This window comes from Musa acuminata, chromosome BXJ2-5 (assembly GCF_036884655.1).
Source record: "Musa acuminata AAA Group cultivar baxijiao chromosome BXJ2-5, Cavendish_Baxijiao_AAA, whole genome shotgun sequence".
Taxonomy (NCBI): Eukaryota; Viridiplantae; Streptophyta; class Magnoliopsida; order Zingiberales; family Musaceae; genus Musa; species Musa acuminata.
The window spans coordinates 14,004,782-14,064,680 of NC_088342.1; the positions used below are offsets into that span (position 1 = coordinate 14,004,782).

The window sequence follows — 59,899 nt, forward strand, 5'->3', positions numbered from 1 at the left end:
AACTGATCTAAATGTGTCATGGTACTTAAGGTTTGGACGTTGATGAAATCATTTTACAACAAGTCTTACTTTATATTTATTGATGAACTTATTAGAATTTCATTTGATATGAAAAATCCATTTACACCTCACAACGTTTTGACTAAGTCCCATATACCATTCTATGACAAAACACTATGTTCTTCAGATATTGCTACTCATTATTCGAGAATTTTCAATACTTGATTAAAGTGATAAGCTTATAAATAAAAAATTGAGATTATTTTATAAAAAATAAAAAAAATATTTATTTGATTTAAAGACTTGATTTTTGGATTAGTAACTATTGAATGAATTGATATAGGGTCAATGACATCTCTAAAATGTATTAGAGGAGAAGAATTTAAAATAGGGATATTGAGACCAAGCCAAATTTTACAGTAAAAAAAATCATAAGATATTTACAAAGTTCAAGAATAAGAATCTCATGACCAAAATGTTTGTCGACAATGCAATATAAAAGGTTGTGTGGAGCATATGGAGATTATTAGTTTATCTAGTATTTGATGTGATATATTATTTTTAAATTTATAAATAGTATTTTTTGCACATAAAGCATGCATGAACAAAGTTTGTACCATGAATGATTGAGAAACATTCAAAAATAGACTTATAAAGTCCTCGTTTAGAGAATGTTTTGCATTGTAATTATTGAATCTCGGATTTTGATGATGAAACCAATTAATATGTGTTTATGTTTTAATCTACGTTTTGAGTGACGTAGGATGCTTCGATCAAGATGAGATAATTAAAGTAGGAAAATCATGTTGGGTTGGAGGAATGTGTTAGAAGATTGGACGTCAGGCAGGTGGATCGGTCGACGTATCGATAGAAGGCTTTGAGCCGTAGATTCGGGCATCGGGCCAAGAAGAGCGGACATTGCACCAAAGATATCAGAGTTGCAGAGTCAACTGGCCAATTGGGCAATAGGCCATAGGAGAGGATGATGCGCCGAAGAATCGAATGAAGCGTCGAGGGACCAATGACATGCAAGACAACTTGATTAGATGCTTTGGATTAATTGTCTAGATTGAAGTGTGTTTTACATATGCAGGATTAACTACGATAGCATAAAGACATAAAGCAAGTTTACCGGAGTCAAGTTCGATGGGTGTTCGAGAGTCTACCGAAAGTCCAAAGAATCGTCGGAAGTGCTGTCGAAGCCAATCGAGAAAGAATCGATGACTTGCCGAAGTTTTCGAAAGTCCACCGGAAAGATCATCGGAGGTTCGCGAAGATCACTGAGAAGGTTCAGATACTTGCCAAAGACTCATTGAACTCGCCACAAGACCGGGAGCCTACTGAGAGTCCATCAGAAGAAATCCGAGGGTGTATCGGAAGTCCGCCAGAAGTTCACCGGAAAGCTCGCCGGAAGGAAACTCGATGTTGCCGGTTAAAAATTTGCTTAGGGCTATGTCTTCATTTCATAGTTTGCATATAATTTGGGTTAAGATTAAGGGTTAATCATATAACCCAGTTAGGGGCCAATTGGGCCCAAGTTTGGGCTGGTTTGGGCCAAATTTCGAGCCCAACCAGTGATATGAAAAGTCCATGCGGTGGCACCGTCGGACTGGGCAATGGCACTGCCCAGCACCCAAGAGGTCCGGCGGTGGCATCGCTCAGAACCCGAGAGGTCTAGTGGTGGCACCGCCAGTACACTGTCAGTGTCAGACACTAACAGGTGGTGGCACCGCCACTGACAGGCAGTGGCACTGCCAGCACCGGGAACCCAAAAGTAATTCAAATTTGGAGCTCAAATTTGAATCCCCTTAGGGCCTATAAATACCCCTCAATTCTCAATAGAGATAACAGCTTTTTGAGAAGTTAGAAATTGAGAAAAAGCTTCAGCAAAGTCTTATTTTCAATAGCTTAAGTGTTCACCTCTCTCTTTCTCTTTGAAAAATCTATAAGAGTGTGGACCACTTGTAACAAGGTTGTAAGAGGGGTATTTGGTCCTTGTCCTTCAAAGTGATATGCTAGTGGAAGTTAGGAGCCTCATCAAAGAAGGCTTCGCAAGTGGATGTAGATCATTTGACCGAACCACTTTAAATTGTGGTGTTTCTTGAATGTTTGAGTGTTTAACTTTCTGAAACATTTATTTACTTAGTAGCAAACTTTTGGTTTTCATCTCCTTCCTTTACTCGAGCTATTTTTACTAAGTCCTTTGTCGAATCGAAATCTCTATACGTTTACAAAATCGATTTCAAACTTACCAATTTCAATCCGCTGAATTAAATCACCCCGATAGGGCCGCTCCGATCCTAACAGTAACATATGTGGAGTGAAATGAAGTATTAAATGAATTGGATAAAACCATTATAATTCATGTATTGCATCCTTTATATAAGAATGAGTTTTGATGTGACTAAGAGTTTTTTTATCACATAAAATATTATCATTCATCACCATTTTATGTTATTGCGACATATGAACCATGTGGAAGAATGTTCAAATTTCAAATGTCATTGGAATCTCATAATAAACAACATGGTCCACGTGTCAAATTAGGTGGTTTCAATTACATTATTATCATGATGATGATGATATAAGTTACACAATATCAATAACCAAATAAAATTGTTTTTAAAAAGAAATTTACCTCAAAAATACTTTTTAATTGCTTTGTGGTGAATGACAGCAATAAAAATAATACATTAAATATTTAAAAATTACATTATATATATATAGAATAGGAATTCTTTCAAGTTTGATATAGCACAGACCAAAAGACACCAACTGTTGTTGAGTACATCATCCATCCAATTAATTTTGTGTTGTTTATCCAAAGATTATTCTTGAACAAGTACAGCTGAAGAGAACTTGATATTCTACTGCATATTTAATTTATGAATTATTTTGTTAACAAATTGTTGATGAACCGATTAGTTGGCCTGCCTTTTAGTTGCTTGGGATGAGGATGACAGATGCAGCCTCCGTCCGTCTTGTCTTGTGATGATCTCGGTGGATGAGATATGACGTTGGAAACGTTCGGCTTGTTTGGACCTTTCCGTTATATTGTTCTAGATATTGGCAGTGGTAATAAGGAAAAAGAAAAGAAGAAATATGTTTGGCAGTATAATAATGTGGGAGGAGGTTCGACCGACTGAAGAAGACTGAACGCTTGGAACCATTCATCTAATTCCAGCCACAAGTCCGACGACCTCTGAATATTATTTCAATATTTACAGAATATTAACAGAATTATGAACAGCTTCTAATCTCCTCCTATCCTTATGGCGTCAATCTTCTCGAGGGCTTTCACAACATCGTTCATGGTTGGTCGGAGCTTATGCTCCTTCTCGATACATGCTTCGATGATTCGGGCCAGTCGAGAAGCGGCCGCCGAAGGATACTCCCCATTGAGTTTTGGGTCCATTAGACTCGCTAGCTCTTTGGCATCCGATGAGAGATGGGGCTTGGCGAACTGTGCCAAGTGGCGTTCAGCGCACGGTCGATCAGGATCGAACACCTTCCGACCAGTGAGCATCTGCAGCAACACTATCCCGAATGCATACACGTCCGTCTTCGCGTCCAGATGACCTGATTGATCAAGGAGAAGAGACACTCACTCGTATTAAATGGCAGCGGCGAGTAACACACGTAATATGCTAGATATCTTGCATGATATGTATATATGTATTGTGCGTACCAGTGGTGATGCACTGGGGGTCCAAATATCCAGGTGTGCCCAAGACATGCGTTGAGACACGACCCCGCTTACCGGTCCGGCCCTTCAATGACAATGACCAACCCAAGCCGGATAGCTTTGGGTTGAAGTCCTGCAAGGGAACAAAGATTGAGGTGAGGACACCCCATTTTTAACAGAGAAATTAGATTGTTGTACAAAGCGTGCGTAAAAGAGAAGATCACATACGGAGTCAAGCAGGATGACCGAGGGCTTCACGTCCCGATGGATGATGCGCTTGTTCGATTTATGTAGAAAACGAAGACATCGAGCAGCACCGATTGCTATTTTAATTCTCAGCTTCCACGAGAGCGGTGGCTTCCCTTCTGTTGAAGAAGATGATCCTGTAAGATGATTTCTCTTTGGCGCGGATATCAGAATACAGTATAATACTCACTCTCAAGAAGATGATCCTGTAAGCTCCCGTTAGCCATGAACTCGTAGACGAGATGGAACGCGGCGTTCTCTTCCTTGCAGTAGCCCAGCAGCCTGATGAGGTTGGGATGCGACAGCTTCCGCAAAACGTTCATCTCGTTCTGCGCAACACCCCCAAGAAACAGGAAACAAAAGAAATTAATTAAGCACACAAATCAGAAGTAGAATATTAAATCGAATTAGTAAGCAAGCAAGCAAGCAAAACAGGGGACCAAATAGTCGTTATATTGGATGGAAAGTCAAGTCAAGTCAAGTCTAGGGAATCACCACCCACTCCTGTAACCCTTGGTTGGTGTTTAGCTTCCATGTCTTTACAGCAACGAATTTGTCATCCATCCGACCTTTGTATACGACTGCGAATTCTCCTTCCCCAACAATGTTCCCATGCGAGAAGTTCCTTGTGGCACGCTTCAATTGGCTAAGCGGGAAGGTCTCAAGGTCTGGGTTGGCATCGACCTCGACTCCGGTACCACCCGTTCCTGCTGCTGTTTCGACTCCAAGTCCAAGTCCACTTCTTGCTGGTTTTTCTACCTGAAGCCTATTGGTGCGTCTGAAGATCCCAAGGAATGCATTTTCGACTCTAGAGCAAAGTAGACTTCCCATTCTGTGGTTGGCCTTCTTGTGAGAGGAGGGGAACAAAACAAAAACAAAATAAAAGGCATTGTTAATTAAATTTGATTGGGACTCAGAAGAAGATGAACTTTGAAAATTAATTTTTTGGGTAATGAAAGTTCAAATTACTACACAAAATTATAAAATAATAACACATCGTAGAATATAGAGATGCGTATATACCTTGGCTCGCTGGACGTCCACGAGATTGATGAGCGGAATAAGCCTCAAATACCGTTCTATCTCCGCTTCTACCTTCTGGAACCGATGCTCAAGCATCCACCCCATGGCCATGAGATACAAAAAGCTATGATTCTGGCAAATGTTGACGAGAATGTAGGCCTTCTTCAGAGCATTCTCCAGTCGCTCCAATACCGCTCTCGTCTCAGGATACGTCTTGAGATCCGACATGTCGAGTGGTTCCAAGAGATGGCCAATGAGCTGCAAGTAATCCGACAGTTCTCGACAATTCTTCTTCTGGATTCGTGCTTTCGCAGCGGCCTCCACGATGATGATGATGAGGCGGACAGCGTCAAGTCCCGCGAGTTGCGCGACATTGGCAATCTGTCCTGTGATCGCTAAAACTATTGATGCCAGTGGTATCCCAAACGATATCTAATCTGAAAAATAATAATAATAATAATAATAATAATAATTTCATATGTGTCAGAATAAAGAATATACGATTAAATTATGTACAGAACAGAACAGAACAGATTCAAAATGGCAAAAATTAATTGAGATCGTAAAGAAAGTAAAACACAAGTGCGGAGAAAGAAACACCATAATGAATAATAAAAAGTAAGATCATACCTAAACAACTTTGAAGGGCCACTCCAACTCCACTCTCTCAATCCGATTTGATTTGGTGTTGTACTCGTTTGGGTTTGGGGGAGACTATACTTTTTTTTATTTATAGTGTTAAATCTCCGAGTCCGGAACCGTTTAAGAATCATACTCCTATTTAGTTTAGGATCCCAACTCCTACTGGGATTACGAATACTAACTCCTATCTATCTTATTTACGACTTCTTTTAATTCCTATCAAGATTTGGTTTAGGAGTCGATACTCCTACTGGGTTTAGGAATCCTAACTCCTGGCTGATTTAGGACTTTTTAATTCCAAACTAATCTATGACTCACCCTCGAGAGAGCTCGTATCAAGATTTGGGCTCCTGGTTTGTACAGACTTAGTAACTTAAATTGCGAGAGAGGTCGGTTGCCATGGTGGGTGGATGGATGAGTTCTCCAGGAAAAGTATACAGGGGCCAGATCGTCTCTACGTGCTCCGGTCACCTGGGCTCAGGTGCTGGCGGGACGGTCCTCTCCGGTGAACTCTTTGGTGTTCTCTGATTTCAAAGTTTAAGAGGATCAAGAGTGACTCGTCTGACTTTTTGGCGTTCGACGATGTCCAACTTGCCGAATGGCGACGGCCTTGGAGCCATAGCTTGGTGGGACGGTTCCTCCGGCGACCTCCGACATTGGATAGCATCAAGGCCGCTGTATTGTATCGTCGCCTTGGAAGGGTGTCGAAACCTCCTTCGATCATGGACACGGACATGGACATGGAGATGGAGATGGTAACACCGTTCCAAAAATACAAGGTAAAGAAGTAGGGGCTCTCTTTGTTTGATTGGTGTAGGAGGAACTAAACAAATAGGGGTCCACCTCTCTTTTTTCTTTGGCAATTACCTGAATATGATGCAGCAGCAAGCATCAACCGCGATCTCATTCCCTTCTTCGTCCAAATCATGTTCAGGCCTCTCCATTTCTTCCTGGGCAGCCAAGTAGTACGTATACCAAGGAAGAACAATGTAAAACAACAAGTGGCACAGAAACAATTTCGTTTCTCAATGCATGTGATGTGAAATCCTCAGCCAAATTACGCTAAATCAGATGCCTTTGCTTATGCCAACATCAGAAATGCGTACCCACGAGAGTGACGATGGTATGTCTTGTGCTGCATCTGAAATGAACTTCCACCACCGCGCGTAATCCACAATCGCACACATGATGTGCATATTCTGGGGTGCAATAATATACTTATTATCATCTGCAATCAACTTGTGAAGCTATCTTATAATATCATGCCACGCTATAAATATTACTAGTCATTCATATACCCAAATTAAATTTGAATTCTTCAATCAATTAACAAACATCAATTAAATCTTGTGTCAATCTTATATTACAAAATCAATTTGACAGAATAATCACACAGCATCTTGATCACCAAAGAATAATTGGATGTTTTTCATTGTAGATGCTGGCTCTTTTTATCAACAAAAAACAACATTTTCATGTCGATCTTTAACAACCAACATAGTATATAAATATGTAATCACTTTCACACACACAAACACACACACAGATAAATAAATAAATAAATAAATAAATAATATATATATATATATATATATATATATATATATATATATATATATATATATATATATAATTTCCATACTTGGAAAGTAAGATTATCTCATTTAATAATTTTTAAAAATACATTATTTATTTGCATGTAACATCAATCGATTGCTTTTAGTTAACTTACCAACGAGGCTTTTTGAATGCGTAAGAAATACTAAATCTTTGACCGAGTCGTAAGCCGAACATGCTTTTTCTTTTTTTTTTTTTCCAAAAAAAACTTGCATTGCTACCGCCGATCGTGCATTTTGACTTGCTCTTACAATTAGACGTACGTACCTAATGAAATTTCATCTTCACATGTGCTAAATGCTGTGGACAGATGAACATGTCGAACAAATATTTAATCTGTCAATCAGGTCAAGATAATAAATTGACAATATTAATGCCGACATATGCCGTAGACACTCACGTGGACTGTCTTTATACACAGCCTGGTTTGTCTTGCTCTGGAGGATGATGTCCTTCTGTGATGAATGTACAAGTATTAGACAGCGATTGCTATTTTCATTCTTGACTTCCCACATTTACTAGGAAAAAAAAAAAATCACATATCACGACATTAGTCTCTTTTATTGACGGTGATGGGCCGAAGGTAGGTTGTTCTTGAAGACACATTGAGGCAATGACGACCAACTGGTGAAAAGCCCGTGGTGGGTAACGGCATTGCCTGAAACACCAAAACAGAATGGCCTTCTCAGGGGTGGATCGATCAACTGGTGGAACTTTCTCCTATCATTTAAGAAATGGCCTTGCCTGAAACACTAAAGCATAATGTAAATGATAGAAAACAAAAAACACACAAGTAGGAAAAATATCAAGCCTACCTAGTCAATACTAAATGCATTTATTCAATTCATCAAATGATGCATGCATTTGGCGATGGAAGAGGTCAAATATTCTTCTCTATAATGGTGATCTACATGGGATGCGTTACGAAAATGCTCTTTAAATCGTTACACAATCCTCCTTTCCACGAGCACCATATGATCAAGAAGAGGCTGACTCATCTTACTGTCAACACATACCTAACTGGAGCTATTGGTTGAGAAGGAAAGGGAGAGAGGAGTATAGGATGTGGCAACCAAAAAAGGGTATAATTTATGGCCCTTGGGTTTCTCTTATTTATAGAAGCTCATTGTCAACTTAACTTTAATAAACCTTACCCTATTGGGTATTGAATCTCCATCTAACTACCTAAGTCTTTTAGATTAATATTTCTCTATCCAATAATCTCTCATTGGCTCTTATTGGATCATATTCACAAGATCTAATATTTCAAAGGCTTATTGGATATCTAATAAGATAGGGGCTCTAACGAATATCTCATATCCGAACCTCTACTCGTCGTAATACCTACTTGTTAGGAAATCTAGGGTGACATCATATGCGCAATAGAAGAATAGAAACAAAAAAACACAGATTTCCCACAGCAAATGTGTTTCTTAATATCATGTAATCGTTGGTGCGTAAAAACCTACGAAATCGAAAAACTACATATAAGAGAATTACCTAGAGAGATCATATCTCCCTGAATTCCTACAGATTTATGAGATTGAATGAAGAAGTTCAAATGCCCTCCTCACTAGTGGTGATCAACACGATAGGGGCTACGATGACACTCCTCAAATCTTCTCACTATGCACACTATGCACTCAAAAAGGGGCCGACCCTTCTTGCTATACACACATCCCAAATTGAGGCTTCTGATTGAGGAAAAGAGGTGGAAGGAGAATAGGAGGTGTCAATAAAAAAGCTGTGGCCTATGGGCCTTTGTTCTCTCCTATTTATAAATATCCATTGTCAACTTGATCCTAATAGATCCTATCATATTGGGTATTGAATCTTCATCTAATTATTAAAGTCTCTTAGATTAATAGGTCTCTACCTAATAATCTTAGATTAGCTCTTATTTGATATTATCTATAGGATCTAATAATTTAGAGGCTTAATGGATATTATTTAAAATAGGGGCTCCGACGGATATCTCATATCCGAACCTCTACTCATCGTAATATCTACTATATGTGTGTGATCCTCCAGGCCTAATATCGAGTTAGTCGTGAGTCATTCTTGTCAAAACTTCTTTTGACTTAGTGAATTATTATCTCCATAATAATATACTCGATTCATCGACTACAAATATACTATGCTACTACGTCGTAGTCCCTAGACGATACAAGAGAATCCAATCCTTTAGACCTATCCATCCTTAGTTATCATATACCTATAATCTCTTATCCATCTAATATCTTAGAGACCGTATATCGGGTATGGTGTTGTCAGGCCTATACGATTTCTTATCGAGTCTCGCTCTAATCAGATTCTCTCAGAGAACTCTTTATCTCTTAATCCTAATAACCTTGGCCAAGGATTTATCTAAGCAAGAACACATAGGATATTCTTCTCATGATATCGATAGTGGATGATCTTCTATCTATACTCATTAGTTCTCATAAGATTGGCTACCACTCTCAATGACTGGCTGTGCTAGATGTGAAACTTCCAAACCTATAAGTCTGATATCAAAGAGTGGAGTAATCATACAAGACATCCTTGGTGTCTCAAGTCAAAGACCATATACACTACTAGGATGACGAAATCACTTTCTCACAATGAGATATCATTAACCATCCAGCATTTCCTAAGCAATGGTACCACCCAGTATTAGTGCTGTAGGTAATGGTACTGCCTAACATAGGCAATGATTCCACCATGACGACGATACCCAATAAACCCAGTATGAGACCTTTTTTAGCTCTAATTTTGAAGTCATTTGAGGCCTATAAATACCCTAGCTATTCCTACATAGAGTAGCAATAATAGAGCATGAAATTGAGTTGAAAAAGGGGGAAAGAAAAATTAGAAACTCTATTAGGAATTAGAGTCCCTTCTTCCTAGTATTTAGAAAGTTCTTCTAAAGGGAGAAATAAGGTCTAAAAAGAGAGACTTGCAAGGGTTGTCTCCTAAACGCGTGAAAAGGAGAAAGAGTGTAAAAGGATAGTTAATCTTTGCCCATTAAAGGAAGATGGATAGTGGATGTCGGTGGCCTCTATTGAATCTCAAATTTTGATGATGAAGTCAATTGTCATTTGTTTTCTAATCTATGTATTGAGATAAGTGTGCAGGATTAACTACGATGAAAGTTAGACAAGCAGTAGGAGTTGCGCCGGAGTCAAGATCATGATCACGTTGGGAGTTCGAGAGTTCGACGGAAGTTCGGACGGTCGTCGGAGGTTCTGCGAGAATAGATCCGAGAAGTCCAGAAGCTTGCCAAGCGAAGCTCGTCGGAACTCACCAAGTGGATCGTCGCAAAGTCCAGGAGTTTGTCGGAAGTCCGCAGAAGCATCACCGAGGGTTCATCGGATGATCGACGGAAGTTCGCCGGAAACTCGCCGGAAGAAGCGATTGACGCACCGAAGCAAAGCTACAGAAATTGTCTTAGATTTAATCGTAGTTAGCACGTTGATTAAGTTGGAAAATGGGAGGTGATCCCATTAGCTTAATCTTGGGGCAATTGGGCCCCTGAAAGACTGAAATTGGGCCGAATGGAGCTAACCATTCGGACCCTGATTGCACCAGGAGGTGCAACTGCCTAGGCCAGGAGGTGGCACCGCCTGGGCTAAGTCTCCCAGCGAGACTGGGTGGTGCAACCGCCCCAGCCAGGAGGTGGCACCGCCTGAGCTCAGTCTTCGAGCTAGACTGGGCGGTGCAACCTCCCTGACAGAGAGGTGGCACCGCCTAAGCTCGGTCTTCGAGCTCTGGCAGAGAGGTGCAACTGCCTCAATCAAGAGGTGGCACCGCTTGGGGCTCAGTCTCTGAGCCAGACTCAGGCGGTGCAACCGCCCCTGACAAAGAGGTGCAACCGCTCCAGTCAGGAGGTGCAACCGCCTGATCCCGGAATTCCGGGATTTGATCGTTTTGAGCTCCAAATTTGAACTGGGTTGGGGCCTATAAATACCCCACCCATTCAGCACAGAAAGGATATAGACCTACACCGAAATCTTGATCCTTTCTGTGATTCTAAGAGCTCAAAATTGTTGTAAAGCCTTTAAGTCTCCTCCGTCTGTTCTTCAAGTTTTTGAGTTATAAAGTGAGGAGAGAAAGGTTCTGTAAGGGTTGTCTCCTGAGCCCATCAAAAGGAGTGAAACTGTAAAAGGGCAGTTGGCCTTCGCCTATTGAAGGAAGGCCTCTAGTTGACGTCGGTGACCTTGTCGGTGGAGGAAGCCAAAAGTGGAGTAGGTCAAGACTGACCGAACCACTCTAAATCTCTGGTTTGCTTTTATTTCGAGCACTTTATCATTACTACAAACCTCCTACATAGCTACTGCTCTCTGCGCCTTTACGAACAAGTTTCTAAGTGCTGATCTTTCCGAATCTGCATTCAGACGTAAATCGGTGTTTTCGTACGATCTTTACATTGCAGCTTACGTTTACGTTTTGATTCTGCAAAACTATCTTCTGCGCTTTTACGAACGAGTTTCTAAGTTCAGATCCCTTTGAAACTATTTTAAACGTAAACTACTTTTAAACGTAAAACTACGTTTAGACGTAAAACTGCGTTTAGACGCAAACTGCGTTTAGACGTAAAACTGTGTTTAGACGTAAACTGCGCAAACTGTGTTTAGACATAAAATTGTGTTTTAGACGTAAACTACTTTTAAACGTCAAACTATGTTTAGATGTAAAACTGCGTTTAGACGTAAACTACGTTTAGACGTAAAACTGCGTTTTAGACGTAAACTGAGTTTAGACGCAAACTACGTTTAGACGTAAAACTGCGTTTAGACGTAAAACTGCGTCTAGACGCAAACTGCATTTAGACGTAAATTGTGTTTAGACGTAAACTGTGTTTAGACGTAATCTACGCTCAATCTTAAGTAAAATTAGAATCGACTTTTACATCGAGATCGTTTTTATTAAACGAACGCAGCTTTCATTTTTAATCGCTGAAAGATTTCCGCTGCACTAATTCACCCCCCCCCCCCCTCTTAGTGCTCTCGATCCTAACAATTGGTATCAGAGCGAGGTTAACTCTCTAACGGATTAAAACCCAAGAGAGATGGCATATGCCGGAAACCAAGAGGGGCATTCTATTACACGTCCACCCATGTTCAGTGGGACGGACTACACCTACTGGAAAACCCGAATGAGGATCTTTCTTATTTCTATGGATTTTGAATTGTGGAACCTTGTCGAAAACGGATTTTCAAAGTCTTCTCTTCCAATGATCGATTGGAATGAATTGGAGAAGAAGGCTTTCGCTCTTAATGCAAAGGCTATGAATGCCTTATTTTGCGTACTTGATAAAAATGAGTTTAATCGTGTTTCAACTTGTGAAACCACATTTGATATTTGGCATACACTCGAAGTGACCCACGAGGGCACAAGTAGAGTGAAAGAGTCAAAAATCAATCTGCTGTTGCATTCTTTTGAACTTTTCCGAATGAAACCGAGTGAAACCATTGGCGACATGTTTACCCGTTTCACGGATGTCGTCAACGGTCTAAAAGGACTCAGAAAAAGCTTTTCGGATTTTGAGCTCGTAAATAAGATACTAAGATCCCTTCCTAAGAGTTGGGATCCTAAAGTCACTGCTATTCAAGAGGCAAAAGATCTGCGCAACTTCCCTCTTGAAGAACTAATCGGGTCATTAATGACCTACGAAATGACTTGTAAAGCTCATGAAGAGCAAGAAGACATCCTTCCAAAGAACAGGAAGGATATGACACTCAAAACTTCTGAATGCCACTTGAGAGAAAACTCAAGTGATGAGGATTGTGATGATGACTTGGCACTTTTAACAAGAAAGTTCAAAAAATTCTTTAAAAGAAACAAGTTTAAAAATGATGCAAAAAATAAACTTGAACCCAAGAAGGACCAAGTGATCTGCTACGAATGCAAAAAGCCGGGACACTACAAGAGTGATTGTCCCCAAGTCAAAAGAAGAACATCAAAGAAGAAGGCGCTTCAAGCAACATGAGATGACTCGAGCGCGTCCGAAGAAGAGGAGACCAACACCGAGCAAGTTGCTCATTACGCCCTAATGGCCATCGAAGACGAGGTAACAAATTCATTAGATGCAGATTTATCAGTCGATGAATTATTAAATGCTTTCCATGAATTGTTTGATGAGTGTAAGATTATTAGTAGTAAATACAAATTGCTAAAAAAGGAGTATGATAGTCTTATTTACAAGTTTGATAAGTTAAATGCTGAACATCATGATAGTTTAAGCTAATGCATAAAATGCCATGATCTAGAAACTTTTCAAAAAGAGAACTTGCTACTTAAGGACACCTTGAAGAAATTTGAGGTTGGTAGCAAGTCATTAAACATGATCCTTACAAATAAGGGTCATGTTCCCAAAAGAAGTGGGATTGGATTTGTGAGGAGTCCTCACCAAAATCCAACCACCTTCGTAAAAGGCCCCATCTTACATGTTAGACATCAAAGCAAATGCAACTTTTGTTGCAAGTTTGGACACAGGACGCATTATTGTCCATTCAGGAAAATTAGTCCAAACAAATTGATTTGGGTTCCTAAAGGAACCATGATAAATTCTATGCAACATGATAGAAAATGTAGATCTATTTATGAGGAACCCAAAAGCAAATGGGTACCTAAACATCATCCTTTATTGTAGAAAACTAAACCATCGCAAGCTAGGAGCAAGAGATGGTACCTTGATAGTGGATGCTCACGGCATATGACCGGAGATCCATCTCAATTCTCTAAGCTCACTAGCATAGACGAAGGATATGTCACCTTCGGAGACAACAACAAGGGTAAAATTATTGGCAAAGGAACCATAGGTAACAAATCCAACTTCTCTATTGAAGATGTTTTGCTAGTTGATGGTTTAAAACATAACCTCTTGAGCATTAGTCAATTGTGTGATAAAGGATATATTATCAGATTTGAATCTAATGCTTGCATCATTGAAAAACCACACAAAAACATATCTATGATTGCATTAAAACAAAATAACGTATACACTATTGACATTAATGATTTGTGTAATGAAATGTGTTTTTCTGCTTTAAATGAGGATGCTTGGATATGACATAGAAGATTAGGTCATGCTAGCATGAAGCTAATCACTCAAATATCATCCAAAGAACTTGTAAGAGGAATTCCTCATATCAAGTTCATCAAAGATAATGTATGTGATGCTTGCCAATTAGGTAAACAAATTAAGAGTAGCTTCAAATCTAAAAATCAAATAAACACCTCTAGGCCCTTACAATTGATCCATATGGACTTGTTCGGACCAATCTCCACATCAAGCCTAAGAGGTAGCAAATACGCCTTCGTCATCGTGGATGACTATAGCAGATACACATGGACTTTACTTCTTAAAATAGAAAAGTGAATGCCTTAGATTTTTTACCAAGTTTTGCAAACTTGTTCAGAATGAGAAAGGTTCTATGATTTCGTCAATTAGAAGTGATCATGGTGGTGAATTTCAAAACCATGATTTCCAGGAATTTTGTGAACTCAATGGATACAACCATAATTTCTCTACTCCTAGAAATCCTCAACAAAATGGAGTTGTAGAAAGAAAAAATGGAAATTTACAAGAAATGGCAAGAACCATGTTGAATGAACACAACCTACCCAAATATTTTTGGGCCGAAGCCGTAAATACTGCATGCTACATTTTAAATAGAATTCTAGTAAGACCTCTACTGACCAAAACTCCCTATGAGTTATGGAACAATAAAAAACCCAATGTTTCATATTTTAAAGTCTTTGGGTGTAAGTGTTTTATCTTGAATGAAAAAGACAACTTAGGAAAATTTGATGCTAAATCCGATGAAGGAATCTTTCTTGGTTATTCTACAGTTTCTAAAGTCTTTCGTATCTTCAATAAAAGAACTCTAATTATCGAAGAATCCATTCATGTTGTTTTCAATGAGATTTCCGAAATCATGAAAAATGATCTTGATGAAGATGTTAATTTTGATTCCTTGAATTTAAATGAAACCCCTTCTCTAACTAACAACTTGGATGCATCCACTTCCGAAATATCCTTACCCAAGGATTGGAAGTATGTAGATGCTCACCCCAAGGAGCTAATCCTAGGAGACACGTCAAAGGGGGTTTAAACACGATCTTCTCTTAAAACTTTTTGTGCGAATGCCGCCTTTCTCTCCCAAATTGAACCCAAATGTGTTGATGAAGCCATGAAAGATGATTCATGGATTATCGCAATGCAAGATGAATTAAATCAATTTGAGAGAAATGAGGTGTGGAAGCTTGTTCCTAGGCCAAATGACCATTTAGTTATTGGTACTAAATGGGTCTTCAGAAACAAGCAAGATGAAAATGGTATCGTGGTTAGAAACAAGGCTAGATTAGTGGCCAAAGGTTTCAACCAAGAAGAATATATCGATTACGAAGAAACCTTCGCTCTTGTGGCTCGATTGGAAGCCATAAGGATGCTCCTTGCCTACGCTAGCAGTAATAATTTTAAGTTGTTTCAAATGGATGCTAAAAGCGCTTTTCTAAATGGCTTTATTTCCGAAGAAGTTTATGTTGAACAACCTCCTGGATTTGAAAATGATAGCCTCCCTAATCATGTGTTTAGATTAACTAAAGCTCTCTATGGTTTAAAACAAGCCCCAAGGGCTTGGTATGAGAGACTTAGTTCTTTTCTTATCGAAAATAATTTCACAAAAGGCAAGGTTGATACTACATTATTTATCAAGAATTTTGAAAATAATTTTCTCATTGTTCAGATTTATGTTGATGATATTATCTTTGGCTCTACAAATGAATCTCTTTGTGAATCTTTTGCTAGAACCATGAGTCTTGAATTCGAAATGAGCTTAATGGGAGAATTAACATTCTTCTTAGGTTTACAAATCAAACAATTAAGCAACGACATCTTTATTAGTCAAACTAAATATGCTATGAATTTATTAAAAAAGTTTAATATGAACAACTCAAAGGCTATTAATACCCCTATGAGCACCTCCACTAAGTTAGAAATTGATGAAAGTGGAGAAAGCTTCAATCAAAAGACTTATAGGGGTATGATAGGAAGTTTACTTTACCTCACTGCCACCAGACCAGACATCATGTTCAGTGTAGGACTTTGTGCTAGATTTCAATCAAACCCTAAGATATCTCATCTCAAAGTAGTCAAAAGAATACTTAGATATCTTAATGAAACCACAAATCTAGGATTATGGTACCCAAAATCAGAAAATTTTGAGTTAACAGCTTATGCTGATGCGGACTTCGCTGGCTGTAGACTAGATAGAAAAAGCACATCAGGATCATGTCAATTTTTAGGACATGCCCTTGTTTCCTGGTCATCTAAGAAACAAAGCTCGGTTGCTCTATCAACAACCGAAGCTGAATATATTGCAGCAAGTGCATGTTGTACATAAGTTGTATGGATGAAAAACACTTTAGAATATTACAAAGTTAATCTTAAAGATATTCCCATTAAATGTGATAACACGAGTGCAATATGCTTAACTAACAATCCTATACAACACTCAAGAACAAAACATATTGATATTAGACATTACTTTATACGAGATCATGTCACTAATCATGACGTAACCATAGAGTTCATTGATACTAAACATCAACTAGCTGACATTTTTACAAAACCTCTAAGTGAAGAACAATTTGATTTCATTAGAAGAGAATTAGGAATGTTGATGTGTCCGAATAGATAAACTTGTTAAAATTATTTTTCGGACTATATTGAATGATCATATCACTTGATTGCCATGTTTCTATGATTATATGTGAAAATCTATAACAAAATCTTGTCCGAATGCATCTTATTTGTTCGAATGCTATAAAACAGATTTTTTCGTACACTTTCATGAAAAATAAGTTTCTGAAATAAACTTGATAAAGTGATTCCTGTGTATGTATTTCATCCTGTAATATCTTTACGTGTACAATGAATTATAACAAAAAGGGGAAGAAGTTTTCAAAGCAATCTATGTAAAATTCCTCTATAAGCTTGCTAATATTATTTTCCTGGTATCACAATTACCATGCTTTTTGTTGATGACAAAGGGGGAGAAACATATGAATTGATAAACACTGCCATGATCATGTCATACTTGCAAATACTTGAGTGATGCTATAAACAATGTTATGATTATGCCATCCTTGCATCACCAAGAGATATATGAACGTGTGCTATAGTTTGCATTATGCCTTGAGTTGATATCTTATCATGTGAAGAAAATGCAAAACTTGCTAGAAAATCTCAAGTGTGTGCATCATGTAATAGTCCTTCGCAACTTTATATGATAATGTTCAACTACATGATGAATAGTTACAAACACAATCATACAAACTTGATGATGTATGTCAAGCCTTGACATCATTCTTGAAGAGATACATCATGATGGGTATCATGATGGGAGTATTGATAAGTTTAACTGATCTAACTTATCAATACATCACTTGAATTCTTAGGTCTTGAATTCAAGGTTGACTTATCTCAACTATGGCATATAGACAGGGGGAGTTAAGGATAACTCCATTATCAATTGATTGTCATCATCAAAAAGGGGGAGATTGTTGAATCTCGGATTTTGATGATGAAGTCAATTGTCATTTGTTGTCTAATCTATGTGTTGAGATAAGTGTGCAGGATTAACTACGATGAAAGTTAGACAAGCAGCAGGAGTTACGCCGGAGTCAAGATCATGATCACGTTGGGAGTTCGAGAGTTCGACGGAAGTTCGGACGGTCGTCGGAGGTTCTGCGAGAACAGATCCGAGAAGTCCAGAAGCTTGCCAAGCGAAGCTCGTCGGAACTCGCCAAGTGGATCGTCGCAAAGTCCAGGAGTTTGCCGGAAGTCCGCAGAAGCATCACCGAGGGTTCATCGGATGATCGACGGAAGTTCGCCGGAAACTCACCGGAAGAAGCGATTGACGCACCGAAGCAAAGCTGCAGAAATTGTCTTAGATTTAATCGTAGTTAGCACGTTGATTAAGTTGAAAAATGGAAGGTGATCCCATTAGCTTAATCTTGGGGCAATTGGGCCCCTGAAAGACTGAAATTGGGCCGAATGGAGCTAACCATTCGGACCCTGATTGCACCAGGAGGTGCAACCGCCTAGGCTAGGAGGTGGCACCGCCTGGGTTAAGTCTCCCAGCGAGACTGGGCGGTGCAACCGCCCCAGCCAGGAGGTGGCACCGCCTGAGCTCAGTCTTCGAGCTAGACTGGGCAGTGCAACCTCCCTGACAGAGAGGTGGCACCGCTTGAGCTCGGTCTTCGAGCTCTGGCAGAGAGGTGCAACCGCCTCAGTCAAGAGGTGGCACCGCCTTGGGCTCAGTCTCCGAGCCAGACTCAGGCGGTGCAACCGCCCCTGACAGAGAGGTGCAACCGCCTGAGCTCAGTCTTCGAGCTCTGCCAGGCGGTGCAACCGCTCCAGTCAGGAGGTGCAACCGCCTGATCCCGGAATTCTGGGATTTGATCGTTTTGAGCTCCAAATTTGAACTGGGTTGGGGCCTATAAATACCCCACCCATTCAGCACAGAAAGGATATAGACCTACACCGAAATCTTGATCCTTTCTGTGATTCTAAGAGCTCAAAATTGTTGTAAAGCATTTAAGTCTCCTCCTTCTGTTCTTCAAGTTTTTGAGTTGTAAAGTGAGGAGAGAAAGGTTCTGTAAGGGTTGTCTCCTGAGCCCATCAAAAGGAGTGAAACTGTAAAAGGGCAGTTGGCCTTCGCCTATTGAAGGAAGGCCTCTAGTTGACGTCGGTGACCTCGTCGGTGGAGGAAGCAAAAAGTGGAGTAGGTCAAGATTGACCGAACCACTCTAAATCTCTGGTTTGCTTTTATTTCGAGCACTTTATCATTACTGCAAACCTCCTACATAGCTACTGCTCTCTGCGCCTTTACGAACAAGTTTCTAAGTGCTGATCTTTCCGAATCTGCATTCAGACGTAAATCAGTGTTTTCGTACGATCTTTACATTGCAGCTTACGTTTACGTTTTGATTCTGCAAAACTGTCTTCTGCGCTTTTACGAACGAGTTTCTAAGTTCAGATCCCTTTGAAACTGTTTTAGACGTAAACTACTTTTAAACGTAAAACTACGTTTAGACGTAAAACTGCGTTTAGACGCAAACTGTGTTTAGACATAAAATTGCGTTTAGACGTAAACTGCGCAAACTGTGTTTAGACATAAAACTATGTTTTAGACGTAAACTACTTTTAAACGTAAAACTACGTTTAGACGTAAAACTACGTTTAGACGCAAACTGCGTTTAGATGTAAAACTACATTTTAGACGTAAACTGAGTTTAGACGCAAACTACGTTTAGACGTAAAACTGCGTCTAGACGCAAACTGCATTTAGACGTAAATTGTGTTTAGATGTAAATTGTGTTTAGACGTAATCTACGCTCAATCTTAAGTAAAATTAGAATCGGCTTTTATATTGAGATCGTTTTTATCAAACAAACGCAGCTTTCATTTTTAATCGTTGAAAGATTTCCGCTGCACTAATTCACCCCCCCCCTCTTAGTGCTCTCGATCCTAACAGCCTCGACGAAGGAGGAATCGAGAGAAGATGTAGGTCACGACGAGTGAACCACTATAAAAATCTGGTTTACATTTATTTTGAGCAATTTACTTTCATAGCAACTTCATCCTTACTTTGCTTTCACTATACATATACTCTCATAGCCCATTGAAGGAAGATGGATAGTAGATACCGGTGGCCACGACGGAGGAGGAATCAAGAGTGGATGTAGGTCATAACGACCGAACCACTATAAAAATCTGGTTTATATTTATTTTGAGCAATTTACTTTCATAGCAAATTCATCCTTACTTTGCTTTCACTATGCTTATGCTCTCATATGCTTTCAAGTTAAACTCACATTTCCGAAATCAGTTTTCATCGAACGAAATTTTTTCGAACCGACGATTTTTATCTGTTGCACTAATTCACACCCCCCCCCCCCTCTCTCTTAGTGCTGACTCATTCCTAACAGTTAGTATTAGAACCTCGTTATTTCTCATTTGGTTTAACACCTAAGAGAAATAACTCTTTTCGACTTTCAAGTGGGTCACTCTCTCATTCGTCCTTCCATGTTTAATGGGACGAACTACACTTATTGGAAAACTCGTATGAGAGTTTTCTTGGTTTCATTGGAATTAAATTTATAAAATATTATTGAAAATTAATTTCAAAGGTCTTTTCTTCCGGTGAAAGATTAGAATGATTTGGAGATGAAGACTTTTTCTTTGCATGCTAGAGCTATGAATGCTCTATTTTATGCTTTAAGCAAAAATGAGTTTAATCGTGTTTCTACTTGCGAAATGGCTTTTGATATTTAGCACACTCTTGAAACCACACACGAAAGCACTAATAGAATAAAATATTTAAAGATTAATCTTTTAATACATGATTTTAAACTATTTTAAGTGAAACCAAGCGAGACTATTGGAGACATGTATACCCGTTTTATGGATGTCGTCAATAGTCTAAAAGCACTTGGTAAAAGTTTTTCAAATTTTGAACTTATTAATAAAGTTTTATAATCACTTCTAAAAATTAGGATTCGAAAATAACAGTAATACAAGAATCAACGAACTTGAACCATTTTTCTCTCGAAGAAATTATCGAGTTATAATGACTTATAAGATGACTTGCAATACTCATGAAGAGCTTGAGAATAACATTCTAAAGAATATGAAGGATTTGAAACTTAGAACAAATGAAGACCACTCGAGCGAAAGCTCAAGTGATAGTGAACTTGAACTTCTCACTATAAAATTTAAAAAGTTCATGAAATAAGAATTAAAAAATAAAAATAAACTTAAGAAGAATGTAACTATTTACTATAAATGGAAGAAGAATGAACCACTTTGGGATAAAACGAGTGCATCCAAAGATGAGGAGTAAACTGATGAAGACAAGGTAGCGAACTTCGCTTTGATGAATCTCTACAATAAGGTAAATAACTAAAACAAACTCCTTTATTTTATTTTGAAATTACTTGATGCTTTTTCATGAGTTGTTTTTAAATTTGTTAGTAAAAAATAAAAAATAAATAAATATATGTCATACTTCTTTTTCTAGTTATTTTGAAAAATGATAATGACAATTATATGTTTTATGATAAACAATCAAAATGATTTTAATTGAAAATGACTTATGAAATCATGCTTGATGTTTTAATGATGTAATGATGTAATAATATAATGAAAATATTAAAAGCTTTGGTATCATATTTAATGATCTTATATTAGGATTTGAAATTATTTGAAATCAAATGTTTTGGAACTATGTGTTATACCTTTTGAACTTGATAATTATTGTGATGATTTTGTATTACTTTTCGAGTTTAAACATGATGGATGATTTTCATATGAAAAACTTAAGCATACTTATATGAAATCAATCACATAAAATGAAACACATAAAAAAGAAAAATATATTATTATTGGAATTAAAATGATAAATCAAATCTCTTGTTTAAAGAAGCCTTATGTTTAATGTGTTATATTTTTTATCATGATGATTTTGACTGAAGAGGCTTTTTGATTAATGAAATCATATTTGATTTGAAGTAATGATTTAAAATCATGCTTAATGAGTTTACATTTTAAAATTATGTATGATAATTGATGGCTTATCGATCTTTTCCATAATGAAAGTTCTTTTTGGTTTTCAATGATGATGCATGTTTTGATTTGGCATAAATAACAAAGGCATACTTGTGTGAAATAAAGAGGAAATATATATATTTTTTTAATTTCTCAATCCCTACCTTATCGAGTTTTCAAAAGACGAGATTGATTAATTTATTTTTATCATTTTTGTGAATCTCTTGGACTATTGAAATGATTTTGATGATTTGAATTTGAATGAGTTTTATCCAAATTATGATCTTGATTTCTTGGAATTACTTAAGATTTTTTTTTTTTCAAGATCTCTTCTTCGTACTCTTATGAATTTTTTCTTGGTATTTTATTTAAGAGGATATTTACTATATGAATCATGTCTTTTGGTATTCACATGATCTTATCCTTCATAATATGATTTTTTTTAATTCCTTGAATTCATGAATTATATATCTCATAACCCAATTAATTTTTTTTCTTGGTCTTCTTGTGATGATATGAAATTATGCATAAAATACTCATGAAATTATGTTGATACTATTGAATCTCGGATTCTGATGATGAAATCAATTGATGTGTTTGATCTAATCTACGTTTTGAGTAACGCAGGACTAGTTTCGATTAAGGAGAGGCAAATTAATTAAATGAGGAGGAACTAGACATTGGGTTGGAGTGAACATGTCAGAAGATTAGACGTCGAGCCGGAGGATCGATCAACATGTCGGTAGAAGGCTCATGACGTGAATTCGAGTATCTGGCCGAAGGATCGGATATTGCACTAAGAAGATTGGAAGTTAGGGAGTCAATATACCGATTGGGCAATATGCCGAAGGAAAGGACGATGCGCCGAAGGATTGGATGAGTGCCGGATGAACCAATGATATGCCAAACAAAGGATTCATGCTTTGTAATCATTTATCTAAGATCGAAGTAGTTTAGGAGGCTAATTGAGTTAGCTTTTGGTGTAATCATATTAACTCAATTAGGGGCCAATTGGGTCTTAATTATAACTGATTTGGGCTCAATGGGAGACCCATTCATTGACCCAAAAGTTGGGTCTGGCGGTGGCACCACCAGAATAGGCGGTGGAATTGCTTGTGAGTTGGAAAACTCAAAAAACATGATCTCTGAGGCTGTCAGGCGGTGGTACCGCCCAGTGACAGTGTGTCAGGCAGTGGTACTACTAGACTGAGTGGTGATACCACCCAATGTTAGGCTATAGGTGATGGTATCACTTATACCCGGAAGACCTAAAAGTTTAAAATTTTGGCTCCATTTTTGAAACCATTTAGGGCCTATAAATACCCCACTTGGGCAGCAAAAAAGGAGCAAGAATTCTAGAGGAGAAACCTGAGTGAACTCAGCCAAAATATTGAGTTCTCTCCTCCTAGTACTTAGAGTTAGTCCTTAGGGAGGTATGTGAGGGAATACTTGTAAAAGAGTGACTTGTAAAAGTTATCTACTAAACCTATGAAAAGGAGAAAGTATTGTAAGAGGGTAGTTGGTCTTCACCCATTAAAAAAGACCGATAGTGGATACTGGTGGCCTCAATAGAGGAGGAATCGGGAGTGGATGTAGGTCACGACGATCGAACCACTATAAAAATCTAGTTTGCATTTATTTTGAGCAATTTACTTTCATAGCAAACTTCCTCTTTACTTTTCTTTCACTATGCTTATGCTCTCATACACTTTTAAGTTAAACTCACATTTCCAAAATCACTTTTCATTTAACGAAAGTTTCTTGAACCGATGGTTTTTATCCACTGTAATAATTCACCCCCTCGCCCCCCCACCCCCCTAATGCCAACTTATTCCTAGTAGATACATATAAATGAGAAGTTATAATCATGTATGGTAGGATATAATGAAATTTGACATTTTTGATACCATCATGATTTATGATTTGGAATGATCATGCTATACTTATGATTTTTTATGAAATGATGTGAAAGTCAACAATTATAATTTTCTTAAATGATACCTTATTTCAATATGCCATATTGAAATAAGAATGATACTTTATCTTTATCATAATTTGAAAATTATAAAGGGAAATGATTTACACCATTGTATTTGTATTCCCTTCTTTTTAACGGTGACAAAGGGGGAGCTCAAGATGCAACATTTGAAAACTTACATATTGCAAAAGAAGCAAACTTGTTAACTTGCTCATCTCAAAAGCAAGAAGTGCTATCTTGCAAATCTCAAGAGAAGCGATGTGTGCTAAGTTACATATTTCAAGAAGATGTAAAAATAGTCTATCTTACACATCTCAAAAGATATAAAATTTTGCTAACTTTCATATGTATAAAATTTGCTAGCTTTCATACCATAAAATGATATAAATTTGTAAAACTCAAAATTATTGCTAGCTTACATGTAAAATGATGTAAAATTTTGCTAGCTTACGCTTTGCTAAGGAAGCAAAAATTGTACTTCTCAAAATAGAAAAAAGAAAATTACTTGCTTGCATGATGATAAAAATTGAAGATTATATTACAATGATTTGAAACTTGATAGTTGCATTGGCAGAAAGCTTCGGGATGAGAATTCGGGTATCAAGCCTAGAAGAGCGGACATTGTGCCAAGGAGATTGGAGTTGCAGAGTCAACATGCTGATTAGGCAAAAGGCCACAAAAGAGGACGATGTGCCGAAGGATTGGACGAAGCGGCAGATGAACCAATGACATATCGGACAACAAGGATTCGCTTATAATTAATTATGTCTAAATCAAGTTAGTTTAGAGTCTAATTGAGTTTGTTTAGAATGTAATTAAGCCAACTTAATTAGAAATAAATTGGGCCCAAGTTTGGGCTGTGTTGGGCCAAGTGAAAGGCCCAAATAGTGACCCAAACTAATGGAACCATCGTGACACAATCTCCAAGACCATATCAAGTGGTGGTACAACCCAAACTCAGTCTCCAAGATTGTCAAGCGGTAGTACCACTAGACTGGGCAGTGGTACCGCCCAATGTCAATGCTGTAGGCAGTGGTACTACCCAACACAAGCGATGGTACCGCTAGGACCCGGGAAACCTGAGTTGAGATATGTTTTTACTCTAATTTTGAAGCCATTTAGAGTCTATAAATACCTCAGTTATTCCTGCTTAGAGTAGCAAGAATAGAGCATGAAATTGGGTTGAAAAAGGGGTAAAGAAAAATAAAAAACTCTCTTAGAAATTAAAGTCCCTTCTTCCTAGTATTTTGAAAGTTCTTCTAAAGGGAGAAGTGAGGTCTAAAAAGAGAGACTTGAAAGGGTTGTCTCCTAAACCCGTGAAAAAGAGAAAGAGTATAAAAGGATAGTTGATCTTCGCCCATTGAAGGAAGATCGATAGTAGATACTGGTGGCCTCGACGGAAGAGGAATCGAGAGTGGATGTAGGTCACGACAACCGAACTACTATAAAAATCTAGTTTACATTTATTTTGAGCAATTTACTTTCATAGCAAACTTCCTCCTTACTTTGCTTTCACTACGCTTATGCTCTCATACGCTTTCAAGTTAAACTCACATTTTCGAAATCAGTTTTCATCGAACGAAAGTTTTCCGGAACCCCCCCCCCCTCTTAGTGCCGACTCATTCCTAATAGGTCAAAGATTCAAATAGATGAAAAAATATGATGATATGTTCTACTTGTTGGAGAAAAAAAATTAAAGAGGCACTCATGCTAGCCTTAACAAATTTGTAAGGACTGTTTGAGTTAAGAGGTAGAAACATTTGGATATATAATGGGGGTTGTTTCGATGTAAGATGGCAGACCCATGATATATCACTCTAAGATGTTCCAAAGATATCAAATGAATTATTCAACATATGATAAAGAATTGCTTACACTATATCACACAATCAAGCATTGGCACGTATATCTCTTATGGAAAGAGACAATCGTCTATATCAACAATTGACCACTTTAATACCTTTAAATATAATCCTAATTATGGCAAACATGACATATGAAGTGAATCTCATATCTAAAGTAATTTAACTTGGTAATCAAGTACAAAAAGGGAGTCCAAAACAAACTAGCTAATATGTTATTATGACCCTTGATTGTTAATTTTTGCTTATCTGTGCTTATATAGGTCATACTTGATTTTCATGAAGTTTACGAGGACATGTACATTGGAGATCTATAATTCAAAGATATTAGAAAGTAAAAATAAGAATATGAAATTCATGCTCCAAGGAGGACTACTCTATAAAAGTGCTTAACACACTCGACTTTTGTCGTGAGACAATTCAACATGAACAAGACTTTGATAAACCTATAATGACATATTTATTAGCCCCAAATGTAGCAAGACATGACATGGTTCATGCAAGGATGTGTTCTTTGTAATACTTTAAAGCTAGCTAATTAAAAGTTGGGGTTGTACACTCTATTGCATGTACTATTACAACAATGGGAGAGAATCTCTATGGACTTCTTGAGAGATCTATCTATGATGGTATATGGACATGACTACCTCTTTGTGATCATGGATATGTTCTCAAATACGGTGGTACTCATGTCTTACAAAAAGATAAATTAATAGAGGAGTCACTTAATTATTCTTTCAACACACGTGGGTACACTTTGACATTTCGAGTTCTATCGTGATTGATCGTAATAGATATTTCTTGAGTAGCTTTTGGAGTTCTCTCTAACCATGATAGACAGCATTGGGTACACTTTGACATTTCGAGTTCTATCGTGATTGATTCTAATAGATATTTCTTGAGTAGCTTTTGGAGTTCTCTTTGAACCATGATAGACAGCAAATTGAAAAAGATTATTGCTTTCTATTCATAAAGTAATAGCCAAACTAAAGTAGTGAACTGCATTATGATTCATCTCTTTTGAGGATACAATAACTGACATCCAAAGACATTGGATCAAAAGCCTACCATACCTTCAATTTGTTTTCAATTGGGTGGTGCATAATTTCATAAAAAAATCACCATTCAGTATGCTTAGGTTATTTACCTAAAAACCTTGTTGATTTGTAATTTATGATCAATTTGGAATCATCTACCTCTTGTTGGGCTGACAGCCCATATTCAGCCCATGTGGGCTTTATCAGCCCACTGCCCACACCCCCTCTTAACCTAACCTTAGATCGATATAAAGAAAGTGTGGTGGCTCCATTTTTAGAATAAGGTGGCTGCATTTTTTGGGCAGAAAAGGGCAGCAACATGGTGATCTTTGCAGCAGCAAAGAGGAGAAGAAATAGGCAGAAAAATAAGAGAAAGAAAGGGAAGAAAATAAGGACAACGCAGAGAGACTGTTCTCAATCATCTAGCAATGTTCTTATCTCAGGTTATATCAAATCTATAGTAGACTCTTGCTGTGATTACTTGGGGAGGTTTTAGATATCGTGGATAGTGACGTGATCCTTGTATCCCAGTTATTCTCATGTGATTGTCGCTAGGGTTTAGGGCAAGAGATAGAGATTTGTATATTCATTATTCTCATAGTGAAATATCTCTAGTTTGCCCCGTGGTTTTTACCCTTCACATTGGAGGGGTTTTCCACGTATATCTTGGTGTTCTATTTGATTATGATTTTATTTAATTCCGCTGCATATCATGGTCTGCTAGTATTTGTTCATATACAAATGTTATTTCGCTTTATATCCCCATCAACTGGTATCAGAGCAAGGGTTTTGGTGATTTAATTTTTGTATTTGAACATGGAGACCAGTAATGTTTCTTGCATGATTAGTTTAAATGGAAACAATTGGATGATATGGAAACCAAGAATGAAAAATCTCTTGTATTGCAAAGATTTGTATGGACTTTTGTAGGGGGATAGTGAAAACCCACAACTATGACAGATGATAAGTGAAAGATGTTAGATCGAAAAACAGTTAGGTTTATTTGACAATGGCTTGATGATAGTGTCTTTCACCATGTTTCTACTAAAATTTCTGCATATTCTCTTTGGAAAAAATTGGAAAGTCTTTATGAAAGAAAAACAGCTAGCAACAAAGCTTTTTTGATCAGAAAACTTATGAACCTAAAATATAGAGAGGGTGCTTCTATTGCTGAGCATTTGAATGAAATGCAAAGTATTACTAACCAGTTATCCTCTATGAAAATGTCTCTTGATGATGAGTTGCAAGCATTGTTACTTCTCAGTTCATTACCAGAAAGTTGGGAGACACTAGTGGTTTCCCTCAGTAATTCTGTGCCTGATGGTGTTATCACTATGAATCAAGTAACAAACAGTTTGTTGAATAAGGAGTTGAGAAGAAAGAGTTCAGCAACATCTCAAAATGATTCACAGGCACTTATCTCAGAGAACCGAGAAAGGTCAAAGTCTAGAAGCAGTTCACGCATAAGTAGGAGCAAGTCAAGATCAAGAAAAGATATTATTTTTCATAATTGTGGTGAGAAAGGATATTATAAGAACCAATGTAAACAACCTAAGAAGAGCAAGAAAAAGGAAAAAGAAATGGAATCTATAGAGTCAAAAGATAATATCACAACTATAGTGCAGGATGGTGATTATTTGATTTTGTCTCATTCTGATGATATTTTTTTCTTGTGTGTGTCAGGATCTTAAGTGGGTGATTGACATAGGTGCTTCTTATCATGCTACACTACGGAGGGAGTTTTTTCCTACATACAAGTCTGAAAATTTTAGTGTTGTCAAGATGGGCAACTATGGCACAACAGACATCATAGGCATGAGTGATATCTATTTAAAGACCAACCTTGTCTGCAAGTTAGTGCTTAAGGATATGAGGCATGTGGTTGATTTGAGGCTGAATTTAATTTCAGTTGGAAGGCTAGATGATGAAGACTATGATAGCATATTTCATAGAGGGCAATGGAAGCTCAGTAAGTGTTCTCTTGTTACAGCTAATGGAAAGAAATGTCATACTTTGTACAGGTTGTAGGCTAAAGCTTATGGTGAGCAGTTAAATGCTATAGAAAAAGACTTCAACATGGAGTTGTGGCATAGGCGATTGGGATACATGAGCAAAAAGGGGCTGCAAGCTCTTTCCAAGAGAGAGGTATTACTAGACCTCAGAGGTATACATCTGAACCCTTGTATTGATTGTTTGGCAGATAAACAATATAGAGTTTCATTTGCTAGTCCTACTTTGTCTAGAAAAATACATGCCTTAGACCATGTTTATATAGATGTATGTGGTCCTTTGAGGACAAAAACTCCTAGTAGATCTGTTGATGTTCTTGGTATAAGTGGTGCACTTTATTTTGTCACTTTTATAGATGATTTTTCTAGGAAAGTTTGGGCCTATGCTTTGAAGACCAAAGATCAGGTTATTAATGTCTTCAAAGAGTTTCATGCCATGGTTAAAAGGGAGACAGAAAGGCAATTGAAATGTATAAGATCAGATAATGGTGGTGAGTATACATGATTATTTAATGATTATTGCAGGGCACATTCGATCCAACATGAGATGACAGTTCCTGATACACCTTAGCATAATGCAATTGCAGAGAGGATGAACTGCACCATCATAGAAAAGATCAGATGTATGCTTTCACAGGCCAAGCTACCCAAAAGGTTTTGGGATGAGGCTTTGAGGATTGCAGTTGATGTGATCAACTTATCACCATGTACAACCCTAGATGGTGATGTTGTAGAGCATGTATGGTCAGGGAAAGATGTTTTCTATAGACATTTGAGAGTGTTTGGTTGTCATGCATTTGCACATATTCTAGACAATGAGAGGTCCAAGCTGGATGGTAAGTCTAAAGAATGTATTTTTCTCGGCTACTCACATGATTATTTTGGTTACAAGCTTTGGGATCCAGAAAAGCAGAAGGTGTTTAGAAGCAGAGACATAGTCTTCTTTGAGGATCAAACTTTTGAAGATTTGAAGAAGGCACCAGCCAATACTTCTACAGAAGGATTAGCAGATTGTGACCCAATTACTCCTCCAGTATATCAAGGTGATGGGGGAGATGTGCAGGAAGATAGTGTAGAGCCTGATGTTGATCTACCTGCAAGACATGTTGAGTAAGAAGAAGTTCGAGGGTAACTTCCCGCAGAACCTCAGTTGAGAAAATCTTCTATACAACGTCAACCTTCCAGAAGGTACTCTACAGATGAGTATGTGATGCTTACTGATGCAGGTAAACCAGAGAATTACCAGGAAGTAGTTAAAAGTGAGCAGAAAGAGAAGTGGTTAGTTGCTATGTAGGAAGAGATGAATGCTCTTCAGAAGAACCACACTTATGATTTGGTGCTACTACCAAATGGAATGAAGGCCTTGAAGAACAAGTGGGTTTTCAGGTTGAAGACTCATGAATATTGTTCTCAACCAAATTACAAAGCTAGATTGGTTGTGAAAGGCTTTGGTCAAAAGAAAGGTATTGACTTTAAAGAGATTTTTTCTCCTATTGTTAAAATGTCTTATATTCATGTTGCTCTTGGTATTGCTGCTAGCCAGGACTTGGAGGTTGAGCAGTTAGATGTGAAGACAACTTTCCTTTATGGGGATTTGGAGGAGGAAATTTATATTGAGCAACCACAAGGCTTCAAAGTCAAAGGTAAAGAGAACTTTGTCTGCAAATTGAAGAATAGCTTGTATGGGCTAAAGCAAGCTCCAAGACAGTGGTATAGAAAGTTTGATTCATTTATGACAGAAAATGGATATAAAAGAACGACTTCAGATCATTATGTATACATCAAATGGTTTGGTGAGGATTTTTTTATTCTCTTACTTTATGTTGATGACATGCTTATTCTTGGGAAAGATATGTCTAAAATTGATAGATTGAAGAAGGAGCTAAGTGACTCTTTTGCAATAAAGGACATGGGGCCAACAAAGCAAATACTGGGTATGCAGATTTCCTGTGATAGGAAAAATAAGAAGATTTGGTTGTCACAGGAGAAATACATCGAGAAGGTATTGAAAAGATTCAGTATGAGCAATGCAAAACCAGTTGGTTCTCCTCTTGCAGGTCAATTCAAGTTGTGCTTAGAACAGAGTCCGTCAAGTGATGAGGAGAAGGAAAAAATGCAAAAGGTTTCTTATGCTTCAAAAGTTAGAAGTTTAATGTATGCAATGGTATATATGAGACCAGACATCGCATATGCAGTTGGTGTTACTAGCAGATTTCTTACAAAACCAGGCAAAGAGCACTGGGCAGCAATGAAGTGGATTTTTAGATATCTCAAAGGGAGCTCTAAGGTTTGTTTAAGCTTTGGAGGTGGACCACATGTGTTGATAGGTTACACAAATGCAGATATGGCAAGAGATATAGATACGAGGATGTCTTCTTCAGGTTATGTACTTACTTTTCAGGGGGAGCTGTGCCATGGAAATCTAGGTTACAAAGGTGTATTGCTCTCTCCACCACAGAAGAAGAATATATTGCTGCTACAGAGGTACGCAAAGAAATGTTATGGATGAAAGAATTTTTACAAGAATTGGGGCTGAAACAGGAAAATTATGTGGTACATTGTGACAGCCAGAGTGCCATCCATTTGTGTAAGAACCCAATATTTCATTCAAAGTTAAAGCATATAGATGTCAGATACCATTGGATTCGAAATGTATTTGAAGAGAAGCAGTTGCAGCTTCAGAAAATTCACACAGATGATAACAGAACAGACATGTTGACAAAAACTTTACCAAAAGAAATACAGGAGATATGCCGACAGCTGGTCGGCATGGCTTCACATTGAGGAGTCATGGGACAACCTCCCTTATGGGCTGAAGGGGGAGGTTGTTAGGCTGACAGCCCATAGCCTGTTGGGAATGTTAGGATCGAGAGCACTAAGAGGGGGGGGGGGGGGTGTGAATTAGTGCAGCGGATATCTTTCAGCGATTAAAAACGAAAGCTGCGTTCGTTCAAAAAAAGTGATTTCGATATAAAAGTCGATTCTAAGATAACTTAAGATTAAGCGCAGTTTACGTCTAAACGCATTTTGCGTCTAAACGCAGTTTACGTCTAAACTCAGTTTACGTCTAAACTCAGTTTACGTCTAAATGCAGTTTGTGTCTTAAACGCAGTTTTACATCTAAACTCAGTTTACGTCTAAACGCAGTTTGCGTCTAAACGCAGTTTTACGTCTAAACGTAGTTTGCGTCTAAACGTAGTTTTATGTCTGAACGTAGTTTATGTCTAAACACAGTTTTACGTCTAAACGTAGTTTACATCTAAACGCAGTTTTACGTCTAAACGCAGTTTGCGTCTAAACGCAATTTTACGTCTAAACGTAGTTTACATCTAAAAGCAGATTCTGAAATTTGAGAAGCGTTTTATGAATGCGCAGAAGGCAGTTTGCAGTTATAAATGGAATCAAAATGTAAATGTAAAGTGCAATGTAATGATCGTACGAAAAATGTCGATTTACGTCTAAACGTAGATTCGGAAAGATCTGAACTTAGAAACTTGTTTGTAAAAGCGCAGAGGGCAGTAGCTATGTAGGAGGTTTATAGTAATGATAAAGTGCTCAAAGTAAAAGCAAACCAGAGATTTAGAGTGGTTCGGTCAGTCTTGACCTACTCCACTTTTGGCTTCCTCCACCGATGTCAACTAGAGGCCTTCCTTCAATAGGCGAAGGCCAACTGCCCTTTTACAGTTTCACTCCTTTTGACGGGATCAGGAGACAACCCTTACAGAACCTTTCTCTCCTCTCTTTACAACTCAAGACTTTGAAGAACAAAAGGAGGAGAACTTAAAGGCTTTACAACAATTTTGAGCTCTTAGAATCATAGAAAAGATCAGGATTTCGGTGTAGGTCTGTATACTTTCTATGCTGAATGGGTGGGGTATTTATAGGCCCCAACCCAGTTCAAATTTGGAGCTCAAAACGATCAAATCCCGGAATTCTGGGATCAGGCGGTTGCACCTCCTGATTGGAGAGGTTGCACTGCCTGGCAGAGCTCGGAGACTGAGCCCAGGCGGTTGCACCTCTCTGTCAGGGGTGGTTGCACTGCCTGAGTCTGACTCGGAGACTGAGCCCCAGGCGGTGCCACCTCTTGACTGAGGCGGTTGCACCTCTCCTGCTAGAGCTCGAAGACCGAGCTCAAGCGGTGCTACCTCTGTCAAGGGAGGTTGCACCGCCCAGTCTCGCTCGGAGACTGAGCCCAGGCGGTGCCACCTCCTGCTTGTGGCGGTTGCACCGCCCAGCTTCGCTGGGAGATCCTCTCCTGGGCGGTGCCACCTCTTTCACTATTTCAGCTCACTTGGTTTGGCTCCAAACTTGGTCCAAACCAGTCCGAACTTGGGCCTAATTGGCCCCTACTTGGGTTATAGGATTAACACCTAATACTAACCCTAATTAATGTGCTAACTATGAATTTAAAGACATTTTCTAAGCTATTACAAAGTCCTCAAGTCAAGACTTCTTCTGGCGAGCTTCCGACAAACTTCCGGCGGTCTTCCGATGAACTCTCGGAAACCATTCTGCGGACTCCCGGCAAGCTCCTAGACTTCACGATTTGATCTTAGCGAGTTCCAACGAGCTTCTTCGGCAAGCTCCGATCATTCTCAGCGAGCTCCGCGAACTTCCAACGAACCTTCCGGCGAGCTTCCGAAAAACCCTTCGGCAAGCTCCCAACTCATTCTCGGCTAGTTCCGGTAGCATTCCTGACGAACCTTCGGACTTTCGTCGAACTCTCGAACTCGCAACAAATCCTTCGCGCTTGACTCCAACACTTTGTTTCGCTTTATGTCTTCATCGTTATCATAGTTAATCCTACACAATTAAAACAAAACTTCGATCGAGACAATTAATCCTTAGCAATTAACCAATTTGTCCGGCATGTCATTGGTCCCTCGACGCTTCGTCCGATTCTTCGGCGCATCGTCCTCTCTTGCAGCCTATTGCCCAATCGGCCAGTTGACTCCGCAACTCCGATATCCTTGGCACAATACCCGCTCTTCTTGGCCCGATGCCCGAGTCCATGGCCCGAAGCCTTCTGTCGATACGTCGACCGATCCACCGGCTCGACGTCCAATCTTCTGACATGTTCCTTCGGCACAACATGATTTTCCTACTTTAATTGTCTCATCCTGATCGAAGCATCCTGCGTCACTCAAAACGCAGATTAAATCATAAACATATATCAAGTAGTTTCATCATCAAAATACGAGATTCAACAATCTCCCCCTTTTTTATGATGACAACCACTTGATGACGGAGTTAAACTTAACTCCCGGAGTTTAAACAAACTCCCCGTATCAATATGCCATATTGATAGAACCTTGAATTCAAACTGAATTCAAGTCATTGCAATATTCATCATGAATACTTGCAACACGTCAACATGAACATATGCATAAACTTATGCATCACAGGTCATGTCATCAACATACTTTCATCAACATACTTCTCCCCCTTTGTCATCAACAAAAAGGAGAAGTATCACAATCAATTGTTTGGAATATTAGTTCAACTCATTGCATGAAAAACATAATATCAAGTTTTATCATCATGCAGTTTTGAAGCCAGAAAATTTAGCAAGTGTTACATCATGCTTAGAACATTTGAGCTATCAAGTTTCAGATATGCAAGTTTTACAACATACAAGATAGCACTTTTGGTAGTGTTCAAGATAGCAAGTTCTACATCATGCAAGCTAGCAATATTGAGATGTTCAAGAAGGCAACTCTTGCTTCTTGAGATATGCAAATTTGTCAAGTTTTGCTAGATGCGCAAGTTAGCATGTTTTGCTTCTTGAGATAGGCAAGATAGCACTTTTGTTCTTTTTGTTTCTTAAGATGTTCAAGATAGCAATTTCTTTTCTTTTGAGACGTGAAAATTTTGCTTTCTTCTTGAATTGTGCATGCTAGTTATCTCCTCCTTAGTCATTGTCAAAAAGAAGGGAAGACCCTTTCTGTCAATTTCTAAATCATGACAAAGGTGAGTAATCATTTTTATTTCAAAATTCCATAATTGAGATAAACCTTGAATTCAAATTAAGGCAATTTTAATCATGGTTCATATCATATGCAATACATTACGTAAAAAGCATAAGTATTGCATGCATCATTTTAGCAACAAATCGTAACATTTCATCACATGGCAAGATATCATCAAGTAGAATTACGATGCAAGTTCTTGATATCTTAACATGATGAAAATTCAAATATGGCACTTATAGCATCAAATCATATATTTCTCCTTCAAATATGGCACTCATAGTATCAATTCATATATTTCTCCACCTTTGTTGTTAACAAAAAGGAGAACGATATAAGCAAATTTTAAATATAAGTGCGATGCCATAAGCAGGTTCATGTCATTTTTTCAACAAAAAGTGATAAGATACCAAATATTCAAATATTTCAAGGAAAACATGACATGGACATAGCTTTGAAAACTTCTTCCATTTTATTTGTTATTTTCTTTTTGCATGACGGAGGAAAGCTATTTCTGAGCTTACTCGAATGAAGTTAAAATCGATAAGATATTAAAGCACGCTTCATTTTTACAAGTATCAAGATATGTATCAAATCCTTGTACGTAAAACCACTTTCATCCATATTCATCAAATCCATTTCTCAAAACAAAATATTGTTCACATGATAAGTGTATAAGAGATGTATTTGCTGATTGATTCCATATGTCAAAAATTAATGATATGAATTAAACTTGATATGACATATGCTTGTTAAGTTCAGAAGAGAGTAAACTTGATATTTTAGGATCAAGAGAATCCGAAAATGAAATTTGACTCTTTCTTGCATTCGGACAAGGTTTTGCTATAGATTTTCAATTACAATCATGAAGGTAAAGCATGCTTGTTATCATGGAAGTTTTGTATTTAAGCACATAATTTTCCAACGTGTATTTGTGTAAATCATTATGCCAATCAAGTGATTTGATCATTCAATCAAGAAAGTCCGAAAATTAATTTTAACAAGTTCAATCATTCGGACATATTTGTGTTATAGTTTTTCAAATACAATTATGAAGATAAGACATGCTCATAATCATGATAGTACGATAGCAAGTTTACAATATATAAGCTATCAAAAATTTTCAACATTTTAAGACACGAAAGCTAGCAATTTTCTCTTTGAGATATGCACATTAGCAACTCTTTCTCCCCCTATGTCATTGGGAAAGAGAAGGGAATTCCCTTCACATTAATTTCTCAAGCATGACAAGGGAAGGTTTCAATCTTATTTGTGCATCATTATATTTTCAAATTCGAACATGCACAATTTCAAAAACCTTATATTTCATTCATGCATGATACTGAATAAATCAATCAATATTACGAGCATATCATACATGATACTTAAATTTTTAACTATTTATCAACATTTTAATCATGATACCAACCATTCATCATTTAGAGTATTCATGACATTAAATCAACATACATCATTTTAGTAACAACTCATAGCTTTTTAAATCATGATTTACATCATATGCAATACATCACATCATAATTAAAAAGCACAAGTATTGCATGCATCATTGCAAATCATAAATGCTTCGTATCATGATGGTATCAATTTTGTCAAATTATATCTTACCATACATGATCATAACTTTTCATTTGTATACATCAAAACAAATTAATGAATATCTCATGTATTCATATCATCACATAAGGTATATCAAGAAGAGTTGGTAATGAGATTTACGAATCATGTAGACAAATTATGAATATTAAGAGACACATTATGATTCTTTTTAGATAGCAACAAGAAAGAATCATAGTAAGTTATTTTGATTTATAAAAAGAATTCTTAAGTTATAATTCCAAGAAATCACGATTCATTTCAATAAATTTCAATAGGAACACATCATCAAAATCTCAACATTATTTTCAAGAGATTCAAAATGGCATAGATAATTTTATTGATCTCTTAGTGAAAAAGTCAATACGGTAGAGAAAAATAAATTTTCAAGAAAAATACTTTTCTCTTTTTAGTTCATATGATTTTATTTCATCTATGCCAAACATGTAGCATGTTTTAAAATCGAAAATCAAAAGATTCATCATCCATAAGAATAAAACCATGGTATCATTTCATATTTTCAATCAAAATCATTTTGTTTGTTTATCATAAAATATGCAATATTATTATTTTCGAAATTACTAGCATGATCATGTAATTTTCAAGAAAATTAATTCTAAACTAAAAAAGAAAATACATCATGAAAGCGTCAAGTAATTTCAAAATAAACCAAAGGCATTTTAATTACCTCAACGTCGTAGGCTGTTAAGGCGTAGTTTGCCGCCTCGCTTTTGTTGATTTTTTCTTCGTCTTCGGAGGAGCTCGATTCATCCCAATTTTTGTTCTTCTTCTTGCATTTAAAGCAAGTAGTTCCATTTTTTTTGCTTTTTAATTTTCGTTTCATTTGTAGTTTAAGTTCACCATCACTTGAGCTTATGCTCGAGTGGTCCTCAAATGTTCTATGTCCCAAATCCTTCCTGTTCTTTGGAAGGTTGTTTTGTTCATCATGGTCCTCATCACTTGAGTCATTGCTCAAGTGGCATTCATTTGTCCAGAGTTCCAAATCCTTCCTGTTCTTTAGAAGGTGATTGTGTTCAACATGTTCATCAGGTGCATTGTGCACCATTTCATATGTTATCAACGAACCAATTAGTTCTTCAAGTGGTAAGTTGTTTAGGTTTTTAGCTTCTTGTATTGCAGTTACTTTTGAATCCCACTTTTTAGAAAGAGAACGCAAAATCTTGTTTACGAGTTCAAAATCCGAAAAACATTTTCCAAGAGATCTTAAACTATTGACGACATCCGTGAAACGGGTGTACATGTCGCCTATAGTCTTGCTTGGTTGCATTCGAAAAAGCTCAAAGTCATGCAATAAAAAGTTAACTTTCGAGTCTTTGACTCTACTAGTTCCCTTGTGCATGATTTCAAGCATTTGCCAAATGTCAAAAGCCGTTTCGCACGTAGAAATCTGATTGAACTCATTTTTGTCCAAAGAGCAAAATAAGGCATTCATAGCCTTTGCGTTTAAAGAAAAATACTTCTTCTCCAAATCTGACCATTCGTTCATCGGTTTAGAGGGAAGTTGAAAATCGTTTGCAATGATACTCCATAAATCTAAATTTGTAGAAATCAAGAAAACTCTCATTCGAGTTTTCCAATAAGTGTAGTCCAATCCGTTAAACAACGGTGGACGAAAGACCGAAAATCCCTCTTGAAAGCCATGAAGAGCCATTTCTCACGGGTGTAAATCCGAAATGAGAAAAACCAGGCTCTGATACCAATTGTTAGGATCGAGAGCACTAAGAGGGGGGGGTGAATTAGTGCAGCGGATATCTTTCAGCGATTAAAAACGAAAGCTGCATTCGTTCAATAAAAGTGATTTCGATGTAAAAGCCGATTCTAAGATAACTTAAGATTAAGCGCAGTTTACGTCTAAACACATTTTGCGTCTAAATGCAGTTTGCGTCTAAACTCAGTTTACGTCTAAAGTTAGTTTACGTCTAAACGCAGTTTGCGTCTTAAACGTAGTTTTACGTCTAAAATCAGTTTACGTCTAAACGCAATTTGCGTCTAAACGCAGTTTTACGTCTAAACGTAGTTTGCGTCTAAACGCAGTTTTACGTCTGAACGTAGTTTACGTCTAAACGTAGTTTACGTCTAAACGCAGTTTTACGTCTAAACGGAGTTTGCGTCTAAACGTAGTTTACGTCTAAAAGCAGATTCTGAACTTTGAGAAGTGTATTATGAATGCACAGAAGGCAGTTTGCAGTTATAAATGGAATCAAAACGTAAACGTAAACTGCAATGTAATGATCGTATGAAAAACGTCGATTTACCTCTAAACGCAGATTCGGAAAGATCTGAACTTAGAAACTTGTTTGTAAAAGCGCAGAGGGCAGTAGCTATGTATGAGGTTTGTAGTAATGATAAAGTGCTCAAAGTAAAAGCAAACCAGAGATTTAGAGTGGTTCGGTCAGTCTTGACATACTCTACTTTTGGCTTCCTCCACCGACGAGGTCACCGACGTCAACTAGAGGCCTTCCTTCAATAGGCGAAGGCCAACTGCCCATTTACAGTTTCACTCCTTTTGACGGGATCAGGAGACAACCCTTACAGAACCTTTCTCTCATCTCTTTACAACTCAAGACTTTGAAGAACAGAAGGAGGAGAACTTAAAGGCTTTACAACAATTTTGAGCTCTTAGAATCACAGAAAAGATCAGGATTTCGGTGTAGGTCTGTATACTTTCTGTGCTGAATGGGTGGGGTATTTATAGGCCCCAACCCAGTTCAAATTTGGAGCTCAAAACGATCAAATCTCGAAATTCCGGGATCAGGCGGTTGCACCTCCTGACTGGAGAGGTTGCACCGCCTGGCAGAGCTCGAAGACTGAGCCCAGGCGGTTGCACCTCTCTGTCAGGGGCGGTTGCACCGCCTGAGTCTCGCTCGGAGACTGAGCCCCAAGCGGTGCCACCTCCTGACTGAGGCGGTTGCACCTCTCCTGCCAGAGCTCGAAGACCGAGCTCAGGCGGTGCTACCTCTGTCAGGGGAGGTTGCACCGCCCAGTCTCGCTCGGAGACTGAGCCCAGGCGGTGCCACCTCCTGCCTGGGGTGGTTGCACCACCCAGCTTTGCTGGGAGATCCTCTCCTGGGCGGTGACACCTCCAACCCTGGCGGTGCCACCTCTTTCACTATTTCAGCTCACTTGGTTTGGCTCCAAACTTGGTCCAAACCAGTCCGAACTTGGGCCTAATTGGCCCCTACTTGGGTTATAGGATTAACACCTAATCCTAACCCTAATTAACGTGCTAACTATGAATTTAAAGACATTTTCTAAGCTATTACAAAGTCCGCAAGTCAAGACTTCTTCTGGCGAGCTTCCGGCAAACTTCCGGCGGTCTTCCGATGAACTCTCTGAAACCATTATGCGGACTCCCGGCAAGCTCCTAGACTTCACGATTTGATCTTAGCGAGTTCCAACGAGCTTCTTCGGCAAGCTCTGATCTTTCTCGGCGAGCTCCGCGAACTTCCATCGAACCTTCCGGCGAGCTTCCGAAAAATCCTTCGGCAAGCTCCCAACTCATTCTCGGCTAGTTCCGGTAGCATTCCCGACGAACCTTCGGACTTCCGTCGAACTCTGGAACTCGCAACAAATCCTTCGCGGTTGACTCCGACACTTTGTTTCGCTTTATGTCTTCATCGTTATCATAGTTAATCCTGCACAATTAAAACAAAACTTCGATCGAGACAATTAATCCTAAGTAATTAACCAATTTGTCAGGCATGTCATTGGTCCCTCGACGCTTGGTCCGATTCTTCGGTGCATCGTCCTCTCCTGCAGCCTATTGCCCAATCGGCCAGTTGACTCCGCAACTTTGATATCCTTGGCACAATACCCGCTCTTCTTGGCCCGATGCCCAAGTCTACGACCCGAAGCCTTCTGTCGATACATCGACCGATCCACCAGCCCGACGTCCACTCTTCTGACATGTTCCTTCGGCACAACACAATTTTCCTGCTTTAATTGTCTCTTCCTGATCGAAGCATCCTGCGTCACTCAAAACACAAATTAAATCATAAACATATATCAAGTAGTTTCATCATCAAAATACGAGATTCAATAGGGAAATCTTGGGGGCGACATCAGATGCGCAGCGGAAGAACAAGAAAACAAAATCCCTGATTCCCAAAGAGATGTTCGTCGTCGTGCGAAGATTGTTACGCGAAACTGAAAAACTGCGTATAGAGTAGATTATGTTACCTAGAGAGATCGTATATCCCTGTTTCCTTGCAGATCTTTAGGAGAGGGAGAAGGAGGTCAAGCGTCCTCCTCTCTAGCGGTGATCCACACAGTAGGGCTGTGACGACGCTCCTCAAAACTCAAAGCCTACTCTGAGGCGGAGAGGGGAAGGAGAATAGGAGAGGCAAGCAAAGGCTCTAGCCTATGAGGCTCTAAATCCCTCCTATTTATAGAGGTCCCCTATCAGACCCTAATGGATCCTCCCCTAGTGGGTATTGGATCTGCATCCAATAACCCAAGCCTTTTAGATTAGTGGATCTCTATCTAATAATCTCTCATGGTTTCGTATTGGATCTCATCCATGGGATCCAATAATTCAGGGGCTTATTGGATATCCAATAAGACAAGGGCTCCGTCGGATATCTCATATTCGAACCTCTACTCATCGCAATGCCTACCATATGTGTGTGACCCTCTAGGCTCAATATCGAGCTGGCCGTGAGTCATACCTGTCAGAACACATTTTAACTCAGTGAAGTATTATCTTTGTAATAATTCACTCGACTCATCAACTACGGACGTACTAGACCACTACGCCGTAGTCCCCAGACGATACAGGGGAATCCAATCCATTAGACATGTCTGTCCTCAGTTACCGTGTATCTATAGTCCCTCATGTTGGGAAATCATTGGGGGCGACATCATATGCACAGCGGAAGAACAAGAAAACAAAATTCCCGATTCTCAAAAAGATGTTCGTCGTCGTGCGAAGATTGGTGCGCAAAAATCCGCAAAACACAAAACTGCGTATAAAGATTGTGTTACCTAGGGAGATCGTATATCCCTGTTTCCTTACAGATCCTTAGGAGAGGGTGAAGGAGGTCAAGCGTCCTCCTCTTTAGCGGTGATCCACACAACAGGGTTGCGACGACGCTCCTCAAAAACTATAGGCTTACTTTGAGGTGGAGAGGGAGAGAAGAATAGGAAGGGCAAGCAAAGACTCTAGCCTATGAGGCAATGAATCCCTCCTATTTATAGAGATCCCGTGTCAAACCCTAATGGGTCCTTCCCTAGTGGGTATTGGATCTGCATCCAATAAGACAAGGGCTCCGTCAGATATCTCATATCCGAACCTCTACTCATCGCAATGCCTACCATATGTGTGTGACCCTCTAGGCCCAATATCGAGCTGGCCGTGAGTCATACCTGTCAGAACTCCTTCTGACTGAGTGAATTATTATCTCTGTAATAATTCACTTGACTCATCGACTACGGACGTACTAGGCCACTACGCCGTAGTCCCCAGACGATAAAGGGGAATCCAATCCATTGGACCTGTCTGTCCTTAGTTACCATGTACCTATAGTCCCTCATCCATCTAATATCCCAGAGACCATATATCGAGCATGGTGCTGTCAGACCCATACGGTTTCTACTCGAGTCTCACTCTAATCGGATTCTCCCGGAGAACTCTTTCTCTCTCAACCCGAATGACCCTGGCCAGGGATTTGTCTGAGCAAGAACACATGGGATATTCCTCTCATGACGCCGAGAGTGGATGATCCTCTGTCGACACTCAATAGCCCTCATAAGGTCGACTACCACTCCCAATGACTAGCTGTACTAGATCTGGGGACAGCCAAACCTATAAGTCTGGTATCAAAGAGTGGAGCACTCATACAGGACATCCTTGGTGTCTCAAGTCTAAGGACCAGATACACCACTAGGACTACGGAATCGCTGTCTGACAATAAGGCATCATCAACCATCTAGCATTCCGTAAGCGGATCAATCAGTGAACTCATTCTCCAATGAGCACCTGTACTGTATCCCTAGTGTCCCTACACGAGCAGCTATGAGACCAGCTGCATCCATCATATGGACGGGTATACAGCACACCAGTCTATCCGGTTATCACGATGTCCCTCTCGAGTAACCTATGACCGGGATTATTTAGGATATGTGTTTAAAGGTGAATCGATCTCATTATCGTGATCTCATCACGATCCGATTCCCATTGCACAAATCCAAGGACATCACAATATATATATGCATTTATGCAATAGTTATAAAGTGATATACGCCAAAATATAATAAGCAAAAAGATTCTATATCAAGTCACACGTGCCATCACTCACGTGATTGGCTTGTTGGGCACCTATGACTAGCAATCTCCCACTTGACCTAAAGCCAATCACCTATGTGTCTGATCCCCATCAGACCCCTGTGATGCTCAAAGACAATCTGAGACAACGGCTTTGTCAGTGGATCTGCAATGTTATCTTCGGATGGAACTCTTTCCACTGCTACATCTCCTCGGGTTACGATCTCTCTTATAAGCTGGAACCTCCTCAGAACACTTCTGATGAGACCCGGGTCCCCTTATTTGAGTAATCACCCCATAGTTATCGCAATATAAGGAAGTCGACTTGTCGCTATCTGTATCGACTCCGAAATCTGTGATGAACTTCTTCATCCAGACTCCCTCCTTTGCTGCATCCGATGCAGCAATGTACTCCGCCTCTGTGGTCGAGTCAGCAGTGGTATCTTGCTTGGAACTCTTCCAGCACACTGCTCCTCCATTCAAGGTGTACACATACCTTGAATTCGACTTATTATCATCGACATCAGACTGAAAACTTGAGTCAGTGAAGCCTTCAACCTTAAGGCTATTACCACCATATTCTAGTAAAAGATCCTTAGTCCTTCTCAAGTACTTTAAGGATATATTTTACTGCTTTCCAGTGCTCCAAGCCTGGATCCGCCTGATACCTGCTCGTGACACTCAGAGCATGCGCTATATCAGGCCTAGTACATAGCATGGCATACATGATAGACCCTATTGCTGAGGCATAAGGTATCATATCCATGTTCGCCCTTTCTTCTGGAGTCTTTGGGGACATACTCGTAGAAAGCGATATCCCATGTCTCATCGGTATGAGACCTCTCTTGGAATTTTCCATGCCAAACCTTTTGATAATAGTTTCTATGTACTAGGACTGGGACAAGCCAAGCATCCTTTTGGATCTATCTCTATAGATTCTAATCCCCAAGATATAGGATGCTTCCCCTAAGTCCTTTATGGAGAAGTGTCTAGATAACTAAGTCTTTACTGTGGATAGTATTCCTACGTCATTCCCAATGATGAGGATGTCATCCACATATAACACCAAAAAGGTGATAGCGCTCCCACTTATCTTTCTGTACACACAAGGCTCATCTTCGTTCTTAACGAAGTCATAAGATCTGATTGCCTCATCAAATCTTATGTTCCAACTTCGGGAAGCTTGCTTTAGTCCATAAATGGATCTAAGCAACCTACACACCTTATCTGGGCAGTTCTTGGACATGTATCTCTCAGGTTGTATCATATACACCTCCTCCTTGAGGTTCCCATTAAGGAATGTGGTTTTCACATCCATCTGCCAGATCTCATAATCATAGTGTGCTGCAATAGTCAATAGAATTCTGATGGATTTTAGCATTGCTACGGGTGAGAAGGTTTCGTCGTAGTCAACATCTTGCCTTTGACGATACCCCTTAGCCACTAGCCTTGCTTTATAGGTCTCTACCTTTCCATCTACTCCGATCTTTTTCTTAAAGATCCACTTGCAACCAATGGGTACAATACCTTCGGGCGCATCAACTAGGTTCCAAACCTTATTGGAGTACATAGAATCCATCTCAGAATTCATGGCTTCTTGCCACTTCCCGGAGTCTATACTCATAATAGCCTCCTCGTAGGTCTGAGGATCAATATCCTCTACATCCTCTGCTCTAATATGTCCCACATATCTCTCAGGAGGATGGGATACTCTATCAAACCTGCGTAAAGTTGAAACTTGTGTATTAGGTACCTGAACAGACTCGGGCTATAGAGTGGTGCTTGAGCTTGGTTCTCTAACTTCGCTCAACTCTATTATTCTCCCACTGTCTCCGCCGAGAATGTGTTCCTTCTCAAGGAACACTGCTCTCTTAGCTACAAAGACCTTTTGGTCCTCGAGATGATAGAAGTAATACCCACAAGTTTCCTTGGGGTATCCCACAAATTTGCATCACTCTGTCCTTGATTCTAACTTATCGGGGTTGTGTCTTTTAACATGGGCAGGGCAGCCCCAAATCTTAACAACCTTAAGATCAGGCTTCTTCCCTTTCCATATCTCATATGGTGTAGACACTACCGACTTAGTTGGAACTCTGTTCAGAAGGTAAGCTGTGGTTTCTAGGGCATATCCCCAGAATGAGATGGGTAGGTCAGCGAAACTCATCATGGACCGTACCATATCTAATAAAGTACGATTTCTCCTTTCAGAGACACCATTGAGCTGAGGTGTGTAAGGAGGTGTCCATTGGGATAACATCCCATGGTCCTTGAGGAACTGAGTAAACTCTGTACTTAAGTACTCACCTCCTCGATCTGATCGAAGAGTTTTGATACTCTTTCCAGTTTGGTTCTCTACCTCATTCTTATACTCTCTGAATTTCTCAAAGGCCTCGGACTTGTACTTCATTAAGTACACATATCCATACCTTGAGAAATCATCAGTAAATGTAATGAAGTAGGAGTAACCTCCAATGGCATGAGTTGACATGGGTCCACATACATCACTATGTATGAGTTCCAACAACTCATTGGCTCTCTCTCCAATTCTACTAAATGGAGATTTGGTCAGTTTTCCACGAATGCAAGGCTCACAAGTTGCATATGACACATAGTCGAATGGATCTAGATATCCATCATTTAGCAACTTTTGAATCCTTCTTTTATGGATGTGACCTAGCCTACAATGCCACAGGTATGCACTGTTCAACTCATCTCGTTTCCTTTTGAACACATTTACATTCATGATATGTGGAGTGGTGTCTAACATAAATAAACCATTATGCAATGTTCCTTTCGTGATGATCTTATCATCTAATAATATCGAACAACCATTGTTCTCAAAAACAAATTTATATCCACTAACTGTTAAACAAGAAATGGAGATAATGTTTTTGATAATAGAAGGAACAAAATAACATGCATCTAATGCAATAAAAGCTCCACTAGGCAGATGTAGGGCGACCTCGCCAACAGCTAATACAGCAACTTTTGCTCCATTACCCATCTTGAGGTTCATCTCGCCTCTCTCTAGTCTCCTAGGACTTGCCAGAACCTGCAACGAATTGCATATATGATAAGCACTACCGGTATCCAATACCCATGTGTTATCATAAGAGTCTGACAAATGGAGACTGATCATGAATGTACCTGAAGCTTCATCAAGCTTTTGTTTCGCCCTTTCTACAAGGTACTCTTTGCAGCTTCTCTTCTAGTGCCCATCTTTACCACAGTGGAAGCACTGGCCTTTGTCCTTTGCTGGGTCTTTCTTAGCAACCTTTGCTTTACCTTATTTGCCCTTGCCCTTTCCCTTCTTAAGGGACCTTTCTGCTTTCCTTTTCTTTTTGGTCTCACCAGTGTAGAGAACTGGCTTCTCTTTCTTAATAGTACTCTCTGCCTCCCTCAACATATTGAGGAGCTCTGGGAGAGTCACCTCAAGCTTGTTCATATTAAAATTCATTATGAACTGTGAAAAGGAATCTGGTAGGGACTGAAGCACAATGTCCACACACAAGTTATCCTCTAGGACCATTCCTAGACCTGTGAGTTTCTCTATCCACTCAATCATCTTTAGGACATGGTTCTGAACCGGTGTCCCCTCAGTCATCCTAGCACGGAAAAGGCTCTTGGATATCTCATATCGTTGAGTCCTTCCCTGTTCCTCAAATAATTTGCGGACATGTAGGAGAATGGATTTGACATCCATCTTTTCATGTTGTCTCTGTAACTCTGGAGTCATAGAGCCCAACATATAGCACTGAGCAAGAGTGGAGTCATCAATGTACTTCACGTAGCGAGCGATCTCATCCTCGCTTGCCCCTTCTTCGGGCGTAGGCATCACTGTATCAAGGACGTACACGATTTTCTCCCTGTAAGAACAATTCTCAAGTTACGAAGCCAATCCGTATAATTTGGACCAGTGAGGCGATTGACATCAAGTATGCCACGTAAGGGATTTGAAAGCGACATTTTCTAAAAATAAAGATGTAGCAGAAATGAATAACATGCATATTTTGCAAGAAATAAACTATCAAGATATGGACTTCTATCTTAATATGCTCCCACTATTTTACTAACGAGTCACGCGACACCCTCAGCACGTGAAACGGAAGTCTCCGGCAGACTTCTAGTGGGGATCAGGATCCAATCAGCGTCTTAGTATAACCTCGAGGGACTCGACCAATCACACTAAGCCTAAAAGGGTAGGCAACTCTTGCCGATCACAACTCCTTGTGATTCCCGTCCTGTTCGGCCTCCGAATCACCATGGCCTCGAGGGACTCGACCAACCATGATGCTCGGTTAAGTCAACACCTTCGTTACAAGATGAGTCTGATTTGATGATATACCCTCGAGGGACTCGACCAAGCATACCATGCCCTCAGGTCACCGGTGACATCTCTATGTCGTAAGCAAGATAGCGAATTGCGATATAGGTGAGTCTCGAGGGACTCGATCAACTCAACCTACACCGGGAATCGGTTCCTACTCATAACGATAGAAGGCCACGTGGGTCAATCTAATTGCCTCACGTTTACCGACTTAATATTATCGAGAGATGTTTCTATAATTTGGTCTCCTAATATGACATGTCACACATATACATATTTAATATATATCTACATCGCATGCAAATATATATACATATCTAGTATGTGTATAAGCAATCACATCAGATGATCATGGACTACAACCTAATATGATTAGGCCCGAGCCAGTAGGCCTAATCACTCACATCAAGATCTATGTGTGCAACGGTGCATCTCCATGCCCTGTGATCGTCCATCTCGTCCTCGTCGGTTTCGTCGACATCTTGATGCATCTCCATGCATCACGATCGTCCGTCTCGTGGGTCCCGCTATTGCATCCACGCTCCCGCTGCGCCCCCTCATGTGATTACAACTTAATCATAGGCACGCAGGCCCGACAATAAACGAGAAATATAATGGAGGTTCGCAGACCTCAATAATAATAATCACAAGTACATACATCACACGGTCCATGATCATCCGTCCACACATCATACATCTCATGTATAAATAATCATAATCATGTAGGACTACTAGATAATAATAAAAAATAATAATCAACTAAACCTTTTAATTAATTAATATTTTTCTGAAATCAGGGACATGTAGGGAATTTCTCAATTCCTAAGGGTATTTTCGTAATTTGGACAAAAGACAGAAACTGGAATTTCTCAAATTTCGAGGGGCAAAACTGTCTTTTGCCCAGAAAACCCTAATACCCTTTCCCCCTTTCGCTGCTGCCGCCGCCGCCACCCTGCCGGCGGCGGCCTGTGCGGCGGGGCGAGGGCACTGCCCTCGCCTGCAGGCGGCACGCCCGCTGGCGGCGATGCCGCTGCGGGTGGGCACCCCCTTCGGGCGCCGCTGCCTCCGCAGGCGGTGTTGTACCGCCGGGCGGCCGCCCCTATGGGGGGGTTTCGCCGGCGGGAGCAGTGGCGGCAGGCGCCGCTGCCCTACGGCGCCTCTGCCCGTGGGTTGCCAGCCCCGCCAGCAGCAAGCCTGCTGCAAGCAGACCGCCGGCCGGCTGCTGCAGGCATAGCGCTTTCGCATGCGCCGACGCTGTGCTGCCTGGCTGCGGCTGCGGCTGCCGCTGCCGGTGGCTGCAGGCATGCAGATCGAGGGCAGCAACTGTTGCTGCCCTTCCTCGCTTTTGCGTCAACGATTTTGACGTCAAAATTCTTCCTAAACTCAATACACGCAGTTCAAAACCAATCATTCGCACGAACAACCTGGCTTTGATACCACTGTTGGGAAATCATTGGGGGCGACATCATATGCGCAGCGGAAGAACAAGAAAACAAAATCCCCGATTCTCAAAAAGATGTTCGTCGTCGTGCGAAGATTGGTGCGCAAAAATCCGCAAAACACAAAACTGCGTATAGAGATTGTGTTACCTAGGGAGATCGTATATCCCTGTTTCCTTGCAGATCCTTAGGAGAGGGTGAAGGAGGTCAAGCGTCCTCCTCTTTAGCGGTGATCCACACAACAGGGTTGCGACGACGCTCCTCAAAAACTCTAGGCTTACTCTGAGGTGGAGAGGGAGAGGAGAATAGGAAGGGCAAGCAAAGACTCTAGCCTATGAGGCTGTGAATCCCTCCTATTTATAGAGATCCCGTGTCAAACCCTAATGGGTCCTTCCCTAGTGGGTATTGGATCTGCATCCAATAAGACAAGGGCTCCGTCGGATATCTCATATCCGAACCTCTACTCATCGCAATGACTACCATATATATGTGACCCTCTAGGCCCAATATCGAGCTGGCCGTGAGTCATACCTGTCAGAACTCCTTCTGACTGAGTGAATTATTATCTCTGTAATAATTCACTTGACTCATCGACTACGGACGTACTAGGCCACTACGCCGTAGTCCCCAGACGATAAAGGGGAATCCAATCCATTGGACCTGTCTGTCCTCAGTTACCATGTACCTATAGTCCCTCATCCATCTAATATCCCAGAGACCGTATATCGATCATGGTGCTGTCAGACCCATACGGTTTCTACTCGAGTCTCGCTCTAATCGGATTCTCCCGGAGAACTCTTTCTCTCTCAACCCGAATGACCCTGGCCAGGGATTTGTCTGAGCAAGAACACATGGGATATTCCTCTCATGACGCCGAGAGTGGATGATCCTCTGTCGACACTCAATAGCCCTCATAAGGTCGACTACCACTCCCAATGACCAGCTGTACTAGATCTGGGGACAGCCAAACCTATAAGTCTGGTATCAAAGAGTGGAGCACTCATACAGGACATCCTTGGTGTCTCAAGTCTAAGGACCAGATACACCACTAGGACTACGGAATCGCTGTCTGACAATAAGGCATCATCAACCATCCAGCATTCCGTAAGCGGATCAATCAGTGAACTCATTCTCCAATGAGCACCTGTACTGTATCCCTAGTGTCCCTACACGAGCAACTATGAGACCAGCTGCATCCATCATATGGACGGGTATACAGCACACCAGTCTATCCGGTTATCACGATGTCCCTCTCGAGTAACCTATGACCGGGATTATTTAGGATATGTGTTTAAAGGTGAATCGATCTCATTATCGTAATCTCATCACGATCCGATTCCCATTGCACAAATCCAACGACATCACAATATATATATGCATTTATGCAATAGTTATAAAGTGATATACGCCAAAATATAATAAGTAAAAAGATTCTATATCAAATCACACGTGCCATCACTCACGTGATTGGCTTGTTGGGCACCTATGACTAGCACCTCATCCATCTAATATCTCAGAGACTGTATATCAAGCATGGTGCTGTTAGACCCATACGGTTTCTACTTGAGTCTCGCTCTAATCAGATTCTCCCGGAGAACTCTTTTTCTCTCAACTCGAATGACCCTGGCTAGGGATTTGTTTGAGTAAGAACACATAGGATATTCCTCTCATGACGCCGAGAGTGGATGATCCTCTATCCACACTCAATAGCCCCCGTAAGGTCAACTACCACTCCCAATGACCAGCTGTACTAGATCTGGGATAGCCAAACCTATAAGTCTGGTATCAAAAAGTGGAGCACTTATACAAGACATCCTTGGTGTCTCAAGTCTAAGGACCAGATATACCACTAGGACTACGGAATCGCTGTCTAACAATAAGGCATCATCAACCATCCAGCATTTCGTAAGCGGATCAATCAGTGAACTCATTCTCTAATGAGCACCTGTACTGTATCCTTAGTGTCCCTACATAAGCAGCTATGAGACCAACTGCATCCATCATATGGATGGGTATACAGCACACCAGTCTGTCTAGTTATCATGATGTTCCTCTCGAGTAACCTATGACCGGGATTATTTAGGATATGTGTTTAAAGGTGAATCGATCTCATTTTCGTGATATCATCACAATTCAATTCCCAGTACACAAATCCAAGGACCTCACAATGTATATGTGTATATATGCAATAGTTATAAAGTGATATATGCCAAAATATAATAAGCAAAAAGATTCTGTATCAAGTCACACGTGCTATCACTCACGTGATTGGCTTGCTGGGCACCTATGACTAGCAATCTCCCACTTGACCTAAAACCAATCACCTATGTGTCCGATCCCCATCAGACCCCTGTGATGCTCAAAGACAATCTGAGACAACGGCTTTGTCAGTGGATCTGCAATGTTATCTTCGGATGGAACTCTTTGCACTACTACATCTCCTCGGGTTACGATCTCTCTGATAAGGTGGAACCTCCTTAGAACATGCTTAGATTCCTGATGAGACCTTGGTTCCTTTGCTTGAGCAATCGCCCCATTGTTGTCGCAATATAAGGAGATCGGGTCCTCGCTACCCGGCACGACCCCCAAATCTGTGATGAACTTCTTCAACCAGACTCCCTCTTTTGCTGCATTTGATGCAGCAAAGTACTCTGCCTCTGTGGTCGAGTCAGTAGTAGTATCTTGCTAGGAACTCTTCTAGCACACTGCTTCTCCATTCAAGGTATACATGTATCCCGATTTCGACTTGCTATCATCGACAACAGACTGAAAACTTGAGTCTGTGTAGCCTTCAACCTTAAGGCTACTACCTCCATATACTAGTAAAAGATCATTAGTCCTTCTTAAGTACTTAAGGATACACTTTACTGCTTTCCAGTGCTCCAAGCCTGGATCCGCTTGATACCTGCTCATGACACTCAATGTATGCGCTATATCAGGCCTACTACATAGCATGACATACATGATATACCCTATTGTTGAGGCATAAGGTATCATATCCATGTTTGCCCTTTCTTCTGGAGTCTTTGGGGACATACTTGTAGAAAGCGATATCCCATGTCTCATCGGTATGAGACCTCTCTTGGAATTTTCCATGCCAAACCTTTTGACAATGGTTTATATGTACTTGGACTAGGATAAGCCAAGCATCCTCTTGGATCTATCTCTATATATTCTAATCCTCAAGATATAGGATGCTTCCCCTAAGTCCTTCATGGAGAAGTGTTTAGATAACCAAGCTTTTACTATGGATAATATTCCTACGTCATTCCCAATGATCAGGATGTCATCCACATATAACACCAAAAAGGTGATAGCACTCCCACTTACCTTCCTGTACACACAAGGCTCATCTTCGTTCTTAATGAAGTTATAAGATCTGATTGCCTCATCAAATCTTATGTTTCAACTTCGAAAAGCTTGCTTTAGTCCATAAATGGATCTAAGCAACCTACACACCTTATCTGCATAGTTCTTGGACACAAATCCCTCAGGTTGCATCATATACACCTCCTCCTCGAGGTTCCCATTGAGGAATGTAGTTTTCACATCCATTTGTCAGATCTCATATTCATAGTGTGCTGCAATAACCAATAGAATTCTGATGGATTTCAGCATTGCTACGGGTGAGAAGGTTTCGTCATAGTCAACACCTTGCCTTTGAGGATACCCCTTAACCACTAGCTTTGCTTTATAGGTCTCTACTTTTCCATCTACTCCGATCTTTTTCTTAAAGATCCACTTACAACTGATGGGCAGAATACCTTCGAGCGCATCAACTAGGTTCCAAACCTTGTTGGAGTACATAGAATCCATCTCAGAATTCATGGCTTCTTGCCACTTCCCGGAGTCTATACTCATAATAGACTCCTTGTAGGTCTGAGGATCAATATCCTCAACATCCTCTCCTCTAATATGTCCCACATATCTCTCAGGAGGATGAGATACTCTATCAGACCTACGTAAAGTTGAAACTTGTATATTATGTACCTAAACAGACTCGGGCTGTAGAGTGATGCTTGAGCTTGGTTCTTCAACCTCGCTCAACTCTATCATTCTCCCACTATTTCCACCAAGAATGTGTTCCTTCTCAAGGAACACTGCTCTCTTAACTATAAAGACCTTTTGGTCCTCGAGATGATAGAAATAATACCTACAAGTTTCCTTGGGGTATCCCACAAATTTGCATCATTCTGTCCTTGATTCTAACTTATCGGGGTTGTGTCTTTTAACGTGGGTAGGGCAATCCCAAATCTTAACAACCTTAAGATCAGACTTCTTCCCTTTCCATATCTCATATGGTGTAGACACTATCGCCCCTATCAGGTGGTGGCACCGCCCAAAGGCTCGGTCTCCGAGCTGCCAGGCGGTTGTACCGCCCCAGTCAGGAGATGGTACCGCCAGGACCCCGAAAATCCAAAAAAAGATATTTTTGAGCTCCAAATTCAAACTAGTTTGGGGCCTATATATACCCCACACTTTCCTGCATGAAAGGGCACCGAAAATCCATTCTTACTCAGTGATTTTTAGAGCTCAAAAGTGTTGTAAAGGCTAGAAGTTCTCCTCCCTCTTTTTCCAAGTTTTGATCTTTCAAGAGAGGAGAGAAGTTTGTAAGGGTTCTCTCCCAAGCCCGTCAAAAGAAGTGAAACTGTAAAAGGGTGGTTGGCCTTCGCCTATTGAAGGAAGGCCTCTAGTGGAGGCGGTGACCTCGTTGGTGGAGGAAGCCAAAAGTGGATGTTGGTCAAAATTGACCGAACCACTCTAAATCTCAGTTTGTATTTACTTTGAGCATCTTATCTTTACTGCAAACCTCCTCAATAGCTTACTGCCTTCTGCTCATTTACGAACGTGTTTCATAGTTAAGTATTTTCCGAATCGGCGTTAAGACAGAAATCGGTTTTATCGTACGAACATCATATTTCAGTTTGCGCTTACATTCTGATTTCTATTTTAACTACAAACTGCCTTCCTTACTTTACTTCAAATATGTTTCCGTAAGCTTTCAAAGTTATTATTTGCACGAAACGACTTTTACGTCGGAATCAGATTTCAACATATGAATGTAGTTTTTATCATCGAAAGTTTTCCGCTGCACTAATTCATCCCCCCCCTCTTAGTGCTCTTGATCCTAACACATTACCCATCTTGAGGTCCATCTTGCCTCTCTCTAGTCTTCTAGGCCTTGCCAGAACTTGCAATGAATTACATATATGATAAGCACTACCGGTATCCAATACTCATGTGTTATCACAAGAGTCTGACAAATGGAGGTTGATCATGAATGTACTTGAAGCTTCATCAAGCTTTTGTTTCGCCCTTTCTGCAAGGTACTCATTGCAGTTCCTCTTCCAGTGCCCATCTTTGCCACAGTAGAAGCACTGGCCTTTATCCTTTGCTGGGTCTTTCTTAGCAACCTTTGCTTTACATGGTCTGCCCTTGCCCTTTCCCTTCTTAAGGGACATTTCTGCTTTCCTTTTCTTTCTGGTCTCACTAGTGTAGAGAACTAGCTTCTCTTTCTTAATAGTACTCTCTACCTCCTTCAACATATTGAGGAGCTCTTGGAGAGTCACCTCAAGCTTGTTCATATTAAAATTCATTATGAACTGTGAAAAGGAATCTGGTAGGGACTGAAGCACAATGTCCACACACAAGTTATCCTCTAGGACCATTCCTAGACCTGTGAGTTTCTCTATCCACTCAATCATCTTTTGGACATGGTTGTAAACCGGTGTCCCCTCAGTCATCCTAGCATGAAAGAGGCTCTTGGATATCTCATATCGCTGAGTCCTTTCCTGTTCCTCAAACAATTTGCGGCCATGTAGGAGAATGAATCTAGCATCCATCTTTTCATGTTGTCTCTATAACTCAGGAGTCATAGAGCCCAACATATAGCACTGAGCAAGAGTGGAGTTATCAATGTACTTCACGTAGCGAGCGATCTCATCCTCGCTTGCCTCTTCTTGGGGCGTAGGCATCACTGTATCAAGGATGTACATGATTTTCTTCGCTATGAGAACAATTCTCAAGTTATGGAGCCAATCCGTATAATTTGGACCAGTGAGGCGGTTGACATCAAGTATGCCACGTAAGGGATTTGAAAGCGACATTTTTTGAAAATAAAGATGCAGCAGAAATTAATAACATGCTGATTTTACAAGAAATAAACTATCAAGATATGGACTTCTATCTTAATATGCTCCTACTATTTTACTAACGAGTCACGTGACACCCTCAGCACGTGAAACGGAAGTCTCCGGCAGACTTCTAGTGGGGATCAGGATCCAATCAGCGTCTTAATGTAACCTCAAGGGACTCGACCAATCACACTAAGCCTAAAAGGTAGGCAACTCTTACCGATCACAACTCCTTGTGATTCCCGTCCTGTTCGGCCTCCGAATCACCATGGTCTCGAGGGACTCGACCAACCATGATGCTCGGTTAAGTCAACACCTTCATTACAAGATGAGTCTGATTTGATGATATACCCTCGAGGGACTCGACCAAGCATACCATGTCCTCAGATCACCGGTGACATCTCTATGTCATAAGCAAAATAACGAATCACGATATAGGTGAGTCTCGAGGGACTCGACTAACTCAACCTACATCGGGAATCGGTTCCTACTTATAATGATGGAAGGCCACGTGGGTCAATCTAATTGCCTCACGTTTACTGACTTAATATCATCGAGGGAGATGTTTCTATGATTTAGTCTCCTAATATGACATGTCACACATATACATATTTAATATATATCTACATCGCATGCAAATATATATACATATCTAGTATGTGTATAAGCAATCACACCAAATGATCATGGACCACAACCTAATGTGATTAGGCCCGAGCCAGTAGGCCTAATCACTCACATTAAGATCTAAGTGTGCAATGGTGCATCTCCATGCCCTGTGATCGTCCATCTCGTCCTCGTCGGTTCCGTCGACATCTCGATGCATCTTCATGCATCGTGATCGTTCGTCTCGTGGGTCCCTATCGCATCCACGCTCCCGCTGCGCCTCTTCATGTGATTACAACTTAATCATAGGCACGCAGGCCTGACAATAAATGAGAAATATAATAGAGGCACGCAGACCCCAATAATAATAATCACAAGTACACATATCACACGGTTCATAAACATCCGTCCACACATCATACATCACATGTATAAATAATCATCATCATATAGGACTACTAGATAATGATAAAAATAATAATCAACTAAACTTTTTAATTAATTAGTATTTTTTGAAATTAGGGATATATAGGAAATTTCTGAATTCATAGGGGTATTTTCATAATTTGGACAAAAGACATAAACTAAAATTTCTTAAATTCATAGGGGAAAAACTGTCTTTTTGCCAAAAAACCCTAAGCCCCTCTCCCTTTTCGCTGCTGCTGCTGCCGCCGCCACCCTACCGGTGGCAGCAGGTGCAATGAGGCCGAGGCGCCGCCCTTGCAGGTGGGCGCCCCCGTGGGTAGCGTTGCCCCCGCGGGCGGGCACCGCCCCTTCCGTCGGCGGTTCTGCCTGTGAGGCAACGCCCGCAAACGGTGCTGCCTCGCCGGGAGTTTTGCCCGCGGGAGCAATGGCCACAGGCGCCGCTGCCCTACGGCACATCACCCTGCGTGAGCAGCGGCCGTAGGCGCCACTGCCCTGTGGTACCTCTGCCCGCTGGCTGCCAACCATGCCGACCGCAAGCCTGCTGCAAGCACAGGGCTTGCGCATGCGTCGGCGCTGTGCTACCTAGTTGCGGTTGCCGCTATAGGTGGCTGCAGGCACGCAAATCGAGGGCAGCAACTGTTGTTGCCCTTCCTTATTTTTGCGTCAATGATTTTGACATCAAAATTCTTCCTAAACACAACACACGTAATTCAAAACCAATCATTCGCACGAACAACCTGGCTTTGATACCACTTTTGAAAAATCTTGGGGGTAACATCAGATGCGCAGCGGAAGAACAAGAAAACAAAATCCCTGATTCCCAAAGAGATGTTCGTTGTCGTGCGAAGATTGGTGCGCAAAATCCGCGAAAATGAAAAACTACATATATAGTAGATTGTGTTACCTAGAGAGATCATATATCTCTATTTCCTTACAGATCTTTAGGAGAGAGTGAAGGAGGTCAAGCGTCCTCCTCTTTAGCGGTGATCCACACAGTAGGGCTATGACGACGCTCCTCAAAACTCAAAGCTTGCTTTGAGATGGAGAGGAGAAGGAGAATAGGAGAGGCAAGCAAAGGCTCTAGCCTATGAGGCTCTAAATCCCTCCTATTTATATAGGTCCCCTGTCAAACCCTAATGGATCCTCCCCTAGTGGGTATTGGATCTGTATCCAATAACCTAAGCCTTTTAGATTAGTGGATCTTTATCCAATAATCTCTCATGGGCTCTTATTGAATCTCGTCCATGGGATCCAATAATTCAGGGGCTTATTGGATATCCAATAAGACAATGGCTCCGTCGGATATCTCATATCTGAATCTCTACTCATCATAATACCTACTATATGTGTGTGACCCTCTAGGCTCAATATCGAGATGACCGTGAGTCATACCTGTCAGAACTCCTTCTAACTTAGTAAATTATTATCTCTATAATAATTCACTTGACTCATCGACTATGGACGTACTAGGCCACTACGCCGTAGTCCCCAAACGATACAGGGGAATCCAATCTATTGGACCTGTCTGTCCTCAGTTACCGTGTACCTATAGTGTCTCATCCATCTAATATCTCAGAGACCGTATATCGAGCATAGTGCTGTCAGACACATTCGGTTTCTACTCGAGTCTCGCTCTAATCGGATTCTCCAAGAGAACTCTTTTTCTCTCAACCTGAATGACCTTGGCTAGGGATTTGTCTGAGCAAGAACACATGGGATATTTCTCTCATGACGCCGAAAGTGGATGATCCCCTATCGACACTCAATAGCCCTTGTAAGGTCGACTACCACTCCCAATGACCAGCTGTACTATATTTGGGACAGCTAAACCTATAAGTCTGGTATCAAAGAGTGGAGCATTCTTACAGGATATCTTTGGTATCTCAAGTCTAAGTACCAAATATACCACTAGGACTACGGAATCGCTGTTTGACAATAAGGCATCATCAACCATCCAGCATTCCATAAGCGGATCAAAAATATAATAAGTAAAAAGATTCTATATCAAGTCACACATGCCATCACTCACGTGATTGGCTTGCTGGGCACCTATGACTAGCACAGCCCATACCCCTTCTTAACCTAACCCTAGATCAATATAAGGGAGGTGTGGTGGCTGCATTTTTAAAATAAGGTGGCTGCATTTTTTGGGCAGAAAAGGGCGACAACATGGTGATCTTCGCAGCAGCAAAGAGGAGAAGAAAAAGGCAAAAAAACAAGAGAAAGAAAGAGAATAAAACAAGGACAACACAGAGAGACTGTTCTCAATCATCTAGTAGTGTTCTCATCTTAGGTTAGATCAAATCTACAGTAGACTCTTGTTGTTTGGGGAGGTTTTAGATATCGTGGACAATGACGTGATCTTTGTATCTCAGTTATTCTCTTGAGATTGTTGCTAGGGTTTAGGGCAAGAGATTGAGATTTGTATATTCATTATTCTCATAGTGGATTATCTCTAGTTTGTCCCGTGGTTTTTACCCTTCACATTGGAGGGGCTTTCCACGTATATCTTGGTGTTCTATTTTATTGTGATTTCATTTAATTCCGCTGCATATCATGGCCTGCTTGTATTTGTTCATATACAAAGGTTATTCCGCTTTATATCCCCATCACCTCTAACAAAAGTAGTGTAACACAACAAGCCCAACAAAAGTATTAAGAAATCTATAAGGTGCATAAAGAAGTTGAGGGCCAACTTCAACAAAGCTAGCAAAAGCACAAAGATTAATATAATTAACATTGTGTTGAAGGACAATTCCATAAAAGAGACTTTGTTTGGCTATACCATGAAAAATAATGACTCAAAGAAAAAGGAAAGAAGCTAAAGCCCATTTGATATAGGTTATCATGCTACTTGAAGATTTACTTTGTTGTGAATGTCAAGAACTTAAAGTTATTCAAGCCTTTGATACTAGATGATGAGTCGAATAAGATACTGCCATCAATTGAAGACTTGGTGAGAATAAATCTACTAGAAAAGATATTAACATTGAAAATAAATCTACTATAAACCAATGAGGCATAAAGGTATTTTCTAAATCAGATGCAAAGGGCAAAGACCAAGTATAGTGAGATGGTTCTCCGAAGTGAGATTTAACTGAATGTGAATCCCCTAATTGAGGGAATTGTGATTAGGGTTAATCCTATCAACCCTTAGTTGAAGCCTTAATCGAGCCATGAAGTCATTATAATTTGGCCAAACTCAAGCTCACTCTCCAAGGACCCTTTGGTCAACCTAGATTCAAACCCACTAATCTCAATCCTAAACCTAATTGGACCAAAATTAGAGTACCTCCTAACTGACTAGATCAGTCATAAGGAAAGGATAGCATCAACTCCTAATAGGAGCAGGACAAGGGGGCACTAGCCATTGTTTGTGGAGTCCTAAACCACCAAGGACTATACCTTGCTCTGCTACAAAAGAGGAGTTCCCTTGAGGAAGACACATCAAAGAATTCCAAAGCAGTAGGAAAGATTCCCAAAGAGAGGTTAGCCGACCCTAGTTCCAATTGGTGCAGAGAGCCAAAGAGAGAAGAATGTGCTATTGAGTTCTTCAAACCGTAGCCCCTCTCTTTCGAAGTCCAACAGCTAAGGTTGTCTTTTGAAGCTTAGTCCAGCTATTGAAAGAAGTTCACAAGCTTTATTGCTCACTATCCAAATCTCAATAGAAGGTTCCAACAACAAGAGAGAAGGGGAATACTAAAATCGATTACAAACTTTAATCTATCGAGAGACTGAGGTGCTGTCAAAGACAACTTCCGTTCTTACACACCTAGTTGAGTCTTTTCACACTTTTATTTTCCATGGCTTAGTCCCTTGTAGTTGACACTTTTGATTTCAAAACAATAAAGGTTGTCTCTATTGGTTTTACACGTGATATTTTTCTCCTTCTTTAAATTTTTTTATCTGAAAGATGATATCAGATCAATAGATCATCGAACCCGAACCCGTAAAGGATAGAGAGATAGACACACTATTGTACAATTGATGGATCTATGTTTTAAGTCTGAATCCATACAAAAACATGACAAAAAGTGTGGCTGTTAGCGACAAATAAAATAGCCATTTTAATGCCAGATAAGATTTCGTCACTTGCATGATCACAAACATGATGTAGGTGGTTTCTATAGTCAAGTTAAGAAGTTGTGGCTGAATTCCTTTTCATACGGTAGTCTGTAATTGTAGAATTTGTATTGGAAACTACAAAGTTAATCAATCAACGGTTCGAAAAGATTTTACATGCATCTATGCAAAGTTCATAAGCTCTTTAACATTGTTATGGGACTTTCGTAGTATGCAGTTCAGTTTTCTCCTCGATCATAATTGTAGTTGTCGTCCAAGCAACACATTACGAGGAAAACTGTAGGCGAAAAGTCCACCACCAATCCAATTGCAAATGGCAA

At 40.0% G+C, this 59,899-nt stretch overlaps 1 protein-coding gene across 1 annotated transcript; it reads right to left on the reverse strand.

Moving 5' to 3' along the window:
* Positions 1–3,123: 3,123 nt before the first annotated feature.
* Positions 3,124–56,060, reverse strand: LOC135611535 (probable serine/threonine-protein kinase PBL9). The gene is made up of 7 exons (XM_065107173.1): positions 55,686–56,060; positions 4,955–5,386; positions 4,427–4,774; positions 4,122–4,260; positions 3,914–4,050; positions 3,689–3,818; positions 3,124–3,579 (listed from the first exon to the last, which is right to left on the reverse strand). Exons 1-7 carry the CDS (start codon positions 56,058–56,060, stop codon positions 3,254–3,256), a joined length of 1,887 nt encoding a protein of 628 aa, XP_064963245.1. The 3' UTR covers positions 3,124–3,253.
* Between the last annotated feature and the right edge of the window lie 3,839 nt (positions 56,061–59,899).

Coding starts and splice junctions, on each gene's coding strand:
- LOC135611535 (XM_065107173.1), bottom strand. CDS start 56,060: ATGCGCAAGCCCTGTGCTTGCAGCAGGCTTGCGGTCGGCATGGTTGGC. Junction 3,819..3,913: donor CGGTCATCCTGCTTGACTCC/GTATGTGATCTT, acceptor GTTCCCTTGCAG/GACTTCAACCCAAAGCTATC. Junction 3,580..3,688: donor CCCCCAGTGCATCACCACTG/GTACGCACAATA, acceptor TTGATCAATCAG/GTCATCTGGACGCGAAGACG.